This window comes from Suricata suricatta, chromosome 3 (genome assembly GCF_006229205.1).
Source record: "Suricata suricatta isolate VVHF042 chromosome 3, meerkat_22Aug2017_6uvM2_HiC, whole genome shotgun sequence".
Taxonomy (NCBI): Eukaryota; Metazoa; Chordata; class Mammalia; order Carnivora; family Herpestidae; genus Suricata; species Suricata suricatta.
In genome coordinates this window covers 32,928,010-32,999,430 of record NC_043702.1, presented here as the reverse complement: position 1 = coordinate 32,999,430, position 71,421 = coordinate 32,928,010, and the positions used below count along the sequence as shown (strand labels likewise).

At 40.8% G+C, this 71,421-nt stretch overlaps 2 protein-coding genes, 1 long non-coding RNA gene and 1 pseudogene across 13 annotated transcripts in view; 2 read left to right on the top strand and 2 right to left on the bottom strand.

Annotated features, from left to right (window-relative positions):
- Window positions 1–879: 879 nt before the first annotated feature.
- LOC115287539 lies at window positions 880–21,032 on the top strand. Of its 2 annotated transcripts, none has more exons than XR_003906527.1 (3): window positions 880–1,001; window positions 7,517–7,615; window positions 20,916–21,032. It is a non-coding gene; the product is annotated as an uncharacterized LOC115287539 (long non-coding RNA). The 2 variants fall into 2 exon arrangements; XR_003906528.1 differs by lacking the exon at window positions 20,916–21,032 and adding an exon at window positions 9,909–9,934.
- A 9,800-nt stretch (window positions 21,033–30,832) lies between these two features.
- CASP8 (caspase 8) lies at window positions 30,833–53,882 on the top strand. Of its 5 annotated transcripts, none has more exons than XM_029934076.1 (9): window positions 30,833–31,122; window positions 39,549–39,886; window positions 44,219–44,324; window positions 45,128–45,266; window positions 45,373–45,417; window positions 45,817–45,881; window positions 47,456–47,597; window positions 50,700–51,201; window positions 53,672–53,882. In XM_029934076.1, exons 2-9 carry the CDS (start codon window positions 39,582–39,584, stop codon window positions 53,805–53,807), a joined length of 1,440 nt encoding a protein of 479 aa, XP_029789936.1. In that variant the 5' UTR covers window positions 30,833–31,122; window positions 39,549–39,581; the 3' UTR covers window positions 53,808–53,882. The 5 variants fall into 5 exon arrangements, with proteins under 5 accessions (XP_029789936.1, XP_029789934.1, XP_029789935.1 ...); XM_029934074.1 differs by lacking the exon at window positions 30,833–31,122 and adding an exon at window positions 33,394–33,515; XM_029934075.1 differs by lacking the exon at window positions 30,833–31,122 and adding an exon at window positions 33,394–33,520.
- Window positions 43,428–43,575, bottom strand: LOC115288713 (annotated as a pseudogene).
- A 3,192-nt stretch (window positions 53,883–57,074) lies between the features above and the next one.
- The window catches only part of FLACC1 (flagellum associated containing coiled-coil domains 1), a 35,955-nt gene continuing 21,608 nt past the window's right edge, over window positions 57,075–71,421 (bottom strand). For all 6 annotated transcript variants that reach the window (XM_029934079.1, XM_029934080.1, XM_029934081.1 and 3 more), the window contains 8 exons: window positions 70,087–70,184; window positions 68,729–68,781; window positions 67,032–67,131; window positions 65,180–65,283; window positions 60,882–60,944; window positions 59,724–59,813; window positions 59,484–59,593; window positions 57,075–57,540 (listed from right to left, as the gene is read on the bottom strand). In XM_029934079.1, the coding sequence (XP_029789939.1) occupies window positions 57,429–57,540; window positions 59,484–59,593; window positions 59,724–59,813; window positions 60,882–60,944; window positions 65,180–65,283; window positions 67,032–67,131; window positions 68,729–68,781; window positions 70,087–70,184 (730 nt within the window). In that variant the 3' untranslated portion in view covers window positions 57,075–57,428. The remainder of the gene's footprint in view (window positions 57,541–59,483; window positions 59,594–59,723; window positions 59,814–60,881; window positions 60,945–65,179; window positions 65,284–67,031; window positions 67,132–68,728; window positions 68,782–70,086; window positions 70,185–71,421) is intronic.

Sequence of the window (71,421 nt, the reverse complement as noted above, 5' to 3'; positions counted from 1 at the left end):
CAGTGCTTCAATAAATAAATACAGTGATAGACTATTGCTTTTATTGCGGGGTTTTTTTTTTTTTTTTTATATGTGAGAGGGCTCTTTTTGGGAGGGGGTTATTTTCCAAAGAAGAAACTGAAATGATTGATAAATGACAACTGTCTGTGCCAGGCAGTAAGAATCAAGTGTCCCATGGGCACCACGTGAGAACTCTCAGCAAGAGGAAGTCATACCTAGAGGGAGTGGCAGAGGCCTGAACGAAGGTTTAGAAGAGGGTGAGTCACACGGTCCCAGTGTGGTTTCTGGCTCACGTTGTGTCAGGTCTGATCCGTGGCCGATTACTCACCCTGAGCTGCCTGCCCTCCTCTGTCTCAACAGCTTCCAGGAAGAGGTGGCTGGTGGCTGTCTGAGGGATGCAGGTGGGGGAAGGGGAGTTAGCACCTGGGGAGCACCTGCTCTCTGTGAGATAGGACATGCAAGCGCCCCAGATACTGCTTTGCTCATCCCTCCAAAGCAACCTCATCAAGCAAGTCATTATTATTGCTATTTTCCATATGGAAAATATGGAAATTGGATGATTGAAGCAAAGGAAAGTATCTGGGTCTCAGGAAGAGGCGGGGCCAGGGTTTGATCCAGATCTGTCTGATTCCAAAGTCCAAGCTCAGTCCACCACCTCCATCTACTTTCCAGATTGTGAAAGGCTTTTCCTAATGGCCTGCTTCAGGAACACATAACCAACTGAGCCACTCAGGTGCCCCTTGTGACTGATCAGCAACTTTAGATCCTTCTCTGAGATAAAGGGCTACAGGTAAAAGTGTCAGTAGAGGGAGAACTGAGCGGAGGTGTTGACATTTGTTTTCAACTCATGGTCATCTCTTCTTCCTTCTAGGAGTGGCCCTTAGTTTGCATCTCTTTTCAGACTGTGAGGTTGCTTCTGGACACCCTCAACATAGTTGGCACTTGAACTTTGGGAACCCTGAGCTGAGCCTGGAATTTCCAAGATGGGCACAAGAGACGTGGTGAGCATTGGTGCCCAATGGGCCGACTTTAAAAGTGTGTCAGTTGGGACCTACTCACCCTCTCTTTCCTTATTAGTCCATTATGATTACCCGCAGGCTGGGTATGCATAGAGAGGGCGGTATGTAGCCGTGTCCTTGATATCTGTGCTAATGAGCTAATGCAATGTTCCCTTATAGCATGGGGCCCACTGGCGATACCGGGCAGCGCATGGTCATTTTGCACTAAACAACAGTGGATCATATAGTGAAGTTATTCTCTTTATAGTTCTCTTACATCAGGGCAAAACATCCACTGTTAATGCTAATATATCTTTAATATATCTCAAAACATGCTAACTTCCCTTTCTGACAAAGGAGACATCTTCTTTAGTCATTCATCAGTTGATAGATCTTTGGGCTCTTCCCATAGTTTGGCTATTGTTGATAACACTGCTATAAGCATTGGGGTGCAGCGACCCCTCCAAATCTGCATTTTTGTATCCTTTGGGTAAATACCTAGTATTTAAATTACCATAGTGCAATTGCTGGATCATAGGGTAGTTCCATTTTTAACTTCAGAGGAACCTCCATACTGTTCTTCAGAGTGACTGCACCAGTTTGCATTTCCACCAACAATGCAAGAGGGTTTGCCTTTCTTGGCATCCTCACCAACACCTGTTGTTTCCTGTGCTGTTAACGTTAACCATTCTGACAGGTATCTCATCGTGGTTTGATTTGTATTTTCCTGAAAAATGAGTGATGTTGAGCATCTTTTCATGTGTCTGTTAGCCATCTGGATTCTTTGGAAAAAATGTCTATTAGTGTCTTCTACCCATTTCTTCAGTGGATTATTTGTATTTTGGGTGTCGAGTTTGATAAATTCTTTATGGAGTTTGGATACTAACCCTTTATCAGGTATGTCATTTGAAAATAGCTTCTCCCATTGTGAAGGTTGCCTTTAAGTTGTGTTGATTGTTTCCTTCACTGTGTAGAAGCTTTTTATCTTGATGAAGTCCCAATTGTGTTTGCTTTTGTTTCCTTGCCTCCAGAGACATGTCTAGTGAGAAGATGCTATGGCCGAGGTCAAAGAGGTTGCTGCCTATGTTCTCCTCTAGGATTTTGATGGTTTCCTGTCTCATATTTAGGTCTTTCGTCCAGCTTGAATTTATTTTTGTGTGGGATGTAAGGAAGCGGTCCAGTTTCATTCTTCTGCACAATGCTGTCCAGTTTTTCCAACATGATTTGTTGAAGAGACTGTCTTTCTCCATTGGATATTCTTTCCTGCTTCATCCAAGATAAGTTGACCATATCGCTGTGGGTCCATTTCTGGGTTCTTTATTCTGTTCCATTGATCTATGTGTCTGTTTTTGTGCCCGTATCATATGTGCTGATGACTACAGCTTTGTAATATAGCTTGATGTCCAGAATTGTGATGCCTCCAGCTTTGCTTTGCTTTTACAAGATTGCTTTGGCTATTCAGGGTCTTTTCTGGTTCCATACAAATTTTAGTATTTTTTTTCTAGCTCTGTGAAAAATGCTGGCAGTACTTTGATAGGGATTGCCTTCAGTGTGTAGATTGCTTTGGGTAGTATAGACATTTTAAGAATGTTTATTCTTCCATTCCATGAGCATGGAATGCTTATCCATTTCTTTGTGCCCTCTTCAATTTCTTTCATAAGCGTTGTATAGTTTTCAGAGTATAGATCTTTTACTTCCTTGATTAGGTCTTTCCTTGGTATCTTATGGGTGTGTTGGTGCAATTGTAAATGGGGTCGATTCCTTGCTTTCTCTTTCTCTGCTTTTTTTTTTTATTAGTGTATAGATTTTTTTTGTTGATTTTGTATCCTGCAACTGCTGGATTTGTGTATTTGTTCTAGCAAGTTTTTGTTGGATACATAGAGTATCATATCATCTGAGAATAAAGTTTGACTTCTTCTTTGAGGATTTGGATGCCTTTTATTTCTTCTTCTTGTCTAATTGCTGAGGCTAATACTTTGAGTACTGTGTGAAATAGTAATGGTCATAGTGGATATCCTGTCATATTGCTGACCTTAGAAGTAAAGCTCTCAGTTTTTCTCCATTGAGGATGACATTAGCTGTGGATCTTTCATATATGGCCTTTATGATGTTGAGGTATGTTTCTTCTATTCCTACTTTAATGAGGGTTTTATAAAGAATGGATGCTGTATTTTTGTCAAATGTCTTTTCTGCATCTATTGAGAGAATCATATGGTTCTTTTCTTTTATTAATGAGGTTATCTTGTTGATTTACAAATACTGAACCATCCTTCCAGCCCAGAAAGAAGTCTCACTTGATTGTGGTAAGTAATTCTTTTTAGGTACTGTTGATTTGATTTGCTAGTATCTTATTGAGAATTTTTGCATCCATGTTAATCAGGGATATTGGCTTGTAATTCTCCTTAATGGGGTCTTTGGTTTTGGAATCAAAATAATGCTGACCTTGTAGAATGAGTTTGAAAATTTTCCTTCCATTTCTGTTTTTTGGAACAGTTTGAGAAGAACAGATATTAACTCTTCTTTAAAAATGTCAGGTAGAATTCCCCTGGAAAGCCGTCTGGCCCCGGACTTTTGTTTGTTAGGAAATTTTTGTTTACTGATTCAATATTGTTGCTGGTTATGGGTCTATTCTATTTCTTTCTGTTTCAATTTTGGTGGTTTATATGTCTCTAGGAATTTATCCATTTTTTTTCCAGAATGCCCAATATGTTGGCATATAATTTTTCATAATATTATCTTAGAATTTGTATTTCTGTGGTGTTGGTTGTGATCTCTCCCCTTTCATTTGTGATTTTATTTACTTTGATCATTTTTCTTTTTGATAAGTCTGGGTAGGAGTTTAAAAAGTTTATTAATTTTTTCAAAGAATCAGCTTCTGGTTTTAATGATCTGTTCTACTGTTCTGTTTGTTTCAATATTGTTCATTTCTGCCCCGGTCTTTATTATTTCCTTTCTTTTGCGGGCTTTAGGCTTAATTGCCGTTCCCTTTCTAGCTTCTATTGGTGTAAGGTAAATTGTATATTTGAGACTTTTCTTTGCTTCTTGAGGTAGACTTGTATTGCAATATATTTCCCTCTTAGAACTGCCTTTGCTGCATCCCAAATGTTTTGGACTACTGTGTTTTCATTTGCTTTCATGTACTTTTTTATTTGTTCTTTAATTTCCTGGTTAACTCATTCATTCTTTAGTATGATGTTCTTTAACCTCCATGTAATTGTGGTCTTTCCAAATGTTTTCTTGTGGTTGACTTCAAGTCATGGCATTGTGGTCTAAAAATATGCATGGTATGAAATCAATTTTTTAAATACTTGTTGAGGCCTGATTTGTGACCTAGTATAAGATCTATTCTGGAGAATGCTTCATATGCACTCAAAAAGAGTGTATATTCTGCTGCTTTAGGATGGAATTTTCTGAATATATCTGTTAAGTCCTTCCTGCCCAATGTCATTCAAAGCCATTGTTTTCTTGTTGATTATTTGCTTAGGTGATTGTGCATTATTATAGTCCTCTTATACTGTTGCCTTCTTATCAACGAGTTTCTTTATGTTCATTACTAATTGATTTATATATTTGGGATTTTTCAAGTTGGGGGCATAAATATTTATAATTGTTAGATCTTACTGATGTATAGACCCCTTAATTATGAGGTAATACCTTTCTTCTTCTCTTGTTACAGTGTTCGCTTTCAAATCTGGTTTCCCTGTTTTAAGTATGGCAACTCCAGCTTCCTTTTGATGTCCATTAGCATGATCAATGATTCTCCATTCCTTCACTGCCAATCTTAGGTGTCTTTATGTCTAAAGAGAGTCCCTTGCAGGAAAGTGGATCTTGTTTTTTTATCCATTCCGATACCCTATGTTGTTTGATTGAAGCATTTGGTCCATTATATTCAGAGTGATTATTGATAGATATGAATTTAGTGCCTTTGTGTTACCTGTAAATTGGTGTTTCTGATGATGTTCTCTGTTCCTTTCTAGTTTTCATTGCTTTTGGTCTTTTTCTCCCCCAACCCCCCACTAAGAGTCCCCTTCAATATTTCTTACAGGGCTGGCTTAGTGGTCATGAACTCCTTTAGTTTTTGTTTGTATGGGAAACTCTTGATCTCTCCTTCTATTCTGAATAGACAGCCTTGCTGGATAAAATATTCTTGGCTGCATATATTTCCCATTCAGCACGTTGAATATATTCTGCCACTCCCTTCTGGCCTGCCAAGTTTCTTTGGAGAGATCTGCTGTGAACTTGATCTGTCTTCCTTTGTAGGGTAAGGCCTCTGCCCACCCCACCCCACCCCACGCTGCTTGTTGCTTTCATGATTCTTTCCTTGTCTGTATATTTTGTGAATTTGATTATGATATGTCTTGGTGATGGCCAACTTTTGGTTAACTTAATGGGAGTTCTCTGTGCTTCTTGGATTTTGATGCCTGTTTCCTTTTCCAAATTTGCCCAAATAAACCTTTTCCCCCTTTTGTCTCTCTTCATCTTCTGGGACTCTTATGAGTGTTATTACATTTTACGAAGTTGCTGAATTCCCTTCTACTTTCATGATCCAATACCTTTCTTTCCCTCTTCATCTTCATTATTTTTCATAATTTTATCTTGTGTATTGCGGATTTATTCCTCTGCTTCATCCATCCTCATTGTCATGGCATCTATTTGGGTTTACATCTTGGTTATAGCATTTTTAATTTTGGCCTAACTAGTTTTTAGTTCTTTATCTCTGCAGTAAGGGATTCTTCAGTATCTTCTATGGTTTTTTTCAAGCTCAGCTAGTATCTGAGCTATAAATGTAGTTTTAAATTCTAGTTCAGACATCTTATATATGTATGATTTAAAAAAAAAATTTTAATGTTTATTATTTTTGAGAGAGAGAGAAAGACAGAGTGCAAGTGGGGGGGGGGTGGGTGGGCAGAGAGAGAGGAAGACACAGAATCTAAAGCAGGCTCCAGGCTCTGAGCTGTCAGCACAGACAGCTTGAACTCACAGAATTGTGAGATCATGAGTTGAGCTGAAGTGGGATGTTTAACTGACTGAGTCACCCAGGTGCCCCTTACTTATGTATGTATTGATTAAAGCTCTGGCCATACTTATTCCTGTTCTTTCTTTTGGGGGTGAATTCCTCTATCTTGTCATTTGTCAAGGTAAAAAGTAAAAGGAAGCTAGATCTTAGGTGTGTTTTTGTCTACTTGTTAAACAAAGTTATATCAAATATATATAATTTTTAAAGTATCAAAAATAAATTTTTAAAAATTGCTTTTTCTGCATTCCAAGAGGGAAAAAAAGAAACACAAAAGAAGCTACATCCTATTTATCCTAGAGCTGAACCTTTGTAGCACTCTATGATCAGTAGAGTTGGTGTGTACAGGAGGTTTGTGGTGGTCTTCTGGGGGTGGGGCCTGCTGTGCTGATTCTTGGGTGGACTTGACCTAATGGAGATGCACCTGTAGGTTGCATAGGGATGGCCAGAGCTTGGTGTAAGTGGCTCCAGCTTCCACTTGGTGGCACTGTTTTCTCACAAAGTCACTCAGTGCTGATGGGCATGGTGAAAATTGTAATTGTGTTGCCCTGCTCTCTCTTCCTGGAGCAGGGATCTTGCACCTGCCACTCTTCAGGAAGCCCTCACAGAAGAGCAAAGAAGCACCTCTCTTGTGTCCCCAGCATCCGCGAGATCTCTGCCTTCACCCTTCTGCATCTCAGTTTTCTGCTTGCCAAGCTGCACAGTACCCCTGTGTTTTATCTCAGGCATTTGGCTGGGTTTCAAACGTCCAAATTTTAGAGATCTGCATAGCACAAAGCCTAGCAAGTCCTCTAGGGGAGTGACTTGCTGCACTGTGGCTGATTTTTGGCTTGTTATTTGGCACATTAGTTATGTGACTGCACAGTGGTTTGGAGTTTACGGTAAAGCACGCAGAATGCTGGCACCAAGGCTCGCTGCCCTCAGCCAGTATCTCCGTTCCTATGTTAGTGACTGAGACAGCTCATTGGTGCCCACGTGGGCCTTTTGCTCCCAGAGAGGCCATTCCACATCTCCCAAATGCAGCCCAAGCAGGGAAACTGCTTCTGGTGTAACCTAGGGGATCCTCAGACCATGCTGCCTGATCCTGGGTCTCCCTCTGCCCTTCTTCCCCCAATAGAGCATTGCTAAGACCACCAGGTTCAACTCTGGTGATGGTACAGACTTCCAAAACCGCAGACTTTGGGCTCGGCTGTTTATAAAAACTTGCGGTATCCAACCCTTCTCTTTCTTCCAGACAGTGGTTTTGGGGAAGAGCTTTACTTGTGCAGTTCTCTGCATGCACTTTCACTCTTTCTTCTTCTCTCTTTCCCTCTTGCTCCCCACTCTGTGATTAGGGCTCTCTCCCCACTGGAGTACCCATCGCTCTTCTCTCCCCCAGATCAACTCTCCACAGCTCCTACCTTCCACAATGTGACAGATTTTTTCACCTCTAGTTGTGCACTTTTGCTTTCTCAGTCTTCAGACTGATTTCTTGGGTGTTCAAACTGATTTGATCTTTATCTAGCTGTGTTTGAAGAATGAGGCAAACCTATACAATACAAGTCGCTACTGGGGAGGGACAGCTTAGCCAACTGAAAGCTGACATCTGCCTGCCATGGCAAAGGTAAGTCTCATATTGCTAGAGCATGTTCCCAGGGAACATTGGCATTGGTATTGGTGGGTAAGATTACTGCTTGTTTTTCATCACTGCTGGTAAGAGTTGCCTTTTTTTGCAACAGAAACTAATGTCCCAAGGTCTCTGAAGCACTTTTTAGATTCGCAGAATCACCTTGCCGAGACTGAACCCTCTCAGATAGCCCTCACAAACTCTCAGTATTTAAAGTCTAAATGTCCTCTTGTCATTATTGCTTCCTCAAATGTTTTTATTGCTAGGCCCCCTGCAACACCCCTCAAGAGCTGAGCTACAGAGTGCTCAGTACAACAGATAAGATGAAGATATCCTGATACAGCTTACTTCAGTTTTATTTTTTTTGTCTTTGCCATAAACAAATGGATTTGAAATCATATCAGACTAATCCACAACATCCCCCAAGAAAGTATGCTAGTTGTTAAAGTCATTAGTTTATTATGCACTAATGGGTGGCTCTGTCATCTGGCTTCATCTTGGTTTAGAAAGACAGGACTTAGAGTTGAAAATAATAGTCTTTGGTTCTGCGCCAATGCCACCTGTGGGCCAGCTTTTTGTGATAATGAAGCAACAGCCTTAGATGTCAAGCACGACAAGGGTTAAAAGGTTAGCCTGGGGAACAATGGAAAGTGGCATTTTGCATTCTCATCAAACAATTTTGGGAGAAGTGGGGTCCCGAATAAACATGTAAGAAGACCTTGGACAAAAAAGATCTAGGCTGGCGTAGTCAGTTCTGGCTTCTTGGAGGAAGTGAATAGTGTTTTGTGAATTCACACTTTATTTTTCTTTTCTTTTTCAAAATGTTATTTAAATTCTAGTTAACATACAGTGCAATATTGGTTTCAGGAGAAGAAAGTGATACATCACTTGCATAAACACCTAGTGCTTATCATAACAAGTGCCCTTCTTAATGCCCATCACACATCCAGCCCATCCTCCACATACCTCCCTCCATCAACCCTCAGTTTGGTCTCTATCTTAAAGTGTGTCATATGGTTTGTTTTCCTCTTTTTCTCTCTTCCCCCCCTTCCATATGTTCAGCTGTTTTGTTTCTTAAATTCCACATATGAAATCATATGGTATTTGTCTTTTCCTGCTTGACTTATTTCACTTAGCATAATAGACTCCAGCTCCATCTAGGTCATTGCAAATAGCAAGATTTCATTCTTTTTGGTGGCTGGCCAAATAATATTCCATTGTATGTATGTATATAATATATACATCTTTTTTGAGAGGGGGGAATGGGGGGGCAGAGGGAGAGAGAGAAAAAGAGAGAGAGAATCCCAAGCAGGCCCTAAACCCAGCTGAGAGCCTGACATGGGGCTTGAACCCATGACCATGAGATGATGACCTGAGCTGATATCAAGAGTTGGACACTCAACTGATTGAGCCATCCAGATGCCCCCACATCTTCTTTATCCATTTATCAGTTGATGGACATTTGGGATCTCTCCATAGTTTGGCTATTGTTGATAATGCTGCTATAAACTTTGGGGTGGATTCACACTTTGGAGCATCAAATGGAGAGTGTTCCAAGATGGTACAACACATAACAGGGGGGCAAAAGTGAGAAAGGTGGGTGGAATAAATGATATTATCAAGGATCCAACGCTGAGATGGACTTGAGATACTGTAGAAAAGAGCCTTGAGAAGACTTGGGGTGTCTTTTGAGACAAGCAGAGAACTTTTTCTGTTTGAAAAATATCCTTTGACTATGTGGGATATCACTTAAGTATCCAAAGGTTATTATTGAGGCAATTTCAGGGAATAGCCACTCCTATTCCCACACAGGGGCACCTAAACTTTTATTCTCTTTTCTCTTCTGAAATGCATTTCTCCTCAACTGTTAGGTATTTTCATCTAATTTCTTTATGTTGTTGCCTGATCTGCTTTACACTTTTTGGCTAATAACAAATCATTTTTAGGAGTTCATAGATACCCATCAGCTTACTTTGGTTTCCTCCTTGAATCTCTGGTATCTTGGGCTGATTGTGCTTTGGGCTTATTTGCTTTCCATTAGTGATCACATCTTTCTGCTTTCCTTCCCTTCTGGCTTGGCAATTTGGGTTCAGATGTCATGGGCAATGGGCAATCATTGCCCCCTTGTCTGTGAGCTTGCTCTTGTGAAGCTCCCACTGCCACAGGATTGTGAAGCTTTTGACCTTGTCCTTGATGGCTTCAGATAGAATCTGGTACAGCATTTGCCTATTGATAATTGAAACCAAATGCATGAAACTAGGCTTACTTCTGCCTTTCTTTCCAATACCAGCTAGCCCCCACTCTCAGAGCGCCGGGAGACTTTTGATCCCTTTCAGCCTGTTCACTTGTCTCTCTTGCCTTCCTAAGAGGTGAGTTTATAAATTTTTGCATAGATATTCCTGAGGGTCCCATATTACTGAAACCAGGTTTTTCTCTAGCTTGTGGGAAGTAAGGCCTAGACCTGCAATGTTTCATAAGCCAAACAGACCCAACCCCACTATATTAAGAATTCATATATCTAACAAAGCCAATAATTCATGTCCATTTAATAAATGACAAAATAGATGAACAGTCAATATATACAAGAAAATTTCTGTTGTTAAAGCAATTACAGGATATAGAAAAAGAAAATTTTCCAACTCATTTTGCAAGGCTCACTTAGACCTAAATCCACAACCACAACGTAAACAACTTTTTTGGAAACTGAGATAATAAAATCTTATAATCAACATCAATTTTTTTTCTTGAAAATTTAATACCCCTTCCTGATGAAAAAGAATACTAGGGAGCTTAGGTTGAAAAGAAGAATACCTAACTTGATAAAAATAATTGTCAGATCCAGATGGTCAGCAGACACATGAAAAGATGCTCAACATCACTCATCATCAGAAAAATGCAAAAGAAAATGGCCACTAGATATCACCCCACACCTGTGAGAAAGGCTAAAACAAAAAACACAGGAAACAACAAGTGTTGATGAAGATGTCAGAAAAAAAGGAACCCTCTTGCACTATTGGTGGAAATGCAAACCAATGTAGCCATTTTGGAGAACAGGATGACAGTTCCTCAGAAAGTTAAAAATAAAACTACCTTATGATCCAGTGATTGCACGACTGGGTGTTTACCCAAAAGATATAAAAACATTAGTTCAAAGGGATACATGCATCCCAATGTTTATAGCACAATACATAAATTATGGAAGGAGCCCAAGTGTCCATTGATTGATGAGTGGATAAAGGAGATGTGGTATATAGATACAATGGAATATTAGTCATTCATCAAAAAGAATAAAATCTTGCCATTTGCAATGACATGGATAGAGCTAGAGAGTATTATGCTAAGCAAAATAAGAGAAAGACAAATACCATATAATGTCATTCATATGTGGAATTTAAGAAACAAAACAAAGGAGCAGAGGAAAAAAGAGAGAGGGAAAGACAAACCAAAAAACAGATTCTTAATTATAGAGAACAAACTGATGGTTACCAGATGGGAGGGGCGGGGGTGGAAGGGCTAAATAAGAGACGGGGATTAAGAAATGCACTCGCCATGATGAGCACTGGGTGATATTTGGAATTGTTGAATCACCATATTGTATAACTGAAACTAACATCATACTGTGTGTCAACTATACTGGAATTAAAAAATTTTTAAATAACTGTCAGAAACCTAAATAAAAAATCATACTAGAAAAACTTTGTAGGCATTCTCATTAAACTCAAGAACGTGATAAAGTTTTCCACACTGTTCTGGAGGTCCTTGACAATTTAATGAGTTAGACAACTTAACAAGTTAATTTAATATGCATACCCAGTGTGGGGGAGGGCAGCTTACCTGTGCTGTTGAAGAGGAAAAGCCTTTGTAATTGCATATGGCCAGGCCTGAAAGATCACACACAGGATTTTGGCCTCAGCTCTATCTTTTGATATTTTAGAGCCCAAAGAAGAAACATAGGCTATCCCATCATGGGCCTGGATGGGTCAGATTTTGAGGGACTGTATCAAGAACCAGAAGGTCAGAATCAATACCACTCCAAGGAGGATTATTGCACTTGCCTAGAAGATTGAACATAAACATGAACCCCAATCATTGCCAAGCTAAGAAAAGATGTCCCATATTCCATTTGGGCTTACTGTACAGATCCTGGAGGGTTTTTTCCTAAGGCCGGTGATGGATTATTCCATTCTGCCAGTCTCATTAATCCAGGTACAACACAAAGTGCCAGCAATTGCATAGACCTCATCTTGCCTGGCTGTAAGGAGTCAAGGGTTATGTAGTTATCCAGCACTTCTTGGGCCAAGGAACTGAAACTGATCTGTTGTGCTTCAAAACCTGAAGTAGTGCCATTGATGACCTCAGGTAGTGCATGACTCCTTCTGATTGAAGGACTCTCACAGTAGAAATAGTCATCTGGAGTGGGTAATGCCTCCTGGCAAATCTGAGTAACCAGAGTCTGCCTGGTTTTGGAGTTCCCATCCTTCTTGGTGTAGTATGATATGTGTAACCAGGGTTGGGGGACAGGCTGTTTTGACTATTTAGAAGTTTCTTATTAGTGTCTCATATGCATGTTTCTTTGCTAGGAGGAAAGCAGATAGATGAAGACCTGATATTTACTAAAGAAATAACATTCCAAAGGGGTGCACAAAGTGCTGTGAGTGGGCAGAGTTCATGAATGGAATTGAAAAGTCTGTGTAAGTTGGGCCATGTGTAGGGAAGAAGGTCTCACTACTGAGGTCAAAATAGTCCCAGTGGTGGATCCCAGGTCTCTTTGCCAAGATGTTCCTTTTTCCCATTTCTGACAAGTTAACACCTAGGGAGGCATTTGGCTCTTTCAATGTCAGATTCAACTGCAGCAATATTTTGGGTTCAGAGTAATATGGTAGGAGTACCTGAGATACATAGAAGGGTCCCTATTTAAGGAAATACCTATTTGTAGTGTTCAAGCAGCAAGCAGTCAGATGCTTATCTGTGTGGTCAGGTGGTGGGTGACAGACACATCTAGCAATTTGTCAAGTGTAAGGCAGGGAAACTTCCTGGGATGGGCATGTCAATGAATTTGGTAATGTGGAAGTCACACAGGCTACTCTGTGGGAGAAGAGAGAGGTTAGATTTTCATCTCTCCTTTCTGCATAACCAAGCTCATAGGACAAAAGGTGCTCACATCCTGTCAGTTGGAGGGACTTCTCCCCACTGACTGCGATGCAGGTAGTCTGTTCTGTACCGTGAGCAAAGATAACACCATTTACCCATCCCCCCAATGAAACCTTAATCTTCTGGCTTTGATTCTCTTGTGACTCAACAAAAGTTTCTATTCTATGTACTAATACTGATATCATGGAGCTACTGGGAGCAAAGTGGTAGGGCCAACTTAAAGAAAATATTGGGTTAAAAATGGTAGGTTAGCAGTGATTATCTTCAAAGACCTTGTAGACAAAGACCCATGCTTTGTACCCTGCAGGGTAAATGAACATCCCATTCATTTGAGTCTTCAGAAAGAGGCTGAAGGGAATAGAAGGATTTTGCACAGTTCCTCACAGAGACCAAAAGTGCAAAATTGGAAGAAAAGAGCAAACAGCCTTATCAAACATTTGGTACAAATAACAAGTGCCCTTTCAGGAAATTGCTGCCCTGAGGACCAGACTGCTCACTTGCTCACTGCTCACCATAGTCCAGCCTGGGGTTATCTTACTCCCTCCTACCAGCTGCTTAAGCCTGTCCTTTAACTGTCCACTAAAAATGCTCAATCAGCCCTGTCACTTGGGGATAATATGGGGGTATGAAAGCTCCATTATATGCTCCATGATATGTGGCTTTGGGCTGTTATTAGATCCAGTGTGCTCAGGAAACCTGAGGAGAAAAGAAATTTGGTCTTGTTGGTCCTGGATAGTGTGGCCTGAGTCAATGGAATACATGGGAATGTCTAGGCCAAATCCAGAGAGTGTCAACTGCAGTCGGGAGCCAGCGAAACCCTCTGGATGAGAAGAGAGGCCCAATATGATCTACCTGCAATGTCTGGCCCACTGACTCAGGAATATGTCTCTGTGCAGGATTTTTTGCCTTGTCCATGATATGGCAGTCAGGACAGCTTTTCTATGCAGTTTCAAAGTCTTCTGAAGACAGTCCATGTGTGTAGGCTTAGTCTAGGATGGTGTCTGAATTTCCATGGGCCACACTCTCTCTCATGGATCCAGAATCCAGAACATCTGCTTGTCCTGGGGCAAAAGACATTTTAGTCTCTGTGTTTAGTTGACAAGCAGAGCTTGCCCATTGATTTATGTTTTTCCTTGTCAGGTTAGGAGGTGTTCTGGTGAACATCTGTGTGGATAACAGAAAGCATATTAAGAGAAAACTGATCTTTATCCAAATGTTTTGTTTTTACAGTGGGACTTGTTTTATACAATAGTTTGAGGCTTGACAGTGGCCTGACCAAATAGGCTGTTAGCACAGCCCATAAGTCAATGAAATATAGCGGGGTCTTTCATTGGAGAGGCCTAGAAAGCCACCCATACTGCATGAGGGTCTTCCCATTGTGGTGAACATTCCTTCTGCACTTGCTAAAGGACAAAGTGTTTCAGGTTAGAAGGCAGGTGCACTGCCTTACAACCAGATAGAAGCTAACTGTAAAGGGCCATCAGTGAACCACGTTCATGCAGTTCTGAAAGGTCTTTATATCTGGGCCCATGGCTCCTCTACCAATATGCTTTGTGGGCAGAGGGGGATTCTTGAGACCATTTTATGCAGTTGTGAGACCCCAAGTAGCTGGGGTTTTGTCCACACATGTATATACCATTTCCACTTTACTATGGATGATCCTGAGCCACCCTTAACTCAGAAATCTGAGGTCTCTGCTCAGATTCACAACATGATTTGGATTTCTGGTTTTAAGATTATTTCACAGTTATGGATCATATCGTTAGTATCCACCAATATCAAATAATAGGCCAACAGTGATCTTTTAAAGAAGTGTGTAATTTTCAGCCAAATCCAGGAGCTCATGGGTCCAAAAGCACAACAAAAGCTTATGACTTGTAGCAGTGTCCTTTTGCCATAGGCTCCAATTCACAAATGAGGAGGTTGTTGAGATCTATAATTCAAATGGAACATGTGGTTCTGCATGGTCCAGATTACACTTGGGAATTTCAGTGGGGTATTAGGACTCTGCACTTGTCTGAGTTAACAGCCTAACCGTGTTCCCCCATGAAGATCAACAGGGTGTCCATTCCTTGCTGGTGGTGTCTTTGTTTGGGCCCACCAGGAAGAAGCATTAAGAAAGCTCTAGGAGCAGGGCTTTTTCCAAGTCATGGCCCACCAGTTGATAGTAGAGAGCTGGGGAGTTTAGGTGGCCTTGTACAACGACATTAAATGTATGTCGTAACTCATTTCACATGAAGGAAAACTAATCCTGATAATTAGATGAGGATTCTGAAAAAGGCATTTGTGATGTCAGCTGTCACATACTAAATTCCCTCAGCATAGGCAATAGCTTCTGTAGCAGTCACGATGTCGGGTACCACCAGTGTAAGGGCAGCTCTATGGTATTGAGCCACCTGAAGTTTTGCACAAAGTCAGAGAAGGTATTGAATGGAGAGTCGGGCAGCCAATGTAGTTTTGGGGGGACAACAGCACTAACAGCTGGTTGTTGGGCAGATTCATGGTCTTCCATATACCCCAGTAAGATGGCTCTAACAGTAGCAATTCCTATCAGGGGTAGAGAGTGAAGATGATTGGGGATATGCAGAGACAATACATCAAGATCATTAATGTATTCAGTAGTAAGGTGTAACAATGGAGGTTGGTAGAGGATCAAAAGGACTATCCATAGTTGGACTTGGGCAAAGGTCCCAGTGGTGGTGTCTTCAGCTTCAAATCCAGAGTGCATTGTCTGTTTGGTAGTCATATTGGTGGCAGGGGTTGGGAGATCATAGTCACCAGTGCATCAGTATCTAAAAGGCCCCTAAATTCTTGCCCATTTCTGCATCAAACTAACCTTAAATGTGGCCTCTAGTATCACCTGAGGACAGATAGACTTTATCTAAGCCCTCATCTTGTTTACTTTTGAAAGTGGAGAGGTCTAGGTAAAAGCTTCTGGAACTCTCTGATTCATCTCTAGTTCTTTGGGAGGGATAGAGTAGTCTGCATTTGTCATAGATTTGATCAGCATCAGATCCTTGTGGGCTGTCTGTCAAGCTCCCTCTGGCTTGGTGCCTGCCCATAAATTCCTTGGTGCTTGTCCACCAATTTTTTCTTTTGAGACCTAGTCATTGAGTAACCCAAATCAGAGATCTCTTAGAGAAGACCCTCACCTGATTGTCTAGATCATTTTTGCCTTTCTTTCTATTGATCAAGTTGTGCTATTTTGGTAGTAGCTGCTTTTTCCATGCTTGAGAATTTATCAGATATGATCTGAATTGTGTCTTAGACCAACTGACCTGACCTCATGAGGATGTTTAATTGGGTTTGGTAACCAGGAGGAGAGGCACTAACAAACCCAGAATTCTGAGTAGGATTCACAACGTCATCATCTGCTCTTCAAATTTCCTTACTGTACATCCAAGGAACCATCAGGGCAGCCTATCACTGCTTAGGTATGGAGTGAGACATGGGTCTCCAGCCAACACAGCGGCTGCCTCAGATGTTAGGCAAGGACCTCCTGTGACACTGTGACTATGGCAAATAAGCTGTCACTGCTGGAGTGTGAATTGAGCTATGTCCCTGCTAGTTTTCTGGTTAGCTGCTCCTTTCCTAGACCATTGGCCAATCAGAGTAGGCTTTTCTTTTTGTTGTTGTTGTTTCTCTTTATTTTGTTCTTTATAAAAATGTTCATTGATGGTTCCATATTTGTAGCCCTGTCCAGTTCTCAGTCTGGCATATGGGAGATAAAAGAAAGCTTACGGGACACAACAGTGTCCTTCTCCAAACCTCAACACCTCTCCTTACTCTGCCACTTTCTTTGTACCTCGGAGAGTCTTTGTGTAATTGCAGAATTATCCTCAGGGTATTTGGCTATACTTAGAGGGGGAAGAGCAGGGAAAAGTAAACATATGCAACTGTGTCTCAGAATTCAAAGTTCCTTCTCATTTTAACACAAGAAAAAATTCAAACTGAATCACATTATGAGGTCTAGAGTTTTTTCTGTGTCCTTCTCTGCTTTATACCAGGACAGTATCTGGCTTATAATAGGGCCCCCCTCCCCCACTTTTCTCATTGCTAAATAAATAAACAAATGCATATAAATAATAACACATAATAATTACATATATCTCCCCCACCCAATGAATGAATGTCTTAACTAGAACCCTGGAAGAAAAATAAGACACTGAATGAAAAAAAAAGCATATCATCACGTACTCATTAAATATTTGTACTGAAGGTATATTTTTAGTTTTTCATTTTACTCTAGAGAGAGAGCAAGTGGGGAAGAGAGGCAGGGGAGAGAGAGAGAATCAAGCAGGCTCCATGCTCAGCACAGAGCCCAACAGCTCTCCATCCTGCAACCCTGGGATCATGACCTGAGCTGAAATCAGGAGTCAGACACTCAACCAACTGAGCCATTGGTGTGCCCTGGACTGAAGGTATTGTTTAGTCTAACTCCCTAACGCCCTTATTTGAGAATGTAGACATTGAACTGAGAGCTGAATTGTGCAATGCAAATGCAAGATATGTACCTCACTTTCTGGCCCGTGCTCTCTCCACTCTGTGTCACAACCTGTCCTGCTGCCATGGCATGGGAAATGTGTGCCTCATCTACTTCTTGGATCCTCAACTTCTTCACATGGATTTGCTGGATCTGCTCTACATGTGGAAATTTCAGATGATGTGTTCACAGGGAATGTAGCCAAATGTTCTTTATTTGACTTTTATTGTGTTTTCGGAGGAGTTTCTTGGCAAGAACACATCCCAGAAAGAAGCACCTGTATTTGTCCTCTGGTAAGGTTTATTTAAGATTTTCGGAAGGAACCAATTTATTCTAGAATTTCCTAGGCTGGTAGCCCCTTGGACGTCCAGATGATACTTTTCCTTGAACTGAATATATATAAATCACAAGTTGCTCTTGCTATCAACTGAGAATCCATCCAGTTGAGTTCTTATAGTTTTCAGGTTGGAGGTCCTTCCTTCTGGCTCTGTCCTTTATCCTCAGCTCTACTTTCCCCCGGGGGTTGCTGGACTTCTCAGAATTCCTTTGCACAATAAATTAATGAATAACAGCCTCAACTTTTAAGGTCTAAATACCCTACTTCCTTAGTCATGGTAATTATTTCTCCCTTTTCCCCCACTATTTAAATAATTAACAAGATAAAGACAAATATCCAGAACGATAGGTTCAATTAATTTGTTAGAGCGACTCACAGAACTTAGGGAAACACCTATTTAGGTTTACCACTTTATTAAGGAGTATGATAAAAGATACAGATGACCAGTCAGATGAAGAGATATATAAGATGAGGTCTAGGAGGATCCCAAGCCCAAGAACTGTCTCCATGGCACTGGAGCGTGTCACTCTCCTGGTGTGGGAGTGTTTGCCAGCCTGCAAGTTCCCAGGGCCCCACTACTGGGATTTTATGGAGTCCTCCTCATGGCATGATTAATTGTTAACGCCATTTCCAGCCCCTCTCCCCTTTCTGGAGGATGGGAGCAGGGAGTGAGGCTGAAAACTCCAAGCTTCTAATCATAGCTTGGTCTTTCTGGGTACCAGCCCCCATCCAGCAGCCCACCCAGAGTCACCTCGTTAGAACAAAAGATGCTCCCAGTGCTCATAGCACTATGAGAGCTATAAGGTTTTAGGAGCTCTCTGCCAGGAGCCGGGGCAGAGCCCAACATATATTTTCTAGTATCTCACAGATGGGGACATGGCTGACTGAGGCGGCTGTGACAACAATCACAAGTGGCAACATTATCAGTTTAGGTTTTCAGCTTGAGTGAATCTGTCCGTTAATAGTCACCTCAAGGCAAGATGCAAATTTCTGCTCAGAAAATCATTTGAAGGTTTTTCCCTTTAGAGCTACGACATCGAAGGGGCTGGGCTGCAGAGGAGATGCCAGCGTGTGGTTTCTGGTGCCCGCCCTGGGTGTAATGTTTACTGTTAGGCTGCTCTGCAACACCCCTTTCTCTTATCAATGCATGTTGGCGATTACTCCACGTCTTAACATTTCATCCTGTTTGCAGACCTGCCTTCATGCTGCTGAACAGAAGCTCTCAGTGCTTTTTTTTTTTTTTACGTTTGTTTGTTTGTTTTTTAATGCAAGTGGAGGAGGGGCAGAGAGAGAGGGAGAGATAATCCCAGGCAGGCTCTGCACTGGCAGTTCAGGGCCCAATGCAGGGCTTGAACTCACAAACCATGAGACCATGACCCAAACTGAAGTCAGACACTTAACTGACTGAGCCACTCAGGTGCCCCTGGAAGCTCTTAAATCTGAAACATTCCAGCCGATCAGGTTTTCCCTTATGGTTAGTACTTTTGGGGGGTCTGTAAGAGCCTTTGTTTCCTTCAATATCATGAAGACATTCTCTTAGGGTTTCTTATAAAGACTTTATGCTTTCCCTTTCATATTTAGAGTCATGATCCACGCGGGTGTGAGTTTTCTGTAGGTAGGAGATAAAGGCTCATTTTGTTTTCATACGGCTGGATACAGTTGATCTGTCACTGTTAATTATAAAGACTATTCTTTTTTCAATTTACTGCAGTGTCATCTTTATCCATTAATCAGGGGATAATAAATATGTGAGACCTTTTTTCTTTTTAAGTAATAGACTTTATTTCTAAAGAACAGAAAGTACGGAGTTCCTATATATTTCTCCCAGCCTTTCTCTCCCCACATACTTTCCTCTAGGACTAACATCTTGTATTAGTGTGGTACATTTGTTGTAATTGATGAACCAATATTGACACATAATTAAAAAAAAAATTTTAAATTTATTTTGAATATTTATTTCTGAGAGAGAGAGAGGCAGAGACAGAGCATGAGCATGAGCATAAGCAGGGGAGGAGCAGAGAGAGAGGGAGACACAGAATCCAAAGCAGGCTCCGGGCTTTGAACTGTCAGCACAGAGTCTGACGCGGGGTTGGAACTCAGGAACTGTGAGACCATGACCTGAGCCAAAGTTGGACACTTAACAGATTGAGCCTCCCAGGTGCCCCTAATTATTATTATTATTTAAAAATTTTTTAATGTTTTATTTAATTTTGAGACAGAGAGACAGAGCATGAGAGGGGGATGGGCAGAGAGAAGGCGAGACACAGAATCCAAAGCAGACTCCAGGCTCTGAGCTGTTAGCACAGAGCTAGACGTGGTGCTCGAATCCAGGAACGTGAGATCATGACCTGAGCTGAAGTTGGAGGCTTAATGACTCAGCCACCCAGACACCCCTGGGTGCCCCTAATTATTAACTGTTTATACTTTATATTAGGATTTAGTCATTGCATTTATTGTGCACTTCTACTTTTTTGTCAACTGCAAAGTGTCATGTACCCACTATCACAGTATCACGTAGAATAGGTTCACTGCCCTAAAAATCCCCTGTGTTCCACCTACTCATCCTCCTTTCCCTAAGCTCTAGCAAACACTGGTCTTTTTCCACCACCCCACCACCCACAACAGTAGAGTTCATTTTATTGATTGGCCTGAACTCACTGGCCTACCGATAGGAACGGTCTTCATTTTTCTCCAGTAACTTTATTTATTTATTTATTTATTTAGAGAGCATGCTGGTGGGGGAAGGGACAGAGGAGGCCCAAGCAGGCCCTGTGCTGCCAGTGCAGAGCCTGATGTGGGGCTTGAACCCACGAACTGTGAGATCATGACCCAAGCCAAAGTCAAGAGTTGGACACTTAACTGAACCACCCAGGCACGGCAATTTATTTATTTATTTTTACTGAAGTATAGTTGACACCAAAGTTACATCTCCCATCACTACTTTCAGTGACGGTATGAGACATCTCCTGTGACAACCCTGCCTAAACACTGGGCAGACCCCACAGTTCTCGGTTCTCTTTTGGTTAGAAGAAAGATAGTATTTAGTAATTATGACCCATTTTCACCTATTAAAAATTTATTCACATATTATAAAATTTCCATCTCGGCTAAAGTCAAAGGATCTCCATTACCCTTAGCTCAGAGGTGAGTCCTGGTTAGGGGACCTTCAGTAGAGGAGGGGACTTTTTTCGTTGTCATTTCACTCTCCACCCACTCCAGAGTTTCTGGCACCCCCAGAGTGGTGCAGGGGAACAAAGTAAGGAGGCAGAAGTCCTTCTATTTAACTATCGATCTCTCCTGGCATTCCTTGTCTACTGTCCTAACAGGCATCCCGGTTCTGACACATCACACACAGATGTCTGGGGAATTCCAGCTTTCCACAGTTACACTGGAGTTTTTTGAGAGTTAATACAGGATCTTGCTCATCACAATCAAGCTCCTAACCATAGGTATGATCTCCACAATATCAAGGCCCTGGCAACCAGTTATTCTGGGTGGGGTCCAAACAGAGATTTTGAGCTAGGCAATTTTTGTCTCATAAGAAAATCCTGAATTGTACCTTCCTTTCTTCCTGGCTTCCCTCTGCTGAATACTGGTGACATCAATTATTTTCTTACCTTCTTCATGTTCCAAGTCAGATGCAGGCAGCAGTCTGCATGTTCCCACTGCCCCCCAAATACCAGGGGTTGCAAGTGAGGCTCTTTCAAGAACTTCCTCAAATCATTCCACTTCAGTGGACTTACTGTAATGGTCCTCTGAGGTTCTGTGGTTCCTCAGATAATACAGTGCAAGTCTTACCTTCTTTCAAGCACCTGATCAATTTAAGTATATAATAAAGAATTGAACTTTGCCCAAAAAGAAAGCTGACCTTTGCCTCTGGCCTCTGGGAGGTAATCTCTGTGATTTGGAATGTCCTTTTCATGCCTGGGGGAGTTGAACTATGCCAGAAAGTTTAAAGATGTGATTTATGGTGGGGGTTTTAAGTATCAGCTCAGTCTCCCAGAGGAACTGGAGAGCCATGCAGGCTGATGACCACAGATCCCTAGTAAAGACTCTGGACACCAGGGCTCAGATGAACTTCCTTCATTGGCAGTTTTCAGTGTATATTGTCACAGCTCATTACAGAGAGGAGTTAATGTTCTCCATGACTTCATGGGGAGGGGACAACTAAAAAGTCAGCTTTTGGAATCCTTCTAGACTGTCCCATCTGTCTCTTCCCTTGGCTAATTTTAACCTGTATTTTTTAGGATACACACAATCACAACCATGAAATAATACCACAACCATGAATATAACAGTTTTCAATGATCAAACCTGAGAGCATTTTGGGGAACCCCCTGAAGGTGCAATTGTGTCAGAAGTGACTGTGGTTTGTGGACAGCCCCCTAACTCTGTTGTGGTTCCCCCTGCTCCCCACACCACCAAGCCATTGACGTCACTTTCTGTGGACACTGATTGGATATTCCACAAATTTAACTCAATTTTGACACTACCTACCTGGAGATAGGGTCAGATCCCACAGACTAATGGCTCAGTCCCACAAGACCGTCCTCCATCCCCAGCTCCAGATGCCAAGAGCAAATTCAGGTTGTTACTTATACTTCTGACTGACTGGTTATAAACTGGGGGTTCTCACAATCCCTTCTTTAGGTTCAACTGACTTGTTAGAGTGGCTTACAAAACTCAGAGAAACATTTAAGTACTAGATTGCCAGTTTATTACAGAGGATATTAAAGGAAATACAGGAACACCAGATAAAGAGATACACAAGGTGAGGTCCAGAAGGGTCTCAAACATCAGAACTTCTGTCTCTGTGGAATTTAGGGCCTGACATATGGGTGCATGTTTACTAACCTGGCAGTTCTTCAAACCTCTTCTTTTTTGGGGTTTTATGAGGCTGCATTATATAGGTATGAATGATTATATTATTGGCCTTTGGTGATTGATTCAAACTTCAACCTCTCATTCCTTCCCAGAGGTCAAGAGGTAGGGCTCCAACTCCAATTCTCTGTTCATGGTTGGTTCCCCTGTCAACCAGTGACCCCATTCTTAGGGGATTTCCAAAAGTCATCTCATTAACTAAACTCAATTGTGGTTGAAAGGGGCTTGTTATGAATAATAAGACACCCATTTCACCTTTATGGCTCTGAAGCAATTTCAGAACAGATGAAAAAAGACCAAATATTATAACAAAATAAGCTCTAATCACTCTTATCTTCCAAATGTATTGGGTGCTGTGAGCCAAGAACAGTGAATGAAGACCAAACTATACGTTTATTATAAATCATAACATCACACTAACTTTACACTAAGTATTTCCCCCCATCTCCCTCCTCACTAGGGCAGTGTGAAAAGGACAAGTCCTTTCTCTCCCACAGAACCCCCTCTCACCCACACTTCAGTTGTCTTTGTTAATCTTAAAAACAAAGCTGCCAGTTATTTTACTAGCAAAAGATGGGTTTATTCAATAATAGCAGAGAATTGCAATCCAAATAAGCAAACTAGAGGAAAACCATAGGCAAGTCAGCAGAACAAAGGAGAGAAACACTCTTTTATGGAGGAAAGGTGGGGGAATTTGGGAGGGCCTTTATAAACAAAGAGCCCACTCGAGTAAATTGGGAGTTAGGAGTACAGTGGTTTCTCATTGGCTAGCTTGTGACAGTCTCTCATTGGCTGAGCTGTTGCTGGGGAAGGAGGAAAGCCTTTCTCCTGCTAGGGTAGTAAAGTAATATCCATGTGAAAGAGCTTTCTCTTCTTGTTGGATTTGCAATTAACAACGTGTGGTAGGGGGTAAGAGCTCTCCCTTCTAACCTCCTGACTCCATTCTTTTTTTTTTTTTAAGATTCCTAAATCTAATGAGATTAATTAAAAAAAAATTTTTTTAACATTTATTCGTTTTTTGAGACACAGAGCATGAGCAGGGGAGGGGCAGAGAAAGGAGGAGACACAGAAGCTTAAGCAGGCTCCAGGCTCTGAACTGTCAGCACAGAGCCTGACTTGGGGCTCACATCCATGAACTGTGAGATCATGACCTGAGCCAAAGTTGAACACTTCACCAACTGAGTCACCTAGATGTTCCCTGACTCCATTCGAAATGAGGCTCCCTTTTGCTAATTTTCATACCTTCTGCTCTGATTCTCTCTCAGGGAACTTCATTTTCTGCTCCTGTAGACTATACAGAATGGGATTGAAAATGTCAAAAAACCAGCGTAGCTGTCTGTTTTAAGGGTACCTGCAATTTGTTTTGATAAGGTATGGTAAGACATGCAGATATGGAAAGGACTGTTTTGCAGAAAAATTTATATTCATGGATCCCAAGAGAAATGGCACACCATTTGGGTCCACATGGAGAAGCACCATCTTGGTCAGAAGGCAGAGGGAGTGAGGGGGAAATGCAGGCAAGAGTTGTTATTGTGATTTCTTTGGGAAGGAATGGGTGAGATAGAGTAATTAGGCAGGATGAATTTGTTTGCATGATTTCAGTGAGCCCTGAGACAGAAGGGCTGTCCCTAGCCATTTGGTACCTGGCCTCGAGGGATTAGGGCAGGGAAATAGTGGCCTGGAGTAAGAGATCTCATACAAGAGGTGGTTGGGGATATGGACTCTGGATTAATTGACTTGCATATGAAAAACATGCTCACAGGCACCTTGTTTGCTCTCTCTAGGAATTAACTGGTTCTGGGAGGGGCAATCTCTCCAGGATCGGCAAGGCCTCAAAATGTCAAAGTATCAAAATACAAAATAAAAGACATGACTAATACATTGTTTTTTATTACTACTATGAGGATGTGTCTAGCATATCCTCTATTTATTTGGAGGTACAACTGTCCTTACTTGTGGATATTTTGCTAAAGTCTGAACCATCAGAAAAATTTCATTTACTGCCCTTGCCCATAGAAAGAGAAACAAGACGGAGAAACAACAGACCTGGCCATGATACTTTGCATCTCCTCTGCTCTGTCACTGGGATCATTCTTGACATTGTAGAGAAGGAAAAACTTTTCCTCTTTACACCCGAGGTTCTCTGTCTGAGCCCCTCAAAATTAGGTCATCAAAAGACAGATGAAAAAGGAAAAACCTTTTATTAATGCATCAGAGCATATCAAGTGGGAGAAATCTCGTGATGGGTAACTCAAAAAGGAGGTTAAAACTTGGGCTTTTAGGGGCGCCTGGGGGGCTCAGTCAGTTAGGCATCTGGCTTCAGCACAGGTCGTGATCTCACAGGTTCGTGGGTTCGAGCCCCGCATTGGGCTCTGTGCTGACAGCTCAGAGCCTGGAGCCTGCTTCAGGTTCTGTGTCTCCCTCTCTCTCTGACCCTCCCCTACTCGCACTGTCTCTCAAAAATAAATAAAAAACATTAAAAAAAAACTTGGGCTTTTATAGCATCTCAGCAATGAATAATATGTACAGAAGTGATAAGACAAAGGCAAAGACTTTTAGGCTTCTAAGGGAGCAAACTGTGGGAAGGTAACTCTATGGGGCAAACTAAGTTGGTGCCAAATTTCCTTCTTTTTCTAAAAAATTCCCTGAGAGAGGGAATCATGGTAGTTTTCATTTCTCAGAAGTTTTTACTTTAGTCAGATAAGGGATGCTCCAAAGGCTTCTTTCTTTGTATGTTGATTCTCATTTGCCTCTCACTCAAAATAATCCTTATTGCCAAACTGGCATATGTTGGGGTGGCATATTCTGATCTCCTATATGTTGTGTCAGATGAGAGGCGACTCATTCTCTCAGAAACTGGAAGTCTGTAAAACAATATGGTAAATCACGAAAGAATTCATTTTATAACTTAGCCTCTATGTCTACTCATGATCTTTTCTTGTTATTTTGTAACACGATTAACAGTCACTGGGTATTTAACCAATGTTTGTTTAATAACAAGTGAGTATGAGTTTTAGCAACACCTCTAATATGTTATTTAGAATGACTATTATCAGGACTGTTTCATTTAATCTCCTTCTGAATACTTTTAGAGAAAAGAAAAAGTCTAAAAGAGAAAATAACATGCGGAACCCTAGTGGCAGAAAACCCCTTTCTAAAATCTGGCCCTTTTGCTCACTAACTGTCACTGATTGTGAGTGACTCAGACAGCCACAGCTTCTAGGGTCAGCTTCAGGGTGCGCATGGCATTTTTACTCTTCAGCATCGCTGTTCTAAGAGGCCCGAGTGGGCTTCAGAGTTCTTACGGACTCGGACTTAAATGCACGTGTCCCAAGCAGAAGCGGTATTAAACTTTAGCCTAGATTCGTAAGTACTGATGTGAAAAGAGCTACAAAGATGGATTTTAATGAAAAACTGTAGAACACACAAATGTTTACACAAATATGTAGATCATTTGTGCACAAATTAAAGTTAATGTAAATATATGTTTGCGTTTGGTTTTGTATAGACTATCCTACATTAACCCTCCTGATACAACAGTGAGTTATCATTTTGGTTGGATGTCTGTTGAGAGAAGGCTACGGACTGTGAGCCTGAGACCATAGCTCTGCTGGAAGAAACAGTGTCCTGTGTGGGGCAAGATACCAAACACAGTTTGCCTTCTTGGCAGTCTCACCTCGGGCTTGCCTATGCTTGCACAGCAGCTGTCCTACTGAGGATGTGTATATTTTTATTATTTTTGCTAATAGTTTTGAGGAAAAAAATAATTGCTCATTAAAAAAATGAATGCTTTGCAATTTACTATTATAGATGTTCTTGAAAGCCTTCTATCTTGGGAACAAATAAAATGAATGCCCTTTACAGCAAGTGAGGAATGACTTCTTTTAAAATAGAGAGAATATCTGTTTTGGAGAACAACTCACCCGTCTTTTCCCAAGAAGCGGTCGCCGCGCTGCATGTAGATGCGGGAGCTGTGCAGCCCCAGCTCAACCACGGCATCTTTCTGAGAACTTCGGTTTCCTGAACGTTTTCAAAACACCTGCTCCGCCTCCCTTAGACTAAAAAATGTGGTTACTGACAAGGATTAAATGAGATAAAGTAAGAAAAATGCTTTAAGTGAAAAGAAACTGAAATTGAAATGGAAAGGAAACTGCATTTTACCTAAAGAATATACTGTTATATCATTAAAAGTGGCTCTGGTTGTACAGCTGTGTGAATGTACTTAATGCTACTGAACTGTGTGCTTCAAAATGGTGAGGATGGAAAGTTTTATATTATGCATATTGTACTATAATAAAACTTTAAAAAATGACTTTTGACACTTGTTTGAGGGGCTCCATTTCTGGGTGTGGGCCTATAGGGAAGCAAGAACATGGGGGACCCTCACCTTGTCTGTGCTCGGGCCTTCAAGAAAATATAGAACAAGTTAGGTGGATGACATAAATGTTGGTATCCAGAGCCCAACAACAGCCTCTGTTCCTCCTTTCTGGATCAGTGGCATGCATTCTTGTCTGCAGCAGCTTCTTTTAGAAAGTAGAGCAGGCAAGTATTGGTCACCAGCAAGCTGCAGAATATACATATTGAAATTAGTGACTATAAACTCTTCTATCTGCCCATGACTGTCTAATCATCTCAGTATTGAAACAAAAATCAAAGGACTTAAAATCCCAACTGTTAGAAACTTTTAGATAGCTAGTTGAATCTCTCTTTGCAAGAGCCAAAAGGGAATGAAATAAATTGATTGGAATGCAATTTATTTTCCTTTCTTTCACCCCTCCCTGAAAGGAGTCTAGGGCCAAAGCCAAGGCGGCTGCCAGAACCAAAAAGGGCTAAGAGGTGGGGCACCTGGGTGGCTCAGTCAGTTAAGCCTCCGACTTCGCCTCAGGTCATGATCTCATGGTTTGTGGGTTTGAGCCCTCATCGGGCTCTATGATGACAGCACAGAGCCTGCTTTAGATTCTGACTGTCTCTCTGTTTCTCCCCTGGTTGCACTCTGTCTTTCTGTCTCTCAAAAAAAAAAAAAAAGGGTAAAAAAAAAAAGGGCTAAGAGGCATCCAATAGAATCCACAAACCAGACCACCTGGAGTGTAGATCAGTTATATACAACTTTTTAATAAAGAAGCTACAAACAAAAGAATATGCACATTCCAGGGATTTTTGTTTCCTGGTCAGTATTTGTCTTTTTGACTAATGACCTTTAGTTCAAGTACAGATCAATGGCAAGGGTGTGCTTGTTACTTGGAAGGAGGTTTAATCCTTCTAGCCTTTCTTACAGAGATTTACAGATCCAAATTTGCTTTCAGCAGATTAGCAGACGTGAGTCTGGAGTAGGCCTTCAGGTGAGGGCTGAGATTCAGGAAGGTGGAAAGCACTTGGCAAGCCAGGCTGTCCTTAGGCGCCACTGGGTGGGGACTGGCTCTCTGAAGCCCTGCTGCAGCTGCAGCATTTCCAGGTCTCCCGGCTTCCCTGGAACAAAGGACCAAGTAATTACTCATTTTGATACAAATAATCACACATATATCTTGAGATGGGAGTGAGAAACTGGGTAAAGCATGTGAATTAATAATGATTCTTGTAAGGACCATCTTGTAAGAGTTTAACCAGCTCGAGGTTCACATTTCACTTGTTAATTACTCATCTTTCTTTTTAGCAAGAGCTAAGACTGGGAGACTCTAGGATCAATACTTTACAAATGAAGATGAGATCTCTTCATTCATTCTCAGCACAGCCCCCTGGATACTTCCAGTGACTCATCTGTTTCTGACAGGCTGGGCCTAGTGGCAGAGAGCGGGAGAGGGTCGGAGAATGAGCCCAGACTCTGAAGTGAGACATTTCTGAGTTTGTGCTTTGGCTCAGCCATTTGTCAGCTGATGCTGAATTTTTTCTTATCTGTACTACATGTCTAATAATTCATACTCATCATATAGATGTTGTGAACTTAAGTAACAATGGTAGCAAATGTTTATTGCACATTTCAAATGTCTGTTGAACTCTTAAGTGCTTGATCTGTTTTATCTCTTGTGGTTCTGCTCAGTTCGGAATTCCAAAGCTGCAGTCTGAAGATTGGTGTAGCTTTAAACCTCCCCAGTTCATTCTGAGATCAGTCAAGCTGAGAGGCATGGTTGTGTACTGATGTTTAGACAATGACTTAGACCTTAACTGCTCAGGGTCTGAGAGATTAAAGGACCTTGTTCCATCACTTGCTAGCTGAATACACTTGACCAAGTCTTTCAACCCATCCAAGCCTCGGTTTCCTCATCCATAAAATGGGAGCAAAAAGTAGCATCCACTTGTGAGAATTGTTCAGAAGGTAAGATAAGCCAGTTAGGTGAATATGCCTGGCATGCACAAATTGCTTGATAAATGTTAGCTTGTGCCATTAGGCCAACTCGTTTTTCTTAGGTGACTGAGAACTCAAAGACCTTCTGACTTTTGGGCAGAGATGACTCTGTCTTAGTTTAAATTTATTGCTCTTCTGTCCACATTTCCATTTCAAATTCTAAGTGCTAGCGAAGGCAGACTAGTATGTTACAGTGGAAAAATCCTTGTGTTTGTTCAACAAGATTGAGTTTGAATCTATGTATCCATTTGAGCCTCATGGGAGAACAATCCCTTCCATTGTGGTGAGAATTGGAGGTAATTCTTGTACAGGGTACAACATATAGCTATTGCATTATTGCTGTGTTTTGGTTCTAAAATGCACAAGATTTTGCAAAAGGGAAGAAAACCCTTAAAAAAATTCAAACAGGAAGCAGAGGCGGGGGTGGGGGTGGGAGGGTGGGCAGGGAGGCAATAGAGGATGAGGAAACCTGGGGGGACCTGGAGGCGCAGAATCCTGGGGGACAAATCTCCATGTTACTGTTGTACCCAGATTTTAATCTCGCCCCCAAAAATCAGAGATCGCCAGGGAGACCAAATCACGCATGCAAAAGCAAAGGGCTTTATTACGAATTTAGGTCAGGCCAGCCTAAACTCGAGCTCAGGGACTTCAACAACACACTGGATCCACGGGGAGCGAGCCCCGAACATGGCGGGGCAGGGCCTTCTATGAGTTTGGGAAGGGGGAGTTACAGGAAATTGTGACACATGTACAGGGGCCCAATCATTATAGCATCACATCATTGACAATAACTTTAACCAATTACAGAGCGGACCCAGAACCCTCAAGTAGGACATGAATGGGACCCTCATGTAGGGCGTGACTAGTCTTAACCTCCACCTTTAGGCCCGCCCCCAGAAATGTTAATGGTGTTGGCTGGCCTTCAAGGTCAGAGGGGAAACCTGAATCAGACCTGCATCCTTACATTACCACCACTCAGGCTTAGTGATGGAGTGGGGTCTGGCTATTACTGAACCTAAGAGCGGGGCCAGAGAGCAAATGGTGTTGTTATCCCTACTCAGGACTGGGCCGGATCCACCCATTTCCTTGTGCAGGATTTCCCATTTCAGCTAGAGGTTGGCTTTGACATTCAAAGAGGCCCTGCCATAGGAACTCATGGGTGGTCCATGGCTTCAGCATTGAGATTTGAGAACAGAGGGACAATTCCTCTCCTTGGACTTCTTTTGAAGGAGAATGGCATTTTACTTGCCACAGTCAGTCTAAGACTCATCTTTGGAAATTACAGAGGTTATTAATACAAAATGTAGTCAGTGTAAATGCTTTCCAATAACACATGTCCAGCCTCTAGGAGCAGTAGCTAGGAAACTTTTCCTTTTTTCCCTTCTCAGTTCTTTGGCGGGCCTAATAATTAAATTGACATAAGACAGAGTAACAAGAGAAATTTCATACCAATGGAAGCTTATAGAAATATCAGACTCAAAGAAATGACCAAAGCAGGCAGCTTTTACACTTTGTAGACAAACAAATTTGTGAAAAATTGACAAGGGAAAGAAGTTTGGGCTTGGAGTAGTAAATTGGTGAAAAAATAACAAGGTTTGCTTATTCAACCTTCTCAGCATTAAATTCCCTATCCCTGGTGGTAAAGATATCTCTCTACCTCCTGGCTCAAGGAGGGTACCTTTCACATGGAAGATTTATGTCCTGCTTTCAGAGGGAAGAGGAGGGTCAAAGTGTCTTTCTTGCACTGATTATTTCTTAAGAAACTTTAATTAAAAACAATTCATATGCAAAGTGGCATATTTTGAGGTGGTATATTCTGCCTTCCCTTCCCTAACCAGTTTATATAGTGACACACTGTCTCTGTCCCTCTTCTGAATAGTTGAAAATGGGGCATCTGTTCCTTTAAGAAATATTTTTCGTTCAAGTGAGTCATCTCTGTCCTCTTGCTTTGGGAATCAAGTTTATTTTCTAGTTCCTTCTGTTGAGGAATTTTCTTTTTTGCTTGCTGAATACCAGATGCTGCTCTTGTCCCTTGTGATTTTTTAAAGCTCTGCTGAATTTGCTAATAAGTTCTGAATGTAAAGGACCAGAAGTGAATTCCCTGGGGAGGCAGAAAGGGGAGTTATGGAAAGTGAAAGAAAACTTCTTCCTGGAGGTGTTTCCAGCCCCACCGCCCTCCTCCCCACCCTGTTTCATGGGAATTTTCTCTGGCTGTGTGGACAAGCCTTAGGAATTTGTATGAAATCAGGCAGTTCAGGGGTGCTGGCCCTGGGCACTTGGTGACTGTGATGTTGCTGGGACAGGTGGAGCAGGTGAGTGCCGGTACAGAGGCGGGTGGGTTCTGAATGCCATGTTTCCGGGCTCATTCAGGCGGCAGAGTGGGGACACCTCAGGGTCCTGCCAGGGCCCCAGACCTCCAAGTGGGGTTTCTCTCCCAACCATAGCCTCCGACCTTGCTACTTTTAACTCAATTCCTCTGCTACATTTCTGTTCTTAGTGTCTCCTCAGCTACCTGGAATACACAGTGTCTCTTTTCTGCTGGGTCAGTTTGGAGACTCATTGTTTACTTAATTTGTTTTCTTTTCCACTTGGGCAGAGAGTTGAGTTAATCTGTCAGGTTCTGGGCAGCGCCTCCTTCTCCCCCGGCCATGTCCTAAGTACTCTCTTCCCATTCCTCTCTCACCCCACTTTGACCCTCCCCACTGCCTTCCAAAAGTTAGCTCTGAATCTTTTGATACTATCCCTGAATTGATCTGTATCTTTGCAAAATGTAGCATTGTTTTGTGTATACACTATTTTTAAACTATGAACTGGAACCAGTACACAAGTTTCCTCATCATTAAATGGAATTCATACTACCTCATGTAGTGGTTGTGAGGATTCAAGGAGGTAATATGAGTTAACTACTTACAACAATGACCGGCACTGCTAACTTCTCAGTAAGTATTAGCAATTATTACTAGGTATTCGTATTATTTAAATTGTATTTTGCTCATTCTGTTTCTTTTTCAAAGAGCAAGAACTCTGGGGCACCTGGGGGGCTTAGTCCGTTAAATATCCCAGCTCAGAGCCTCTGAGCCCCTCTCTCTTTGCCTCTCCTGTGTTTTCTTGCTCTGTCTCTCAAAAATGAATAAATGTTAAAAATTTTTTAATTAAAAAAAAAATAAAAAGCAAGCGTTCTGGCACTTGAGGTTCTATGTTTTGCCAGGTCCACTTTCTGACCCCTGCATGCTACATGATGGATAGTGTTCGCAGTCCAGTGGAAGGACTACGTAAGAACGTGCCCACCAGTCCTGGGTTTGATCCAGCTTGCAAACCTTGGCCAATATCTGATAGGTACAGAGTGGGTATCATGTTGCCTTATTTTGCATTTCTTGGGTCATGAAGACTTTCGAGCATTACCTTGTACACTTGGTTATTTAAGCATCCCTGTCAAGGAACTCCGTGTTCATCATATCCACTGTTCTCCTCTATGGGGTTTCTTCTCCTTGATTTGCAGGAAACGTTTGTAGGTTATAGATATTGCTACTCCTATGGCAGGTTCTGGGAACACGGACATGAAAGATATGGTCCCTGCCGCTGTGAAGCTCACAGCCTACCCCAGGGACTGGTTACAAAACAGTGGAACAAATGCTCAGGAAGCATCAAGAATCAGGGAATCCCTCCTGGGCTATGATTTATCTACTAACAGGCTTTTCTTCTGTTGCTACGTTTTCACTCAGTCTCCATGGGCATAATCAAATGGTAGCGAAGGGCATCGTATTACTTACTATGGTACCTTTACGTAGCCCTCTACAGGTGAGAAGGCACTTGCAGATACCTTGTTTAATCCCCTCAGCCCTAAGGTGGGTTTCTGCCCTCTGAAAGCTTATATTCTACTTGGGCATCGAAAAAAGACAGTTTCAAGGAAGGGAAGTGTTTGATTTTTTTTCTTTCTTTCTTCTTTTAACATCAAAACACTTTCAACTGATTGAAAGGTTGGGCTAATGTATTTTGTTCCGTTATATCTAAAGGGCCCAGACTATGGTGAAGACCCCAGGATTTGTCTCTTTGGTAAGGTCATCTGGGCCTTTCAGGCAAAAGGCCTTTGATTCTAGGGTTTTCTAGGATACTAAGGGTGGGGTCTGGTGGCCTGGGGGCCCGTGAAGGTGACCTTTGTATTCTAGTGTGGATGAGAAACCAGGAGAGTTAGCTGTGGGAGTTAGCAGACCTTCTCAGAACCATGATGAGGGCTTTCGCAGTTAAAAGATCTCTCAAAAGTGCTCAATCAGTATTTATTGAATGAAAACATTAAAGTCTTCATTATGAACCCAGAAAAATCTGTAAATTCCTGAAATATAGAAAGATAATGTTCTTAGTTACCATTCAGTCCAAATTTTCTCGTTTTGGAATGTGGTAATGAGGTTCCAAAGGCAAAATGACCCATCTCAAGTGACACAGCCAGTCAGGGCGCCAGGTTCCCCCACCCAGTGCCCTGTCCCCTGTTTCTGTAGGACTCTTTTTGAGCTCCGGGAGGAGGTGCTTCTGAGAGGCGAGTCGGCCTCTCTCAGCCTATGTGACTCAGACATTTCAAAACAGGAAGTAGACCAGGCTGTGCCTAAGTTCTTCCTCAATTCTTCTAAAGCTCTTTCTTTAGAAACATCAGGAAACAGGGGTGTGTGAAGAGGCTGCTGCCGCGGTGAGGGTCCGAGGATTTGCTTCTTTGGTAAGGTTGGTTGGGCCTGTGGGGAGAAGGGCCTTTGATCTAGAGTTTTCTAGGCTGCAGAGGGTGGGGAACCATAAGAATTAGCAAGCAGTCCCTTTGAGAGCCAGGGCGGCGAGGGCCCTACAGACTCTAGATCTCAAGGCCCCCTCCAGTTTAGGTTTGGTTTTTCTGGAATGCTCTACATATAACTATACAGAGAACCTCATCCTTAATCAAATCGTGACAGAAGCAGTGGTCGACTTGGGACTCTGGAATGAGATGACACCGTCTAAATCCGGGCTCTAGCACGTACAGGTTTGATTTGTAAGGTTCTGATCTGTTCGCTGCTACAGAGGATTTATTAAGAATTCCCGTTTTTGTGTTTTGGAGTTTTATTTTTTGTCTTAAAAAATTTTAAATATTTTAGTCTTTAAAAATATTATGATTACATGTCTTTTTTTGGGGGGGGGTTACATTCCTTCACTGGCTTCCAGCTGCAAGTTGAGTAAAATCTAAATCTTTGCAGGGCCTGTTGAAGCCTCGAGTGAGATGTTCAGATCTGAGCCTGATGCCTCTCTTACCAGCTTCTTTCTAAACTGATTTTTCACAATAGTAATATGAAGATGATAATACAAATTTCTTCAGAGGCTTGTAGTAAAATGAGTCAAAAAAATATTCTTATGTGTATATGGATATATGTTATAAACACCTGTACATCTTAATATAAACATTTATATCAAATACTTTGGGGCATAAATTTATTACTAAAAATATTAAAGATACACATATTGTATAATACAAATACACTTGTATGGATTTATTATTTAACCGATATTATATAATCAAAAGTAAGAGAAAACTTCCTGGAGGCCTTGCATCCCCATTCTTTTCTTCTGCCTTATATATATTATTCATGAAAATATTCAAATTTTATATACTTTATGTATGTACATAATCACATTACATATATGTATTTATAAACACACACACATATGAATATAGTTGGAAGGAATCCCCCAAATGTAATCAAAGAGCTATCTAAATGGTGTTTCTGAGTAATTTTTCTTTTTCTTTTTATACTTTTCTGTACTTTCTCTAAGGGGTAAGCTTGACTTTCACTATTTTATGATCAGAAAAATACAACAATAAAAGTTCTTTTAAAAATGGTACTGTAACAAAGTTTCTAACCTCTGATCTTATGCGGTAGACGTAGGTCCCATAAAACGAGGGCCATCGGGGTCCCTGCATCTACAGATCTCAGGGCCTGGAGGTGGCTCCCCTGCCAGCAGCGCACACCTCTGTTGCAGCTGACTGCTTTCCAGGCACTGTGACCAGAGAGACGTGTGACCTAAACAGAGATGGAATATTACGCCACAGTGTGTCCTACAAAACCTGGGCCAGAAAAAAGCCTCACCAGCATTTTCCCAACTAATTCTCCATTTCGATGTGATGCAAAGATCATTTAGAAAGCCTTGTCTAATTCTTGCAAAGATAAGAAAATGAATGAGATGAGGCAGCTACAGAGGATGGGAGCCAAGGCCTAGTCATCGTAACTCATGTCATCCTGGCCTTGATAATAATTACCTTTTATTCTAAATGTAAGCAGAGATTGTTACATGAATTATGGCTCAACCCTATGATTAGATCCTTGACAAATTTTAAAATCCATGCTGCAGACGAAAAAAATGAAGATATGAAGGCATGCTTACAATATTACCATTGGAAAAAATCCACTTATACCTCAGAAATATGATGTGATAAAATACAAGGAAAAATATAAATTGTAAAATATTTGGTAGAAAAGATAGGAAAATATTATTAGGTGATTATCTTTGGATGATGGATTATAGGTCATTTTCTTTCTTTTTTATGTTTTCCGTATTTTCTAAAATGAATACAATAAGCACTGCTATCAAAAAAAAATTGTGGAGGGAAAAAAAGAGATTCTGCCTTCATTTAATTCTTTGGTTCATCTGACTGTGTAAAATGAGATATTAACAGTGGTTAGAAATGATTTAAAAATTTTAAGGACTTTGGAGCTAATAGTGCTGAACAGAGCTGGACCTAGTTTAGATCCTTTCCAACTTATGAATGAAAATGGGTCTTTAAGTGGTAATTTTAATTTAAATATAAGTCCTTGTAGAATAAGTAATGCATGCACCTAGTAAAAATCCAAACCGGAAGCCTTATTTTCTGCCAGTCCCTGGGCTTCTAGTTCCTCTCTGAGAGGCAAACCACTGAAGCAGCTTCTTGTGTGTTCTATTCAAAGATCTTCTGTGAACACACAAATCCACGCACCTCTTGATAATACGTTGTATAGACCACACACATCCAATCACGGTGAGCCTCCCTCTCTTTTTAAATATCTGAGGAGAGTTTCTTCGAACTTCTGATGTTGACAAACAGTTGTTTCTGCCCTTCTGTTCTTTCAAGCAGTGCAGCTCTGAATAGCTTTGTACATGTTTTTTAAGTGCATAACGTTTAAGCTAAGGTAGGAAAAACTAGAAGTTAAATTGTGAGGTCATGTTATACTTTGACCAATATGGCCAAATTACCTACCTACATGTTTTCATTTCTACATCTCATTACACTATTGCAAGTTTTGTCCTCACCAATTTGGCAGTTGAAAAATGGTCTTTTGTAATTTCAACTCACTTTTTTTTTCTTTTTGGTGAACGAAGTTGACTATCTTTTCAAATGTTTGAGAGTCATTGGTTAAAAAAAATAAATCCAGTGTTACTTACTTTTTTCTGAACTGTGTGCTTATGATCTTTACCTGTTTATGCATTGGATTGGATCTCTTTATCTCTTTTTAAAAAAATTGACTTATGGGAGCCTTATTTTAAGAAAATAGGCCCTTTTCTACTTTTTCCTCTAAGTGCAAGATTTATTTAAATTTTGTAATATAACATTTAAAAATTTTGAAGAATATTTTGGGTATTATTTAAGGACATTTATCAACCTTTTTTAATTGGCTTTCAGGTTTTCTGATGTACTTAGAAAAGTTCTTCACTACAGCATGATTGTTTTGAAAAATTCTCCTGTGTTTCTTTCCTCAGTATTTTAATTTTGGGGTTTGAATCTCTTATCTCTCTGCAGCTTATTTTAATGTAAGGAGTTCAGTTATGATCCATTTCAGTTTGTTCTAGAAGTTTGCCCAATTGTTCTAACACCATGTATTGAAAAAGCTACCTACACGTGGATAGCCCTTTCTGTAGTGTGTTTGGCTTGGCCATTTTTCATTGTTAACGTCTAATTAACAGATTAATTTCTAATTTCATTGCTAAGTTCCAAAAGGTAATATGGACTGCACTATTTCTGCTCTTTGGAAATCGCATATTGAGATTTCCTTTGTGGACAATTTTTGTGACTATTTGGCATGTGTCTGAAAGGTCGTGTATTTGCTCCTGGGAGGAAATACTGTTAGAGTTCATCATGTGTACTGCCTGGATCTTCCAGACTTCTACGTAGTCTATTCGATTTTGTATTTTCTGAGAAAGGTGTGTGTGGAAGTTTCCTTCTCTTTTGGGGGCAAGTAAGTTCTCTGAGTTCTCTTACAGTTGTTTTTTTATAAAGTTTAAGTTCTTCTAATACTTGCTTTTCCTTCAAGAGCACACCTGTGGTGGTGCCACCTCTCTCCCGTGTCTCCTTCCTGGTAACCCTTCCCTTGGCCTTCCCGAGACGCTCGTTTCCTGCTCGTCCGTCACTCGCTCTCCTAGGCTACCTTAAACCCAAGAGCACACCCACGTGTTTTGACAGTAGTTTCATTTTCACAGAGAATATCTGCATACATTCTTCTTAACAGATTCCAGGAAAAGGGCAATTTCCCTCCTCACTCTTCACTCCCCAAGTCCTAGTTTTCTCCTTCATTTCCCAGAAGAAACTTTTGAATTTGGTATGTTTCTTCCCAGACCCTCCTTGCATTTTTCTTTTCTGCTTTGGCATGTGTACCTGTACCACCAAAAGCCTAATAGTACTGTTTTGAGTATTTTTTTAAAAAGAGGATGTATGATTTTTAAACATTTTTTAATGTTTATTTATATATTTTGAGAGAGAGAGTGAGAGAGAGTTAGTGCAAGCACCAGAGAGGGGCAGAGAGAAAGAAGAGAGAGAATCCCATTTGGGCTCCACGCTCTGAATTATGAGATCATGACCTGAGCCGAAATCCAGAGTTGTCTGCTTAACTGTCTGAGCCACCCAGGTGCCCTGATGTATGGTTTTTAAAAAATATATTGAAATTGGTTTTTTCTTTCTTTCTTTCTTTTTACCGTCATAATAACATGCTTGGATAGCTATCATTTTCATTTTAGGAGATGGAGCACATTTTCTTATCTGCTGCATAATATTCTGTAGTATGACCGTACCTTGGCTTATTCAGCCATTTCTTTATGGATGGACATTCAGGGTGTTCCCAGTTGTTCAGGGTTACACACTGTGTGGTGGTGACACTCCGTGCACATATCCTGTTTAGCACACGTGTTTCTATGGAGTGTGATTTAAGGGATGAGCTTGCTAGTTTGTTCCCTCATATGTCCAGGTCTTGTTTGCTGCATTAAAATTTTTTTTAATGTTTTATTTTTGAGAAAGAGACACATACACACACACGGAGCAAGTGGGGAGGGGCAGAGGGAGACACAGAATCTAAAACAGACTCCAAGCTCTGAGCTGTCAGCACAGAGCCTGACACGGGGCTAGAACCCATGAATCCTGAGATCATGACCTGAGCTGAAGTTGGATGCCCAACCAACTGAGCCACTCAGGCACCCCTGCTGCATTTTAAATATATATGGTATTAGGTGCTTGCCATGTATTTAAGATATCTTTTCTAAATAAAAGAATTTTTATGATAATTGATTGCTTTTGTGAAAGATCTAGGCCTTGGAGCCTTTGTGAATCCAGTGCAAAGTGTATTTTCCCAAGAGATTTCTAGTTCCCTGAATTAAGAAAATTTGTCTAAACAAGGACGTAAGCTCTGGGTCGCCTGGGTGGCTCAGAGTGTTCAGGGTTTGACTTTAGCTCAGGGCATCATCTCATAGTTCATGTGTTCGAATCCCGTGTCGGGCTCTGTGCTGACAGCTCAGAGCCTGGAGCCTGCTAGGGATTCTGTATCTCCCTCTCTCTATCCCTCTCCCCCACTCTCTCTCTCAAAAATAAGCATGAAAAAACTTTATAAACAATGATGTAAGCTCTCGATTAAAAAGGAGAAAAAAGGTTTTGCCCCGTAATTCCAATTCTAGGAGTAAAATAGAGTTATGCACAGGATATATAAAAAAGCTCCTCAATACAATCCTATTTTTAAGAGTAAAGAAATTGAAATTTTCTTAAAATAAACCTTGATAGATCCCCATGCTGGAGATCAAGAAACGTTAAAAATATTCCAAAGAGGAGGGCTTTGGGGGACGGCGCTGCCTCATGTCTCCTAGCACCTTTGTTCCAGTCAGACCCCGCCACATCTCCGGCTGCAGCTGATTCTTCACACTTTTAATTGTTAATCCCAGACTGGCTGACATTATAGTCTTCTCTTAGTTCCCTGTCACCTCTTGGACAAAGCCTGAGCCCCTGCCCCACAGTGGGAGGCCCTTGGTAACGGTTCCGGCCATGGCTGCACCCCCCCTCCCCCCACTCCCGGGCACTTCGTGGTTACTTTATGGAGCTCCTTGCGCCTCCCTGAATTGCCTTGAACATCCTTGCCTCCATCTTTTGCATAATTACTTCTTGCAAGAATTGTCCTCTCTTACCTCCTTCCCAAAGGCACCTTCCCTCTAGGAAGCCCTCCTGCTGTGCTGAGTTGGGGCTCTTTCCTCTGTATTCCTATTGTGCCCTGGTCACAACCCTATGACCATTGGCTAATTTGTAAATCTACTTTACAAAATAGTGAGCTACTTGAGAGCAGAAACTTGTCTCTGTTTTTTGTTTTTTGTTTTCTTGTTTCTTGCCCTGTGTCCACAGTAAAACACCTGGTGTATCGTAGAAATAATAGCTTTTGATGAAGGAACAAATCAGTGAATGGCAGTTTTCTTCCTCATCTGAACATAATACTGTATTTTCTCCTAGGCGACAACTACATTCTCCTGACACTTGACCAACATGAACTTCAATAAATGTCTCTATAATATTGGGGAACAGCTGGGCAGTGATGAGCTGGCCTCCCTCAAATTCCTGAGCCTGGACTACATCCCACAAAAGAAGCAAGAGCCTATCAAAGATGCCTTGATGCTATTCCAGAGACTCCAGGAAAAGAGAATGTTGGAGGAAAGCAACTTGTCCTTCTTGAAGGAGCTGCTTTTCCGAATTAATAGACTGGACCTGCTGTTCAAGTACCTGCACACCAGCAGGGAAGAGATGGAGCAGGAGCTTCAAACACCAGGCAGAGCCCAGATCTCCCCCTACAGGTGGGGAGAACCTTCACAATCCAGGCACTGGGAGGTGTGGGTGCAATAGACGCCTCTTTGTGGGCCTGGCTGATGATGGGTGTCTGTGTGGCATGACTTTGGAAGTTCCTTGAAGATGTCCCACCAGGGCCAGATTAAGAAATTTAGGGATCCTATATATAATTCAGGAAAAATAGTTAAACCATAAAATAGAAACACTTGTCTCCAAAGTGAAATGTTACCCATAGGTATGCCGAAATTAAAACAGACATCTTCTGAATGTTGTCTCTCTCTGTTCTGTCTCCCCTGCTCTGCTACCTCTGCTCTGCTTCTGTCCACATCATGTGCTTACTTTGCCTATTACTGGATAAAGCTTCACTACTTCTTACGTGAAATCTCCCTCCCAGCTGCTTGTGGATGACTATGGATATTCTCAGTGGGGTGTTAGGCTTTTATTCCACACTGGAAGTCTTGTATCACAAAGTTCTCCAAATAGAGGTGTATGCTGCCAGCCATTCTGGACAGGCCAGGCTGGACCCCACAGAGACTGTCTGGCCCCTTGTGTTCTCAGCTGCTGCCAGGAGAATGGTGGTGACGTTGGTAGTCTGTCCTGCCAAATGCCTGCAGCTAGGCCTCTCCCCACCTGTGGGACAGTGGGTACCCAGGGCTGATAACAGACCATGTTCTGTTACCTCTTGGTGAGTTGGTAACAGACTTTTAAAATAGAAACACATTACTAACTTCTCTATTTCAACATCCCCTGTTATCAGATGCTCCTTAAAGTTATTTTTAGCTATTTATTATTTAGTTATTTTTAGCTAGGTTTTTCTGAAAACTTCTGCTCAAGTCTTAGCTATGGCCCATTTTACAGTCTCTTCTTTCTTGTCATCAATGATGACATGTGTGACATCTCCTGTCCTGGCCTGCTTATGAATGCCCTGGCCCTTAATCTCAGAGACCTGAGATTCTGGCATCATACATTTCTCTACTTGAAGCCTGAGCATTTTGAAAGAGAGATATTCTGGGTGTATTCGTTTTCTAGGGATGCTGTAACAAAGTACCACAGACAGGGTGGCTTCACGCAGTAGAGACATTTATACACTCATAGTTCTGGGGTTACGAGTTTAAAGTTAAGGTGTCAACAGGCTCGGTTCCTTTCGGAGCTCTAGGGAGAGTCGGTCTCATGTTTCTTTCTCCCCTGGTGTCTGGCACTGGCGGGCAATCCTTGATGTTCTTTGTCTTTTAGATGCATCACTCCAACCTCCTCTCTGTGCCTGTTTGTCAGAATTTTCCTCTTCTTAGAAAGACACCCGTCATTGGGTTAGGGCCAACCCTAATCTAGTGTAACCTTGTCTTAATAAGATTATATCAACAAAGACCCTTTTTCCAACTACAGTCACATTCACACATCCAGGGTGGACATGAATTTAGGAGGAGTGTTGGGGGAGGACATTATTTAAAACTGGATAACTTTGGCCTGAGGAGATAGTGACATCTTTATAATGATTTTTTCCATTAAGGCACCAATTAGTCCTAAAAAACAACAACCCCAGAGCTAGAAAAGCTGGAGGGTCTCATCTTAGGCCTACCATTTTGGTCTTTTGAAAGTTGCACTCCTTCTGCCAGGCAGGCAAGGTTGAAGCATATGGTCAGTGCCACACAACGAGCCGTACGTCTCTGCTGGGAGGCTAAGAGTCCCTAACAAGGGAGGATCTATATGTTAAACACGTAAACATGTTCGTTTGGGAACAAAAGGTCAGCACACGTTCTACTGTTATTAATCATTGTTGGATGTTAGCCAGGAAATAAAACGTATGCTAGTGTGGTCACTTTCCACTTATAACAAAGCACTAGACATTTTTATTTTCAAATTATAATTGCTACCTATAAAATAAGTATTTTATGAACTACCCAGGTTTATTTCTGGACAGTGACGGTACAAGGAAGCTAGTAGGTTTTAGTAATGAGGGAAGTAAAGGGGAAAACACTTTGTACTAAAGCTAAAAGGGACAGCAGTCTCAGCCAAACTGAGAAAGCTTTGGAGAAATACTTCGAGGGCAGAATCCATGAGAGGAAGGATGAAGCAGAGAATACTGAGTAACTTCCGTTTCCGCACTATATTTATTTTCAGAAAATTTTCATTTTCTAATTTGAAGTTAGCATGTTTTTGTGTTAACATTATTTTCCTTTACACCATTTTGCTATTACACCATAATAGTGAAAGTTTTTCTGACTTATTAAACTTTCCTCTGTTCATTCAATAAACATATCCCAAAAACCTATCATGGATTAAGAAATAATAATGCCTGGGGCACCTTGGTGACTCAGTTGGCTGAGCCTTCAACTTTTAATTTCAGCTTGGATCCTAATCTCACTATTTGTGGGGTGGAGCCTGCACTGGGCTCTGCCCTGACAGCACAGCGACAGGCTGGGATTCTGTCTCTCCCTCTTTCTTTGCCTCTCCCTGGCTCTCTCTTTCTCTCTCTCTCCCTGACTCTTTTCCAACATAAAGAAACTTAAAAAAAAAAAAAAAGAAATAATAAGGGTGCCTGGGTGGATCAATTGGTTGAGTGTCTGACTTCAGCTCAGGTCACGATCTCACAGGACGTGAGTTCAAGACTTGGGTCAGGCTCTGTGCTTACAGTTCAGAGTCTGGAGCCTGCTTCATATTCCAGTCTCCTTCTCACTTTCTGCCCCTCCTCCACTCATACTCTGTCTCTCAAAAATGAATAAATTTTTTAAAAAAGTAAAAAGAAAAAAGAATGATACTTGTTGTGTATTGAAAATTTAGTGTGTTGCCAAAGATTGGTTTAAGCACTTCAGATAACAATATTCATATCATTCTCAATATGTCCCAGTGATACATAGAATTACCTACAAATTTAGAGACGAGAGAAAAAAGCGTATAACATGTCTAAAGTCACACAGCTCTGAGATAGTGGAACCAAGGTTCCAACACCAGTAGTCTGGGGCCTCTGCACTTGAATGCTGTGCCTCATGACTCACTGGGCTTATGGAAACAAGAAGGGCAGGGGCTCCGCTCTCAGGGGACTCAGAAAGCTCCAGAAACAATTATAACATCATGTGTAAACCTTCTGCTGTGGCGAAGACACATGGGGTGAATGTAGCCCTGAAGACACTCAAGTGGTCCTTAAGCAGGTGGTGGGTGAATGGCTGGTTGTCTGTGGATAGACAGGGGATTGGGATTGTGGGGGACGCAGCATAAGGAGGTGAGGGGCAGGGCAGCCAGGTGGGTTTGGAGCGGAGATGAGGGTGGTGGTGAGGGGCAACCCAGGAAGCTGAAGAGGGAGGATGGGCTTCACAAGGATCTGTATTCCGGAGCCATGTGTTTGCCTTTCCTACGGCAGAGCACTGACAGGTTTAATTAAGGAAGTGATGATCCAGTTTGCATTTTGAAAAGCATAATTTCCTAAGTAAAAGCTTTTTTCTACTGCAACAAGCTCTTGATTTTATAGTGAGGGCCGAAGACAAAAGACACTTCACTTAGCTGAAATGAACAGAATGACAAAGTTAGTGGAATTTTAAATTCTGTTAAGGAGAGAATAGTTGGGCATGAGTCAGTAGCATCTGTGTCATCACAGCAGCCTCTTTCCAAGACCCCCACACATAAATTATGTCGCTAGCTATCTTTGTTTTACTGATAAGAACAGATACTACATTTGATCTTGGCCAAAAGGCCGAGGAGTGAGTAGCTATCTTTGCTTAAAAATTTTTTATATATGTTTTTATTTATTTTTGAGAGACAGAGAGAGACAACGTGAGCAGGGAGGGTCAGAGAGAGAGGGAGACACAGAATCTGACGCAGGCTCCAGGCTCTGAGCTAGCTGTCAGCACAGAGCCCGACGTGGGGCTCAAACCCACGAACTGTGAGATCGTGACCAGAGCCAAAGTCAGATGCCTAACAACTGAGGCACAAGGCACCCACTATCTTTGTTTTATTTTATTTTTTAATTTTTATTTTTTTATTATTATTTTTAATCTTTGTTTTAAAGGGAGGCAACTGGAATCAAGTCTCCAATGTGATTCCTTTAATCAAATGGGAAATTATGTATGAAACCATTTTTTTCTTTAATGTTTATTTACTTTGAGAGAGAGAGAGAATGAGAGAGAGAAAGTGAGCCCATGTACAAGCAGGGAAGGGGAAGAGAGAGAAGGAGAGAGAAAATCCGAAGCAGGCTCTGTGCTGTCAGTGCAGACCCCCACGTGGGACTTGAACTAACAAACCTTTGAGATCATGACCTGAGCCAAAATCAAGAGCTGAATGCTTAACTGACTGATTCACCCAAGTGCCCCGAGAAACCATTTCTAAAGTGTTTCCATTTCCCACTACAGGGTCATGCTTTTTCAGATTTCAGAAGATGTAACCACATCGGAATTGAGGTGTTTTAAGTTTCTTTTGAGCCAGGAGATCTCCAGATGTAAAGTGGATGATGATATGGTAAGAACTGGTGTTTCACCAAGATTTGGTCCTGAGGTGGAGTCAGCCAGTGAGGACTGCTGAGACTGGAGAGAGGGCTAGTCTAATAAAAAGAACTTGGACTCTCACTTTTCAACCAGGGGAGAAGAGAAAAGTTTTCAGGCAGCAGTGTTGTAGATAGGATTCCTTTGTCTATGGGAAAGGCTGATCACTTGAATTACCAGGAGCATGGCAGTCAGGCCTACAGAGGAAGATTGGTTGTGGAGCTACAGCCCAGTGTGGGACCCTACAGAGCTGGGAAAGACAGTGGTGAGCTGGAGACACCTTCCCACTTCTGTAGTCTCTGAAACCACCTGGGATCTGGAATTCTGTGTGTGTGTGTGTGTGTGTGTGTGTGTGTGTGTGAACGCGGGACTGGAGGTGAATCAGGTACCAGAGGCAGTGTTGGGAGAGAGGCGGTCCTCAGGGCTGTCACCAAGGGGACCAGGCTACTGTGTCTCAGCCATGCACTCAGGCTGTTTCATAGACTTCACACAAAGGTGCCCACCGGTGGTTTCAGCACAGGGCTTGGGGCCTGGGACCTGGGCAGCATCTGATGTCACTTCTCTATCTTTTCATTTCTGTCTTACTGAGCCAGAAAGCACAGAAATGCTTCTCTAGTGCTATTTTGGTTTTATAAGACCAGGATGTCCTCTTGGGAGGGTCAGCTTGGGAAGCGAGGGTGGGCCCTCTGTTTGGAAAGAATGGAATTAAAAAAAGAAAATCTAATCTAAAAGCCAGTATGTCTCAATCCAGTCTTCCAACTTTATTTCTTTTCCTTTTAGAACTTATTTGATATTTTCATAGAGATGGAAAAGAGGGTCATCCTCGGGGAAAACAATTTGGACATTCTGAAAAAAATCTGTGACCAAATCAACAAGAGCCTGCTGAAGAAAATCACTGATTATGAAGAATTAAGCAGAGGTACAAATAACTTGACAGCTGTGAATTAGCAACATGTATTCTTAAATTGACAAATCCCTCTACGTCACGATTGTTTCTAATCAAATATGTTTCTTTTTTAATTCAGAGGGAAGACTGAGCCTTCAAAGAAGTCAAGATGACTTCTCAAATGGTAATATTGAAAATATGTTTTTAAGATTTACTCTGTTAATTTACTGTCTGGTACCCCCATTGCCTCCTCTCCACACCTTTCTACCACATCTACATCCTAATGGTCATGCTCTCCTAAGATCAAGAAGTAGGCTCAATGCCTACTCGCTGTTAACTCTACACATTGAAAAATACAAAAAAGTTGTCAAAAGACATAGACCTGCAGCCCCAGGCTGGCAAGTTTGAAGTAGATGAAGAGTTAGTAAAAAGGTTTTTACTTATTCTGTGGACTGCAAGGATATTATGTTCAAGGCAGTCTGTGAACTTTCATTTTTAAAGGGGACCTTGTGATGTCCTGGGTGCTTTGTGTTTCTTTACCGAAGTATCGTCCCTGCCATATCTCATTCTCCATTGCTTGTAGGGGGGGAATCTCTGGCAATGGTGGCATTGTTGGACTCTCTAGAAGAACAGGACAATGAGTCACAGGTATGGAGAAATTCCGGTTCCTTTTTCCCTTTTGCATTGCAGATTCCAGTTCTTATATTCCTTAGCTTTTAAGCTTCTAGATAAACTAATAAGGGGGCAGACATTTATGGGAAATTTTGAAAACTGTAGAAAATTTTCATAAAAGGATAAATTTTAAAATGTGATTTTTTTAAGTTTTAATATTAAAAAGTATTAAAATTTTATTTTAAAACCAAAGACAAAGGCGTTGGAGTAGTTGGTGGGCAGAGCAAGCGAGAAGCCTCCTGTGCAGTTCCTTCAGCAGCTGCCTCAGCCTAAGTAGGGGAAAGGCTTGGGGGGAAAGTCAGCAGGACTGGGAAAAGTAAAGTGTTTTCTTATATTAGCTTGACATTTCAAAAACTGTTTCTCGTTTGTGAGTTAGGTGTAAGCAACAAATGCTCATGATCTTGCTGGGTCTATATTCTTATCTCAATGAGCCAGTGCATGAATTGCCTTTCTAGACATAATTGCTTTGATTTATTAACCTTCAAAGATTCACCAACTACACTCTGATTCATTAGCCTATTCACTGCTCTCTGTGTTGGGAAGCAAAGGAAACCGTGAAGGTTATCAGTCTAGTGGGCTCCTGACCAAATTACCAGACCTTCATAAGTCTGAAAATTAAAGATTAACCAAAGCCATGTGGCACTTTGCAAATAGCAAAGTGCTCTACAAGTGTCATCCCTACTGAACTGCTAAACCTACTGAGTGCAAGAGAGATTTGGTAACTTATACAGTCTTAAGGTTATGAATTTGTAGAGCCGGGAACTTGAGCTCTTAGTGTGGAGCCCTTTTCTCTACCCCAAGGGGCTGCGTAGCTTTCCCAGTACATGCTGAACATCTCAGCACTGAAATAGCCCTGGGAATTCAAGACACAGAGCCGTCTCTGACTGATGCGGTCAGGCACTAGAGTATGGATCCTGTAACCTCTGGTGTAGCCATGACCCGCCTGACTAAAACAGGTCTCTCCTCCAGTTGCTGTGGTCCTGAGAGCCAAATTCAGTCATCGGCTTTCAAAATTCTGGAACTGCACTATGTCATGTATGTCAGTAGTTCAGGCCCTCAGCTGTTAGCCCAGAAACAGATGAGTTGAATAGCTAGTCGAGGGAATCATGAAGTGACAGATGAGCAACCCAAAGGCAGCATTAAGATGTTCATTTATTCAGCAACTCTTGATTGAGCTTTCACAAATTAATAAATTTTAGTTCCTGGTGAAGATGTTAGCCACCTTGAGCATAAACTAAAACAAATAATGAAAATATGTTATGATGACAACAAATTAATATATGTGCAAAGTGCTCAGGAGGCCCAAGTACTGGGACACTGATTTTACACATTAACTGTGGGGCAGAAGCCTGGGGATCCTGTGTCCAGAGAACAGGTGGAAACTAGTTCACCAGAGAAACAATGTCAAGTTGGGGGAGGGCCATTAAAAGTGCACTTGAGTTCCAGTTTGGCTAAGGGGATGGACTGACTTCTTACTAAGGAGTTGTTTGTTCACATTTCAAGTATTTGACCCACAGAGTCAGCTCCTGGGTTGAATTTTTGTTTTCCAGACATTGGACAAAGTTTACCGAATGAAAAGCAAACCTCGAGGATATTGTTTGATCTTTAATAATTATGATTTTAGCAGAGCACGGAAGGATGTACCCAAACTTCAGAACATTAAGGATAGGAATGGAACAGACTTTGATGCAGGTACAGGAAAACCCTGAAAAGAAAAGAAATGTTTCTAATACCTATGTTTTTATCAAAAGGGAAGAACAAAAATTGTACCAACAGGGCTGGCCACATGTTTTGGAAAAAAAAATGGATATAATTATATTTCCTTGTGGAAGTGAAGATCATTCTTATATATTTGCTAGTTTTCTGCGTTTGTTTTTTAATTTTATTTTTAAGTGTTTATTTTTAAGAGAGAGAGCATGAGCAGGGGAGGTGCAGAGAGAGAGAGGGGAGGACAGAAGATCTGAAGCAGGCTCTGTGCTGACAGAAGAGGGCCCAATGTGGGGCTTGAACTTACGAACTATGAGATCATGACCTGAGCCAAAGTTGGATGCTCAACTGACAAAGCCACCCAGGTGCCCCTGATTTTGTTTTTTATTAATTAATTTTTAATCGAAGTAATGTATATAAGATAAAATATTGAGTTTTACTAAAAGGCTAATAGTAAAAAGCAACAATAAAAAGCTTTGCTTTTAGTTCAACTAAAATGAATACTATTTCTGTAGAATGTATTAAGTATTAGGTGTAAACATTGCTTTGGCATCAAGACCACATATAGAAATTGCATTTATAGGGGCACCTGCAGGTTCATTTGGTCAAGTGTCTGACTCTGGGTTTCAGCTCATGTCATAATCTCACAGTTTTGTGGGTTCAAGCCCTATATCAGGCTGTGCATGACAGTGCAGAGCCTTCTTGGGATTCTCTTTCTCTCTCCCCCTCTCTCTCTACTCCTTCCCTACTCATGCTGTCTCTGTCTCTATCAAAATAAATAAACTTAAAAAAAATTTTAGGGGTCCCTGGGTGGCTCAGTCAGTTAAGCGTCTGAGTTTGGCTCAGGTCATGATCTCACGATTCTTGAGTTTGAGCCCTGCTTCGGGCTCTGTGCTGACAGCTCAGAGCCTGGAGCTTGCTTCAGATTCTGTGTCTCCCCTTCTCTCTGCTCCTCCCCAGCTCATGCTCTGTCTTTCTCTCTCTCTCAAAAATAAATAAACGCTAAAAAAATTACAAATATTTTAGAAGTTGCACTTATAAAAGTTGGGCTATAAATGCAGGTGAAATTGTCAGTCTTTAATAGGAATGGCATTTTCAAATATTAAACTAACCAGAAATTCTTTTGCTCAGGCTATTTAGGTTAAGATTGAGAACTTATAAGTTAAATGAAAAAATAATTTGCAGTATGTGAACATAGAAATGGCTACTACTAAAAATGATAATAGGAATAATCCAACCCAACCCCTGTATTTTTGAAAATAGTGTTTATGAGTCATAACATCAGGTAGTGATATATTAACTGAATAAAGTTTGAAAGATTAATGTAGGTTGATTTTAATCATCAAGATTCTGCTAATGGTCGCTGTTAACAGTTCTTTGTTCAAGCAAATCTATCCTAAGATTTCAAAAGCCACTGAGCTAAAGTCCATTGACTATATTACTCATCATCATATACCTTGGTATTGAAGAAAAGACTTCAGGCCTTTGATTTTCATTCATTTTCTATTAAAACACCTTTATTAAAATAATATTTGATTGTATTTCTGGGTTTTTGGTCAAAGGGTAGGTCTAAAGTCACAGATCTCTAGGATGAAAAAGTCTAGAGATCTAATGTATGACATTTGACTATAGTTAGTAAAACTGTACTGAATACTAGAAATGGGTGAAAGAGGGTGTATTTCAGGTTAACTCATCACACACACACACACACACACACACACACACACATGATAATTAAGTATGGGAGGAGATATGTTATTAGCTTGACTGTGGTAATAACTTCATGCTGTATACCTTAAATATATAAAATTTTTAGTTTTAAAAAAGGAATCGGGCAGCCTGAAAATGTTGAAAGACTTTTTACTAGATCTTAGAGCACTTTGGGGGAAAATAATGTTATGCATACAGAAAGCAAAGCAATGGAAAAATAATGCAATTACTAATTCCAGGAAGGAAAAAATGAAAAAAGAAAGGAAGCATAATTAAAGTACATTTTCAGAGTACTATTGATTCAACTAAAAATTGTAAATAACTAAATAAGAGTTCAAATGCTCATCCTATGAGGTGCTTGGGTGCCTCAGTTGGTTGAGCGTCTGAACTCTTGATTTTGGCTTGGGTCATGATCCCATGGTTCGTGAGTTTGAGCACTGACAGTGCAGAAACTGCTTGGGATTTTCTCTCCCTCTTTCTCTGCCTGTCCTTTGCATCTGCATGCACTCTCTCGCTCCCTCTTTCTCTCTCCAAATAAATAAACTTAAAAAAAATGCTCATCCTCCATAATAGGAACTCAGTACATAAGTCTAAAATTTATAAATAAATAAATAGCAAAGGGCCCAAATTCATTCAAAATGAAGGCTAAGACCAAAAAAAAATTGTTCAAAGTTGAAAGTGGTTGCTTCCATGGAACATGATTGGATAATACGGAGAGGTAGAAGAGGGATAGCTTTTTTTGGTAATAGCTCTTTTAGTTCTACTTGACTTTTGAAACGTTCGTATCTTGCATTTTGGTAAATAATTTTGAAAGTGCTCAAGATAAAATAATATGAATCTTTTATTAAAAAGTGTTTTTGGGTATGCCTGTGGGGCTCAATTGGTTGAGTGTCTGACTCTTGATTTTGGTTCATGTTATGATCCCAAAGTCGTGGGATTGAGCCCTGCATCAGGCTCCATACTTAACTTAAATTCTCTCTCTCTCTCAAAAATAAACATAAAAAAAATAAAATGAAATTTAAAAATTTTAATGATTTTGATTTTTGTTCTGATAAGTAATACAATTATTATTTAGATTGGTTTGGTAGTAAGCCTATATAATCGCTTACCCATCTCACAGATGAGTTGAGAAGAGACAGAAGGCTAACAATAGCACTCTCCCCATTCTCATTTGCCTCGAGACTAGAAATGTTTTCAGCTAAGGGCAATAAATATTAGAAAACTGTGGAATTCAGCCAGGTGATATAAATGGACTGTGATAGAACTGTTCTTCAGTTCTGTTTCAAATTCTTTATCTGATCAGTTTTCTCTCTAACTCTGGGCTGTGGTCTGGGATTTACTGTGGTGTAATACGACTTCTCTTATTTCACTTTTTAGAGGCTTTGAGTAAGACCTTTAGTGACCTTCATTTCGAGATTGTGAATTTCAAAGACTCTACAGCAAAGACAATCTGTGAGGTTCTGGAAACCTACCAAAAAATGGACCATAATAACAAGGATTGCTTCATCTGCTGCATCCTCTCCCATGGAGACAAGGGCATCATTTATGGCTCTGATGGGCAGGAAGCCCCCATCTATGAGCTGACTTCTTACTTCACTGGTTCAATGTGCCCTTCCCTTGCAGGCAAGCCCAAAATCTTTTTTATTCAGGCTTGTCAAGGGGAAAAGTACCAGAAAGGTATAGCTGTTGAGACTGACTCTGAACAGAAAGAAGCCTATTTAGAAATGGACTCATCACTTCAGAAGAGATATATCCCAGATGAAGCTGACTTTCTACTGGGAATGGCCACTGTGAACAACTGTGTTTCCTACCGAAACCCCATGGAGGGGACCTGGTATATCCAGTCGCTTTGCCAGAGCCTAAGAGAAAGATGTCCTAAGTAAGTTTTGCCTGCTCTGCCCTTAATTCATTTCTAAATTTCTAACTATGGATTACATAGCTGTACATTCCAGGTCAGTTACAAAGTGTGAGAGGGGGCAAGTGTTAATATCTTTAGTTCATAGATGGAAAAAACCTGAGATACTTACTGCAGAGTTTCTTTTATTTAGCACTTGAAATGATAGGGTATCATAGAGCAGGGAATGAAGGTAGAGTCAGCCCAGCTCTGGTTTTAGGCAGAAATATGACTGAGCCAACTCAACTGGTTTTGGAAGTCCTCCAAGAATGCACAATAACCCACTTCAATTTTTAATGTCCTCCAACTCTGTCAAAGTTGTATAATAGCTAACCAACCTTAAACCTTCTTGGTGCATTGTGGGAGATAAGTACCAAAGAGTAGAAACCCTTTATATTTCAGAATCCCACTAATATGTGGGATATATATTCCACTAATTTGTTCTAATTTGAAGCCACAAAATGTGGGAAAATATCCTTTCCTCATTTATTATACCCTAAATGATGGTTTCATAGTCACAGTTCACACAAATACACACATAACAGGTGAATAGCAAGAAATCTTCCAGTTCTGTATTTCATCATGCTTTAAGTGTAAGAAGAGTGGGGATTTCCCATGGCAGACAATGGAGTGAATGATAACATCAACACCATGTTTTGCCGGAGTCTGGCTCCAGCAGGTCCAGGTCTCCCTGAAGGATGGACGGTGTCAGCAAAAGAGAGAGTGAGAGAGCCTCGGCTTTCTTTCTGATCACCAGGCAGACATCTCTGCCCTTCTGGCAGGCATCTCTACTCTGCCGGCTTTTGTGTCTTTATTTATAGATCAAGTGTTAACATGACATCAAAAAAGTGGAACTTTTACTACAAATAATTCTCAGTGATAAGATGCTCTGAAAAGTGTACAGAAACAATTTTGCAGAATTACTCTAATTTTAGTGAGGTAGTTAATTTTTACAAATAGGATAACAAGGTATTCTCAGTGAAAAGCAGGTAACATATACATTTGTTTAAACTGGTAGTAAATCTTACAACTAAGAAGATAGTAGAATGTTCCCAGTGAGAAGCACAAAGCAAACACATTTGTGTATATCAATAACACTAAAATTTAGGCATAGACTAGGCTAGGAGTCATTTTGTCTGGCTCACAAAAGAAGGTATTTGCACTGTTTAGTAAATTGCTTGTGTCAACCTTGTTGATGTTGAAGGTGTAAGCACCATAGGGGTCCTAGATGAGCTGGCCTTTGTGTATGAGTATAAGTTTTAACCATTCTTACCCATCCTCATAATGGATATCAGTGTAAAGGAAAGGTATTTTGTGGCACCAATTAGCAAAGGTATGTAGAGTAACTTATGTCTGGCTCTTGTTTGTTTCTTATCTCTAAGTTAGGCTTTTTCTCCAGGCCAGAGTTAATAGTAAATTTGTGTTTTTTAACCCCCTTTATAATCTATGTCTTAGGTTTGTGAGGCTCATTAGATGAGCCTTTTGACAAACATCTGCAGTGCTTTGTCTAAATTCTTCTTTGTAGAGGTGGGAATATGCTTCTTCCCATGAAGTATCTGTGTGGGAAATATTAGTCTGATTTGGAACCTTGTGAGGTCTAATTTATAACAGTAGTCCCGTTCCCAATATGAGCCAATAGTAGGAGATACCAGTTTTGCTTCATGGCAAGAACTGTGCAAACATGTGCCATTTCCTTGCTGTGACTGTGCCATCCAGCAAGGCTGATGGGGCTCCCAGCAACTCAGCTTTCCCTGACCAGGTGCAATCATGCCTCAGGGACAGGGCAGGGGGACAGGCCGCTCCTGACACTAATCAACAAAGCACTCCGAGGTCTGGTGCCCAAGCAGAAATGAAAGTTACAAGAGGGTAGATTTTGGGAGCTGTCTGGGGACAAGAGACCATGCAAACTTGCCTTACCCTCACCAGGAATTTTCACTCAACCTGTGAGTTCGGGTAGCTCTCAGCAATGTTTTTCTTTTGTAACTTTGACAATGAATAAGCAGGTTGCCTTCTCAGCTAACCTGAGAAGAAAGGCTGGTGAAAAACTGGGTGGAGCAACTATAAGAGACATTGAGTTTTCCCTTGTCCCAAAGTGATCATAAATGATCACAGAAGCAATGTTGATTTGAGGCAGAGAATGTTTGGGGGCACTGAGGCAATTATGGGGGCAAGTGACACTGTATGTGGAAGAGTAAGGTACAAACAGGTGAGGAGGGAAAGAACCCAAATCTGATGGTGACCCTGAGGTTTCTGATGGTCAGTAGAGATCCTGAGTAAACCAAAGATAAGTTCTGAAGCAACCCCTTTACTGGAAAGCTTTGATACAAATTACTTTAGCAACTTAATGATTTCCAGTGCCTGGTGTTTTGAGGGAAGGAACTGTCACTGAGGACAGCAGATGAAGGGTTTGCCAGTGTCTTTCCCCACAGATGGTCACGGTGTTGTTGTTTTTCAGGGGTGAAGATATTCTTACCATCCTTACCGACGTGAACTTTGAAGTGAGCAATAAGGATGACAAGAAAAACATGGGAAAACAAATGCCCCAACCTACTTTCACACTGAGGAAAAAACTCATCTTCCCTCTTAATTGATGCTGACTAGTTGCACAACACTATGCTTAATTTATTTGTTAGTCAAATGCTGCTATTGGCTTTTTTTTTTTTTTTTTTTTTGGATGGCAGGCAGGGGAGAGAATGGGAGTCAGGATAACTTAATTTCTATGCAAATTTAAGCCTAAATTTTTGACTTTGTAGTAATAGCTAGAGATTGATAGACATAATAGGTATGGTTTTTATTTTATTTTTGATTCAATGAAAAAGTTTCTAAAAAGCTTACAGTAGACAAAATATATAGTAAATTTAAATGAAACATAACATCATAAAGTTTAAAAGGAGTAGGAGAATGTTCTTTGTACATCTCTCATTTGCTTTCAACCTAGAATCATTTTTTTAAAATGTTTATTTTTGAGAGAGAGAGACAGAGCATGAGTGGGGAGGGACAGAGAGAGAGAGAGAGAGAGAGGAAGACACAGAATCTGAAGTAGGCTCCAGGCTCTGAGCTGTCAGCCCAGAGCCCCACACAGGGCTTGAACTAATAAACTGTGAGACCATGACCTGAGCCAAAGTTGGGTGCTTAGCTGGCTGAGCCGCCCAGGCACCCCTCAACCTAGAATCATTTGATTCCCTTCAAATTATTAAGTATTAGAAAAAAGGATGTCATTCCAAAGCTTTAACCTGGGACACATTTAATGATGGTACAGAGATTTCATAAGGCATAAGAAGAGAGGAAGTGGGGAAAGCAATTTCCCACTAGAGGACTCAGAATAAGTGAATGTTGTTCAAGTATTGGAAGATGATGTCAAGAAAACCATAATTCTCCTCCTTTCTGTGAAAGGGCTAATTCCTCATTCTTGATTCCTATGAGAATTTGTCAGACTTACATTCCTGTTAACTGGATGCTATTTCATGGGGCAGAATGTGAGGTACAATTGTAAAAGTTGTTGTTAAAAAGGAGATAGTAGGCTCCATATGGAGTCACTTGTGCTAAACTCCATCTCAACAAGTTAAGATTTAATACTTAACCAAAATGCAATTATCCAGGAATGTAATCTTTAACCAGTCGACATGGATCACCTGATCAGCAGGGGTGAAATAACCCTCTTGATAAATTCTTTTCATTCCCCTTAGGAGAGTGACCTAATCCAATTTGATCATTACATTTACTCAGTTGAATTTCTATTGTTTAATAGTATGCAGGGGGATGCAAGTGACCTCCTCTCAAAGGTCACTGAGGGAGATTTTGTGATCTGAACTAGCTAAAAACAAATAAACAAACAAAAAACCACCTCATGCATAATGCTTCCTCATGTGTGATGGGCAACCTCAGAAACATGTGAGCCTCCTCTCCTGAGCTATGAGGAAACCCTGATTTCAGTGGCAAAAGACATCATGATTCTGTCTAGATTTAGAGTATACAAAACCCAGGAATGATTGTCCTTGTTCTTATTATTTATAAGTATAATTAGCCTCACTTTTTAAAGGACTAATATTAATGGCATATTAGCTTCCTTTCTTGTACTTCCAGTCCCTCCCTGTCCAAGCCATCCTCTACACTAATTTATACGTTTTTTTGAAATATAAATTTGAAGCTATAATTTCTTATGTTAAAAACTTTTTTTATCAATTGATATCTGATTTGCTTTTGTCCTAACAATATTGTGCACCTTTCATGCATTTGTATTTGCTCTTTCTTTATGTGTTCAGTTTATTCTAAGTCTTTATGAATTTTTTTAAAAGCCATTTCTTTAAAGAATGTTTTTTGAATATTTCTTTTGAATTAGTTTTTAACATTATAAAATAGAATTTTAACTTACTCTTGGTTGAAGATTGTCTTGTTTGTTCATTTTGTTTTTGTTTTTGCCATTGACATCTCACAGGTGGAAAATGTTTGGGTCACAGATGTTTTATTTTAGCCCCCCCCCCCCAATGTTGGCTCACACAGTTGTATTTTTAAAAAATTTGTTGCCCATCTTTTCATGTGCCTGTTGGCCATCTGGATGTCTTCTTTGGGAAAGTGTCTATGTATGCCATCTGCCCATTCCTTCACTGGATTCTTTGTTTTTCAGGTGTTGAGTTTGGTAAGTTCTTTATAGACTTTTGGTCTGAGTGGCTAAAACTAATTCAGGAAACAACAGATGTTGGTGGGGATATGAAGAAATGAAAACCATCTTGAATTGTTGGTGGGAATGCAAACTCGTACAGCCACTCTGGAAAACAGTGTGGAGATTCCTCAAAAAACTAAAAATGGAATTACCCTAAGAACAGCAATAGCATTACTAAAAATTTATCCAAAAGATACAGGAGCACTGATGCATAGGGGCATATGTACACCAATGTTTATAGCAGTGCTTTCAACAATAGCCAAATTATGGGAAAAACCCAAATGTCCACCAAATGATGAAAGGATAAAGAAGATATGGTTTATATACACAATGGCATACTCCCTGGCAATGAGAAAGAATGAAATCCTGCCATTTGCATCAATGTGGATGGAACTGGAGGGTATTATACTAAGTGAAGTAAGACAGTCAGAGAAAGACAGATATCATACGTTTTCACTCATAGGTGGAACTTGAGAAACCTAACAGAAGACCATGGGAAGGGGGGAAATAGTTACAAACAGAGAGGGAGGGAGGCAAACCATAAGAGACTCTTAAATACAGAGAACAAACTGAGGGTTGATGGGGGGGGCCTGTGGGCAGGGGAAAATGGGTGATGGGCGTTGAGGAGGACACTTATTGGGATGAGCACTGGGTGTTGTATGCCACTAATGAATCATAGGAATCTACCTCCAAAACCAAGAGCACACTGTATACATTGTATGTTTGCTAACTTTATATATAATATAATATATTTAAAAATTGGGACATGTCACCTAAAAACCCCAATACTTTCTTTTGATCCCATGCTTTTGTGTGGCAACTATAAAATGGGTTCACCCAATTCCCTCCCCCTTGACTCTACCCCCAGTCTCCCATCCCACTCCACTCAATCCCCTACATTTAGGCTGCTGCGAATTACCATTTAACACTGTGCTTGTTTGTGTGATTGTTTTTCCTTGTGTTTAGCCCACTTCATTTATTTGTGTTGTCTGTCCTGTGGGGATTTGGATTTCGGTGATATTTAGGGAAGGTGGCAAGGATCATTAGGCACTTTTTCCAAAATCATAGTATAGGGAACCTGACTGAGAAGTGGAGCAGTGGGGGCACATGTAAAAGAGGAAATATTTTTGGAATTGAATCAATAGCTTACATTTTTGCTAGGTAAATGCCCCCAGGGGACAAAAAGTGTATCTCCAAATATAGTCAACATTTAATAGGAACAAGTTCTTCAGATCAGTGTTTTCATAATGAAATGTGTAAATGTAGAAGAGAAAATAATACAATACCCAGAGAAAGTTTAGGTCCGGGTATAGGGAACATCACTTTTCAATGAAGAGTCTTGAAAATTGATAAAACTGTGATGAAAATTCAAACATTCTCAACCACTTAGAAGAAAGAAAATTGTGAAAAGACAAAAGTAGAACCAAAGCAATCCATGAACTAAACTTATAAAATACATTTCTCAAGAAACCCTCACAGGAATTGTTTAAGACTATAGAGATGTGTTCCTACCATCTTTCATATTGGAGAACAACTTTTCTGCTCATAATTCTTATTTTTCACTGTTATCATCTTCTAAAGTATCAGAATCATTCCCATACATAGCGAGAGACCTCCCAGATCGTTCTTCATAAATGTCTTCATTCTTGACAATTATTTTTTGCCTATAGAGAAAAGAACATGTATCACTATGGACTCAAGGGTAGAAAAAAGGGCCTATAGGATATCTAAGGGGGAGAGAAATGTGGTTTCATTCCTTCAGTGGGGGCAGTTACACACATTACTTGTAGTAGGTTTTTAAAAAATGTTTATTTATTTTGAGAGAGAGAGAGGGAGAGAAAGAGACCCAAGCAGGCTCCATGTTGTCAGCACAAAGCCTGATGTGGGGTTTGATCCCATGAACAAGGAGATCATGACCTAAACCAAAATTGAGTCAGACGCTCAATCAACTGAGCCACCAAGGTATCCCATACTTGCACTGGGTTTGAATTTAATGAGAAATAATATTTAGGTTACCAAATTTTCAAATGAGGAATATTTTGCTGAGGAGGAAACAGCGAATGTCATCCCAAAGTATGCTACCATGCATATTGATTACTTTGAATTAAAGTCACTTAAGTGACAGCCAGTGCAAGAAGGGCATTCTGACCCTCTTTATTCCCCTGAAAGCAGGAAATAACATTTCTCATGTGAATATACCTTCCCTATACCAGAAGGCAAAGAGATACCCTTATCACCAGAAATAGGAAATTTAAGGATGAGAAGTCTGTACAAAAAAAAAAAAAACTAGGTGGCTTAGTTGGTTGAGTTTCTGACTTTGGCTCAGGTCATGATTTCGTGGTTTGTGAGTTCAAGGCTCACATTGGGCTTGCTGCTGTCAGCACAAAGCCCACTTCGATCCTCTCTTCCCCTCTCCTGCCTGTGCTCTCTCTCTCAAAAATAAATAAAACATTAAAAAGAACAACTCTGTTACTTACTTACTAATTTACCACCCCAAGCCCAAACTTCTTTGTCTTGTCGATTATTTACAAATTTATTGTTTCTTTGTCTAGAAGGTATAATTCCCTGCTTTTTTCACTTCTTTGAGTCTCATATTTTGCTGAGCTCTGATACATACAAAATTAGATTTTTTCCTGTTAATCTTCCTTATGTCAATTTAACTATTAGACCAGTCAAAGAACCTAGACAAGAAGGGGAAAGTTTTACTACCAAACAAATACAATGAATAACTTCCCTTTGTTAAAGTATCTACCAAAATTTATCTCAATGATTTAAAATGCATCTTCAGGTAACAGTATTATTTCTGACCTAAAGTTGACTTCCACAGGAATGAAATGCAGCTGTATCTAACACCTAAACCCATAACCCCTCAGGGAACATGGTAAAAATCCAGAACTCACTTGGGTTGTTATAATAGTTTCCAATCATTCATTCATTAAATATTTATTTATTAAATATCTCTTAGGGATTCCAACTATATGACATTCTGGAAAAGGCAAAACTACAGAGACAGTGAAAAGATCAGTAATTGCCAGGAGTTGGGAGGGGAAGCAAAAATGAGTAGTTGGAGGGCAGAGGACTTTAGGGATTTTAACTTTATTCACATAACTGAATAAACTCAAAGACCCTCAGATCGGGGCATCTGGGTGGCTTAGTCAGTTGAGTGTCTGACTTTGGCTAAGGTCATGATCTCACAGTTCATGAGCTGGAGCCCTGCATTGGGTACTATTGGTGTGGAGCCTGCTTCAGATCCTATGCCTATCCCCCTCTGCTCCTCCCCTGCTTTCTCTCTCTCTAAAAATAAAGAAATTAATTAAAAAATAAAGATCCTCAGAAAAATTTAATGTGCTGTTTTACATAAAGACTAAGACGTAATAAGGGAGAAGGGTCTAGACATATGCCCAGCACGACTTCCGATGAACTGTCTGTCCTTAGCAGGTGACTTCTGTGGCCAGGCTCTAAGTGACTATCTCCTTCCTGGAAGTGCCTGTGCCTTGACTTTATTAAGAAATAACTGGGTTCATCTTCATATCAATTCCTCACCCAAACTCCCTCCCATTTTCTAAAGATAACTCAGCCATGTCTTTTTGAGCAGCATCATTCACACCTTAGATGAATATTTTCTTTTGTCAGAAGCTGTATGGTGGATTTAAACTTTTCTTCAGTCTCGGCAAGCTTGGTTTGGAGTGTTTTCTCCAGATTTCCCACTGTAGCTTTCTGAAAGACATGTACATTTTAATAGCTCTTTCCCAGACCAGATTCATCCAGAGCAAAGCTACATAGCAGAACTGTACAGAGACCTGGATTCCTCTGCACAACCCCTACCCTCACTCCAGCCAGGACTCACCTCTCTCTGGAGTTCCATCTGGGTTTGGTAGAGGGTTGTGTTAAGTGATTCTAGGACAACAGACTGTGCATTCAACTCTTTCTCCATGACCTGTTTAAGAAGACAACAATGTCTATCTATTAATTTTCTTTTGCAGAGCACCTGGACTAGAATGTGAAGCAACAACTTTAGCTACTCCTTCTCCTACACTGTTCACTCACTATGCCCTCTTACTTCTATCTCCTTTATGTCTTGCCCATCTATACCCTCATCTGCAGACTCACTAGCACTGTTCCAGAGCCAGCCCTCACTAGAGGTCCCATGAGTTGTCACAATAGCTACCAATCACTCATTTATGAAACAAATATTTATTAAATATCTACTCCAGATTCTAACTATATGACATTCGGGAAAATACAAAACTATAGAGACAGTAAAAAGATCAGTTGTTGCCAGGGATTGGGAAGGGAAGCAAGGGATAAATAGTTGGAGGACAGAGGACTTTTAGGTAAACTATTCTGTATGATATTGCAATGGTAGGTACATGGCATGATGCATTTGATAAAATCTATAGAATGCATAACACAAAGAGTGAGCCCTAATATAAACTATGGACTTTAATTAAAAATGATGTATCAATATTGGTTCATCAGCTGTAACAAATGTACCCCACTAATGCAAGATGTTAATAATAGAGTATATTGTATGTTTGTGTGGGGGAAGATATGGGGAATCTCTGCGCTTTGTTTAATTTTCCAGTAAACCTAACATTGCTCTAAAAAACAGTATTTAAAAATTGTTTTTAGAGAGAAAGCATGCTAGTAGGGGAGAGGGGGAGAGGGAGAGAGAATCTTAAGCAGACTCTATGCTCAGCACAGAGCCCTGTAGAAATGGAAAGCATTTGACACTGGAGATCACACAGCATATTGCTCATATATTTGCTCAACTAGCTCTAAAAATATACAAAGGCTCTGTTTATAAAATGGCTTTGTATTATAATTTTAAAATTCTTTTTAACTTGTTGAATTCAGCAAACTCAGGTTTATATCATCTTTTGGTGTTTTTTTTTTTTTTGTTTTGCTTTGGAAAATTATCATAGATTCCATTTTATTGAGGGTATATAATTTTACTGGTGCATTTGTAAGATGCTAATTCCACAAGAAAAATGAGACAGCTTACCTGTTTGGTCTTTCTCAGCTCCTCTAATTGCAAGGTGTCCTTTTCATGTTGTTTCAGTAGCTCCTAAAAAATGTTATTTGGAAAAGGTCATCACTGGGGATTCTGGCACTTTTTCAGAGAACTGAGAAAGCCAGAATAGGATTCCAGATTGTAATATTCACCAGAGTTTAGATACTGGTGTGATGAGGCATGCATTTAAACTGTTGAAGATAAATTTTGAATATCTTAAGTGCAACTTTACCATATCTGTATCTATCTACCTATATCTATATCTATACCTATCTACCTACCTATCTATCTATATCTATATATATATTTAAATTCAAGTTAGTTAACATACAGTATAGTCTTGGCTTCAGGAGTAGAACCTAGTGATCCATCTCTTACATAAAACATAAAACATCCAGTGCTCATCCCAACAAGTATCCCCCTTAATGCCCATCACCCATTTAACCCATCCCCACACCTACCTCCACTCCAGCAACCCTCAGTTTGTTCTCTATATTTAAGAGTCTCTTATGGTTTGCCTCCCTCTCTGTTTTTATCTTATTTTTCCTTCCCTCCCCCTATGTACACCATACACACATGAAAAAATTCAAAATGACTGAAAGACTTAAATATGAGACAGGAAACCACCAAAATTCTACAGGAGAAAGCAGGCAGCAACCTCTTTGACTTCAGCTGCAACAACTTCTTACATGACATGTCTCCGGAGGCAAGGGAAATAAAAGCAAAAATGAACAATCGGGACCTTATCAAGATAAAAATCTTCTGCACAGCTAAGGAAACAATCAACAAAACCAAAAAAGCAACCGATGGAATGGCAGAAGATATTTGAAAATGATGTATCAGATAAAGAGTATCCAAAATCTATAAAGAACTCACCAAAGTCAACACTCAAAAAACAAATAATCCAGTGAAGATCATAATTTCAGACTTTAAGCTATATTACAAACCTGTAATCATCAAGACAGTATGGTATTGGCACAAAAACAGACACATAGATCAATGGAAAAGAATAGAAAACCCAGAAATGGACCCGCAGATACATGGCCAACTAATCTTTGACAAAGCAGGAAGAGTATCCAATGGAAAAAAGACAGTCTCTTTAGCAAATGGTGCTACATGGACAGTGGCATGCAGAAGAATGAACCTGGACCACTTTCTTACACCATATCACATCAACAAATATTAAAAAGAAACTATATTTTCATCAAAGACTTTGTTGTTATGTACAGATATAATATTGTTGAATATTCATTTCTCCACAGATTTATGTTTATACTCAGTGCAATCTCAGTCAGAATACCAGCAAGCTTTCTTGACAAACTAATTCTGAAATTTATGTAGAAATGTAAGTGATATAGGGGCACCTTGGTAGCACAGTCAGTTAAGCATCTAACTCTGGATTTTTGATCAGGTAACGATCTCACAGTTCATGGATTTGGCCCCACATTGGGCTCTGTGCTGATAGTATGAAGTCTGCTTGGGATTCTCTCTCTCTCTTTCTCTTTCTGTCCCTTTCCCATTTGGGCTTTCTTTCCCTCTCTCCCCCTTCCTCTCTCTCAAACATAAATGAGTAAACTTAAAAAAAAAGAAGTGTAAATGATATAGAAGAGCCAAAATAACTTTGAAAGACAAGAGCAAAGCTAGATTTTTACTCCCTGATTTCAAGCTACAATAATTAAGATGATAGTTGTCTTGGCCTAGGTATGGACAAATAATTCCATGGAACTGAATGGAGAGAGTCCACTTCCCTTCATCCCCCACCCCTCCAAATACAGGAAAGACACTAAGGCAACTCAGTGGAGAATGGAAAGTTTTTTCTACAAATCATGCATGAACAACTAGATACTTATACATAAAAAAGTGACTTATGACCTCTATCTCACTCCATACATAAATATTATTCAAAATGGATCAAATTATAAAACCTAAAATTAAAACTTTTCAAAAAATAGAATATCTTTGTATTCTTGAACTAGGCAATGATTTAATAGGAAGGACACAAAAAGCTGTAACTTTCCTATAAAAAGGAAAAATCAATAATTTGGCTTTCATCAAAATAAAAAACTTCTACACATCAGAAGACAACATGAGAAAAAATGAAAAGACAAACCACAGGCTAGGAGACTGTATCTGTAACGCATATATCTGACAAGGAACTTGTATCCATATTATGTAAAGGACTTCTACATATCAATAATAAAAAAGATAAACAAGTTTTTTCAAACGGCAAAAGACTTAAACCAGCATGTCACAAAAGAAGACATATAAATTGTCTGAGAAGCATATAAAAAATTGTCCAACATAATAGTTAGGGAAACTAAAACTGTAATGAAATACAACTTCATACCCATTGGAAGGGTCAAAATTAAAAGAATGGCAATACTAATTGTTGATGAGGAGGAGCAACTGGAATTCTCATATATTTAAGGTGCAATAGTAAAATGATACAACTACTGTGGAAAACAGCTTGGTAATTTCTTATAAAGTTAAAGCTATAACTACCCTAGAGACCAATAATAATACTGCTAGGCATATACCCCAAAGAAATGAAAGATTGTATCTACATAGATACTTGGACAGGGATGGTTACAAAAGTCTTATTTATGAAATAGGGAGGACAAAAAATGGAAACAACCCAAACTTCCCAAAACAGGAAAATGGTAAACACATTGTGTGATATTTCTACAAAGGAATACTACTGGGCAATAAAAAGTAAGAAATTACTGATATTAACAACAAATAGATACATTTCACAGACATTGTATTAAGGAAAAAGAAGCTATATACAAAAGAGCATATACTACATGATTACATTTGTATGAAACTTAAAAACAGGTGAAACTAATCTATGATGGAAGGAATAAAAAATTAGTGGTTGTCTTGGGGCAAGTTTTGAGGGAGATGGGGCTTAACTGGAAAGGAATACCACCAGCTCTGTGCATCTTGCTAAGTGTAAACTGTGCTTCATGAGAGAGAAACAGTACCATTTACAGATTCATAGTCAGCCATCCTTGGAGAAAAAATAGAAGAGAGGAAAGGATGCATGTAGATGATCAAATCTTCCCCACTAGAGGAATTGCTACTTCTTATTCAGATGTTTGAACTCTCTAGACTCCAGAATAACTAGACACACCGCAGGGCATGCCCCATACCCACATTACTGTTTTGCTCAGTTATAGTGAGTGCCAGAAATGCGCTTTTATTGGTGAAATTATTGGCTTTTTAATTAGCATGATGATTGGAAATGGGCTCTTAAAAATGGAATATTGAAGTTAGATACTATTTTAGAGACACTGTTCACTTTGCAGGAAAAAAGTAAAGGAATCTAACAGCCTATAGCCTACACACTCAGGAATGGTGTCTAAGGTTTGATCCCTAAATGGTCCTGTGTCTGCTTAGGAGGAGCTCTGGCTGCCATGCTGACTACACTGGTTACAGAATCTATCTCCGTACTGCCCTTGCATATACCTCTGATGAGTCGTTCATGTACCTAAAAGTTGAGAGAGCTGGTGGTATAACCATCTGTGGCCTATTTGCTAAAAATGCATGTTTATTTAGTAAATGTCTGTATGTCTGAGACCTGCTTTCACTATGACCTGGCATCAGTATCAAGATTGTGGGGGAGTGATTAACAGTAGTAGTTAACTCTTACCCCCTCTAACTTTTTTTCTTTCAATGTTTATTTATTTTTGAGAGACAGAGACAGATGAAGAGTATGGGAGGGGCAGAGAGAGAGGGAGACACAGAATCTGAAGCAAGCTGCAGGCTCTGAGCTGTCAGCACAGAGCTTGACTTGGGGCTTGAACTCATGAACCATAAGATCATGACCTGAGCCTGAGTCAGGTGCTTAACCAACTGAGTCACGCAGGCACCCCCACACTCTCTAGCTTTTAGGTAGCTCCTCTTAATGACTAAGAGCTGTACATGACCAAATTTGCTTAGTTCAGTTTGCTACACTGCACTTTCTCTTCAGCTACAGTCAAGGATGAGGAGGACATTCAGAGACTGAGGTTTTGAGAAAATAGGGAATTTTAGGTTTTGTATGTGTTTAGCATTCTATTATTTCCCACTGATTTCAGTTTTCATTCTACAGTGACCCTGTGGTAAGACCATCTAGATAAAGGATAGCAAGACTGCCAGTCTACTTGCATATATTTCCAGGGAAGCTGGGAAAGGAAGAATATGCCCATAAAGACAAAAAGCTTGCCTAATTACAGAGGCACCCCTGGGAACTGGATGTCCCACCTAGGCTCCATGTTCAACCACTCATGTGCTTTGGGCTAAGTTACCTCTTTCTCTCGACTGAAGTTCTCAAAGACAGTACTGTAGGAGTCATTTATTTTCTTCTTTTCTTCTTCTGACTCTAACTCAAACTTTTTTGCCATATTACATTCTGTGGGAGATGAAAATTACATATATGACTAAATGTGGGGAAAGCAGAAGCAGAGAGAAACTCAGAATATCTGAAGATAATAAAAATTCCAGACTGGGTCAAACTCAAGTTCCTTTCAGCCTGATGGTTCAGCCTCTGATGCTCACCTAGAGATGCGTGGGAGTAGGTGAACATGGTGGTGGTTTTCAGTGACATCAGCCATATAGTTTTGCCCCTAATGTCTCTGATTTTGTGTGTATGCATAGTTTATTTTAGATTTGTTGCTTATTATTTTGTCCATTCCCACTGCTGAAGTAACTACTATGTTTTCTTGGATATACTTACCTTAAAATATAGCTCTTGGCTAATGTGACTTTTCCAGCAATAAAATTTATTCTGTACTTAGCCCTGGAGTAGAGGTAGGCTTAAACTGTGTCTGGTGCAGGGGAACTTGCCAACAGAGCCCTAATACCAAAAAGGAGGGAGGAGGGGTGAGGGACTGATACAAATTCCTTCTTCGGCATTGTGGTGCTGGGAATGATAGGGAGGCAAGCCTTAGGCTCATCCTGTGATGGGCTGGGAATGATAGGGAAGGCTCCCCGTAGTGGGCTGAACTACACTATGCGCAGGTTATGTCTGCTTTTCCAAATTTGGTGTAACAGCTTAACTGAGATTTTGAAAACACGGGATGAGTGCAGTATGCATGGCCAGAAGTCTGGAGGAAGACCCAGTTATGCTACACCAGGATTCCCAGTAAAGCCTCAGATAGGTGCAGCTCCTCATTCCTTTCCTCAGCCTTCATTCTAGGGTGTTCATGCTGCCTTCCTGCAGCCAAGAGTCCCCACCAGGGTAGGAATGGCCTTGAAGATTTACTTTCCCAGGGAGTCTCAGCATTTAAATGAGTAATTTGTTGAAATCAACCAAGTCTGGTATGAACTGGAGTGAGGCAGGATGTGGTGTAGGTTTGTAGAGGCTCCACTCCTACCTCAACCAGTTCTCCAGGTCAGGGAGTGAAGTTCTATAAATTCTCCTCTCCTTTTTCCACTTAGGAAGATGCTTGCTGAAGGTAGGAGGCTCATCCATAAAATACTTTTTTTAAAGTAGGCTCTACTCCTAGTGTGGAGCTTAATATGGGGCTTGAACTCACAAGCCTGAGATCACGACCTGAGCTGAGATCAAGCAAGGGTTGGACATTTGACTGACTGAGCCACCCAGGGCCTCCATAAAACACTTTCTATGATCCAAGCCCTGTGCTAAATGTTGGAAATACTAAAAATATATAGTCATATATAAATGTATCAAATCAACATGTTATAGTCTTTAAACATATGCAGTGTTATGTTAATTGTTTCTGAAAAATTGAGATCTTCTGGGGGGATATGGGGCTACAGACGCTCTCAGTATGATTGTGTTGAAACTCTAATTCAAGAACATTTTTCTAGAACTTTGCGGTCACTTATATATATCCAGGTAACAAGTCAACACTCCTACAGATGTCCCAGAGCTTGTTCCAGACCATGATGACTAAACTTGGAATCAGCGAGCTTTGGAAGGTACAGGCTTACACCATCAAATAGCTGAGTTTTATAAAATACTCCATCCTTGTCACTTTCTTGGAAACGCCATGTACCTTTGATTCAGGAATCCAGCCCTGTGGCCATCACCCTTGGTGAATCTTAGGCTGATGTTCTCAAGCTAAGACCAAACTTAATGGCAGGGGTTTTTTTTGGTACACGTGCCATCAAAAAGACTGAAGTTCTTATACTCACTTTGCTGTAGGAAGATCTTTTCCCACTCCAACTTCTCATCCTTCTCCCATTCTGCCTTCTTCTTCAACCACTTATCTTCCATTTCATCATAAATGCTGTCCTGTGGAGGCACAAAGGCACCATGAAAAGAGTCCTGGAGAAGGCTGCACACAGGCTCCAAGCACAGTACTGGGCCCTTTAAAGCTTCCCTCACTGGAATGCTTGCTGGGAGTCCCTCCATGGGTGGATGGTGGTGCTGCAGAACTCTAAAAGTCAAAGGCAAGTTCTGCATGGTACTTGTCCCACTGGAACTGGGTTTTCTTTAAAGACCGGTAGGACTCCCCTGCTGCAGATTCACATGTCAGCTCCCTCTGAATCATGAATCCCTCATCAATAGCCATGAAGAAACAAGGGAAAGGCCTAGTAGTTAATTTGAACACTTAGAAAACAATGGTATGTTTTTCAGGGAGTGTCTATTTTTAACTCAGCACATCTAACTTCCTTTGTGGGTGAGGTTAAATAAGCCTAACCTGATGCCAATCCTATTGGTTGGTTCAGATTTCATGGGAGTGGGACCCCAGGAGGAGGAAGGCTTAGGACCTGGATGCTGCTAGTAAGGTTTCAAGACTCTGACCTACTTTTATCCCCCACATTGGGGCCAGACATCAAGAGCTCATTTGTAATTGTTTGGAGCCACTTAGATAAAGGTTCTTGTTTATCACTTTCAAGACTGGTGGGCAGCTCAATTTCCATAGAGGTCAAACTCTCTGGAGAGGCACAGACTGAAGTAAACATAAGAGGCAGTTTACTCACTCATCTGCTTGATGCTTCTCCTAGACTTTGCTCTAAGATGCTGTCCCTGACTGTATCAAGATACATCTTGAAAATCAATTTTTAGATACAATTTCAAAACTGAAACTGTGGATGGCAAATAGAATTTCAGAGGTGGTGCTGATGCTTAACTTGGTTTCCTCCTTTAAGAGGATGATCAACTGTCTTTGTTTGAGACTGAGTTGTATCCCAGGACCCTGAACTTTTGATGCTAAAACCTGGAAAGTCCTGGGCAAACCACAACTAGCTGGTTACCAATAGGATGGGGTTTTGCTGCCTCAACCTGTTCATTCCTCATCCCCTACTCTCTCATCCCACTAGGAGGAAATCATGGCCTGTTTCCCCAGCCTCCCTCAAATTAGCTGATTCAATGAATGAGTGATATTCTGAGATGGCTAGAGCACCCAGGCCCAGCTCATGAGGGGGCAGTGAGAGAGTCTTTTTGGATGACAATTTGCCCAAATGTATCAAAGGCCTTTTATCCCTTTTGACCCAGAACTCTACTAAAATCAAAGATATTATAAAGCACAAATACTAACAGCAGGTTGTCTTGGGGTGGTAATTCTCTTTTGTCATTGATGTAGTTGGTTTTTGTATTTCCATTTTTTAGAAAACCATGAGCAGGTATTAACTTTTGTAATTATACATGTATTTGTCAGTGGGCTTCTGTAGGGTCTCAGTTATGATTTGTCACACGTGGAAGCTACCACCGTCTGCAGGCCACTCTCCTCCCTGGCTGTACTTAGTGCCACCTAGAGTCAAGGATGCCGGGAATCTCAGGAAATTATTTTCTGGGCAAGAGCTGTAGATTCAGCCTGATACCATCAGCCAGGAATGAGCCTTGCCTCTCTTCCTCTCATCATCCACCAAAGAGCTCTGAATCTTACCTGATACATATGAAACATATTCTTCAAGTACTTATATTCTTTTCCCATCTCATCTGGACAAAAGGAAAACAACAGGTTCATCATTATACCTCTGAAATGAAAGTTTTCATATTCAAGTGTGAGCTCTCCTGTATTCTTTCTCCACCTCCAACTTGCCCTCTAGGAGTTAAGACCATGTTGTACCTGAAGAATCACCCTGAGGGCTAATTAGAAATCCAGATGCCTGTCCTCCTTCCCGTACCCCCACCTGGCCAAACCCACTGAACTGAGGTCTCAGAGGAGAGGCCCAGGGTCTGTGGATAACACACTTCCCAAATGAGTCTGATGCACACCTAATGTGAGAACTAATCCCTGCGGGTAAGTATCTGTGGGGAAAAGAAGAGCAAAACCTTGGAGTATACATCTGCTTTTCTCTTTTTAAAGCAGTTTTATTTATTTTTTTAATGTTTATTTGAGAGAGAGACAGAGAGACAGAGCACAAGCAGGGGGAGGGGGCAGCGAGAGGGGAAGAGAAAGGATTCAAATCAGGCTCTGTGCTGTCATTACAGAGCCTGCCATGGGACTCAAACCCACAAACTGTGAGATCATGACCTGAGCCGAAGTTGGACATTTAACCACCCGGGTGCCCCTGCTTCTCTCTTTTTAAAGCAATGTTTCCAGTGTACATTGATTTTGAAAATGATACATGTTCTCTTTAGAAAACTGGAAAATCAGCAAGCTATAAATATCCTCTTTTTAAACAGTAAGGCAAATTAAAGGGATAAGATTAGGAATTTCTCCTTCTCCCTGTGGAGATTAGTCTTTAGTCTACGATCTCAGAAATTTGAAAGATATACATTTTGCCCTTCCCATGGACAGCTTAAATAATGGGATAAAAGGCCAACAGAACTCTTACACATTATAAATCCATATAAATCACAGTGTGTCTATTAAAATATAATGAAACACCACCATTTTACAGATGACATAACTTGCTGAGTTACAATAGTATTATATTTGTAGAATTAAAAAATATATTTTAAAAAAGTGCTTTCACATTCTTATCTCTCTGATAAAAGCAGGTATTATTGTCCTCAATTCTTAGACAGAATAAATGAGACTCAAGGAGATGAAGGACTTGCTCAGATCCTACTACTTGGTTGCAGGCCAGTCTACCTCCTGGGCATAGGCGGGACATTGGTAACATGGTTTCTCTCTTTTCAGTTTCCTTCTCAGTCACTCCCTGTCTCTGAGCGTTAGGAGGTCACCTGGAGAGCACAGCCACCGCCCATCTGTGGCCAGGGGAGTTGTTGTTCCTAGACCCCCATGGTCAGCCTCTCGCCCTTCACCAGGGTCATTCTCCCCAGTCCAGACCATACCTAGTTTTGCTTGGGCAGCCAGCTTCTCTGCCCTCAGTGTTGCTTTGTAGTTGTTCTCCAACTGACTGAGCTCTGCTGCATGAGCCTCTTTGAGCTCCCTGTACGACCCCGGGAGAAGACCACAATCAGTGAAAAGAAGTCCAGAGCTGAGCTGTTACACTCAGTCGATCCCACCTTTCCCCCCTCACACAGGAAGCTGTGGGCAGCCTTCGGGGCCCTTGCTTCCTGACTCACTCTCCTGGCATCTACCCAGAAAAAGGTGAGAAGACCTGTTTTTACCAACCATTACATTGAATGGAGCTAATGGGGCCCAGCAACTCTCTGCTAACAGTGCAATATTTGTTTATGGCTGTCTTGGGAAATGGTAGGCTGCATTAGCATCCAGGATAATTTTAGAGCCCAGGGTTTCTTTAGCCTGCATTCCAGGAGGCAGAAGCTGGCAGTGTTCAAGATGAATGTAAAAATGAAAGGCTATATGAGCTGTCAAGCCAAGAGAAGATGTGGAGGAACATTAAATGCATAATAGTAAGTTACCATAAGCCAATCCATAAAGCCTATGTACTATACAATTCCAACTATACGATATTCTGGGAAAAGCACAGCTATGGAGACAGTAAAAAGATCCATGGTTGCCAAGGGTTAGCGGGAAGGGAGGAATGAATAGGCAGAGCACAGAGGATTTTCAGGGAGGTGAAACTACTCTGTGTGATACAATAATGGTGAACACATGTCATTAGACATTTGTCAAAACCCATAGGATATACAACAGCAAGAGTGAACCCTAATGTAAACTGTGGACTTCGGGTGATAATTTATCAGTGTAGGTAACAAATGCATCACAGTAGTGCAGGATGTTAATGATTACTTAGGCTGTGCAGATGTGGGGTCAGGCTGCCTGTGGGAGTTCATTGTACTTTATGCTCTATTTTACTATGATCCTAAAACTGCTCTAAAGATAGTGAAAGCTATTCCATAACAAATATGTTACTTATTTATTATACTTTTTTGAAAGCAAGTCTATGACTCAACGAGGTGTACTCTCCACTGGGACTTCTGAGGCTGCTCCGGTGCCCAGCGGGAGGCCTGGAAGGAGGCTTTGAAGATTTCCTCACCCACACAGGCAACACACTTCCTTTTACTTCCCCTTGGCTTGTCTTTGTGGCTCTGGCTCCTGTTCCTCCCATACCTTCTTCCCACTCTGCCCAGATCCTGGGAGTAGCCAGGGAGAGTAGAGATGCGGGACAAAAAGAGGAAGAGAAAGAGGGGGAGGAAGTGAAGGGGTGGGGGAAATGGGAGGAGGAGTCTGGACTGAGAACAGCAGTTGTTTGTCACAGG

Excerpts from the sequence above, each read along its gene's own strand:
- CASP8 (XM_029934076.1), top strand. The coding sequence starts at position 39,582 with ATGAACTTCAATAAATGTCTCTATAATATTGGGGAACAGCTGGGCAGT. Across the intron at positions 39,887-44,218 it reads GCCCAGATCTCCCCCTACAG|GGTCATGCTTTTTCAGATTT; the intron begins GTGGGGAGAACC and ends TTCCCACTACAG. Across the intron at positions 45,418-45,816 it reads TCAAGATGACTTCTCAAATG|GGGGGGAATCTCTGGCAATG; the intron begins GTAATATTGAAA and ends CATTGCTTGTAG.